Raw genomic sequence first — 57,622 nt, 5'->3', positions numbered from 1 at the left:
TTATACTGCCTGATGTGAGTCCTGAGTGAAAGGTTCAGGCATTATGCTGGCCTGCCCCTGTTACCTGGTGGAATCCACTCAGGCAATACCCCGGTCAGCCCAAGGTTCCATGGGAAAGAAGTCTGCACGCAGGTGCAGAGGACCCCTTTAAAAGATAAGTCCCTGCACCTTTACGCTCTCTCTGTGTCTCTCTCTCCGTGTCTCTCTCTCCATCCCTCCCTCTCTCTCTCTCTCTCTCTCTCTCTCTCTCTCTCTCTCTCTCTGTCTCTCTCTCTCCCCCTGTTTCTCTGTTTCCCGCTCTCTCTCTCTATGGCGACTGGCCATGGCGGTCAGCCATTACCCTGTTCCTCTTCTTAGTCTCCCCATTCTACCGGCTCTTATAATAAACTTATAGTCAATATGTCTGTCTCAACAATTTCTCTTTTCTTCTTTTTAAACAAAACAATAACACTGAGAACCAAAATCTGGTCCTCTGGAAGAATAGGAAACACTCTACATCACCTCCCAGCCCCGTATCTCCTAGTTTAATCATAGTAAAGATTCTGTGAAGCAATCATCACTTACAATGTATGAATGAAGACTAAAGATCAAGGAAGTCATTTGCTCATAATTACATATTTGCTAACAGATCCAGAAATGAATAGCCCAGTTTTCCACTACCTCATGTTTGACAGATGATCTCCAAGGGCATTCCTGGGAGAGAGAGAAAGTTTGCTTCATGAGTGTAGCCTTACTTTTCAAAACTGTCATTTCCTAGGCACCACCTTGGGGTTAAATAGAGAAATGTTTTTCTTCTCTCTCCCAAGTTTCCCAGTCCTAAAGCACTGAAGTGTGTTTCTGGCCACCCTGCTCCCTCTTTGGCAGAATTTGGGGGACCACACTGATGCTCTCTAGATGCCGGCATTCTTCAAAGTCTCTTCCACAGAAGGACAGAGTATACCCCAGTCTAATCACCCACTTGCTTTCCATCTGCCTTCGTCTGTCACTGGAGTTCATGGGGCTGGGTCTTTGGGAAAAGTAGCCACTCCATATGAGGTGTCTGAGCATCCTCCTGGTGCCCCAAAGAAAACTCATTGGGAACTCAAGCACTTGTCTGATGCTTTCACACCAGGTCTCAGAGCTGCTTGTCCCAGAGCTCAGGGACCTCAGCAAGGTGAGCCACATAAATCTCTTGGATTTATGTCTGGTTCCCAGCAGACCTGTTATGTCTCTACTTCTAACAGGAAGATTATAAAGTGCTGGCCTTTATGGGCACAACAAAAGATGCTTCTTATTAACAGAGGGACAGATGAGAGGAGACACAGGCTCTGGAGCTGTGGTGAGTGGACAGATGAGGTGCCAAGTCTGGGCTGGGGACTGGGCACCAGAGCCTTGCACCATCTGCCTACATCATCCTCCCTGCCACTGAGCAGAACAATATCCATCTAGAGCAGCCACCTCCCCTCTGGGTCAGTCATGGCCTGAGATATGATAGTGACTGGATGAGGGCTTTTCCTGATCTTATAACATAAGGGGCTTGGGTTTGTGAGGCCCTCATTAGGTCTGAATGTTCCTAGGTGGTCTAGATCAAGGACTATCATGAGAAGATGGGCACCTATGGATGAAGGGAAATACTGTTCTTCGATTCTCAACTAACTGGTCCAATCTGGGAAAAGCTACAGGTGTTCCTTGGGATTCCTGCAGTGGCTGCTTCAGGCACAGGCAGAATCTGAGGCAAAGTTGTATGGCAAATTTACCTGCAACATGTGATTTGCCTCAGTCTGAGGTCCAGCTGCTTTGCTAAACCTCCACCCAAATGGCAATTTCTGACTAATCTGAGCAGGGCAGGTGACAGTCTCTCTTCTGCTGAAGTAACTTGGTCTGAGTCACATTAACACTTACTAGGGCCTTATGATACCTTGATGATTTTATAGACCCTCACTGCCATTCAAGAGTTCTCTTAATAAGTACTCCTATTATTTCTTGTTTACAAATCAGGAAATTTAGGACAGAGAGGTGTCAAAACATGCCCAGCACTCACAGATGGCAAGTAGCAATGCTAGGATTCAAACCAGACTCTATGGATCTAAAGTACATATTTAAAATAATTTTAGATTAATTTAATTATTTTATTTTTTATGTAGAGTGTATTGCATGCATGTATGTGTGCACACTACATGTACTCTCAAAGGGTTGTGATCTATCATGTGGGTTGGGGAAGCCAACCTGGGTCCTCTGCAAGAGCAACAAGACCTCTCAATCATCAATCCATTTCTTCAGCCCCTAGAGTGTGCACCTGGAATTCTGTGCTGCCTGCCTAGAATATAATATATACTATATGCCAACATGTTCCAACCTCTGAAATGCCAATGTGAAATGTATGCTTTTAATAGAATACCCATATTAATCATGCTACAAAAGACACCCAAGGAAGTTAAAGGGATTTAACATTTGCAGTGAGCTCAGATGTCCTTGGATTTATCTGTGTTAATCCTGGAGGGAAGAAGCCCAATGGCCTGACTATGAAATAGTCATAGATGCTTGTGATTTACATAAAAGGCTTTTGTGTCAGTCTCTCTGTCTGCTTCTCTCTCTCTCTCTCTCTCTCTCTCTCTCTCTCTCTCTCTCTCTCCCTCTCCCTATCTCTCTTTCTCCAAACCTCCCTCCCTTCCTATCATCTATATGTCTATAGCTATTACAGTTTAATACTAGATATATTCTGGACCTATTCTAGGCTTTAACCTCACAGGTTAAGTATAAGATTTTAGTTGCAATTTTTTTAGAAGCAAAGACAATACTCATCCGTTTAGATTTTGAAGATCAACTGTTTAAAATATTTAAAGAGATTTAATACAAGTCAGAATAATACAAGTCAGAATAATAAAAAGAGAAGGATGTGATTTATTTAAAGACCAAGATTTTTCCTATATAGATCATGAGTGTGCAAACAAATGAAAGTTTTACAAGATCCTCCAGTTTTCATTCTTTTCACTTGACCTCATTGCAGCTCCACCGAGAGCATCAGACCTGAGTCAGTTACTAGTTTCCAGCCACAGACTCTGAGGATCCCAGTTTGTAAGGGGTGTAGGGAAGGAGGTGTGGAGAGCAAGTCACATCTTCACCCACCCACACTCATCCTCTACCACATAATAAAAGCTTCAGCCAGGCAGGCAGCAGAGAAGGTGGAGGACTCCTGAGTTGTCTGGTGTCCATGAAGACAGTCTGTGGCTTCCTAGGCAGGCACCTGTTTCTGCCATGCCAGTCTCTGCTAAGTGTAGGATTCAGTACTATGACTTATTTTTCTGTGTCTTCCCTTTTGGCCTTAGGACCCAGCTGGCAAAGCCCGAGACTTAAATCCTCACATTCCCTTGAGTGTTGGTGACTGATGATTGGTTGCCATAGAAACTTTCTTAGGGTCTCCAACCTTCTCTAAGCTGGACCATTTCCTTTCAAGATTCATAGTTAAGCTATTGGTGATAGACTTCTTTGATTAACAACAAAATAGACTTTACTCACAATCTTCTGGAATCTGGATAAGTAAAATGATGGAAGGGCAGAGAATATAATTTAATTTTTTCATCCCCAGAATCGACTGTGTTATTGATTTTTCTATCTGTCTACCCACCCTAAGCATCATTTATTTATTTTATCTATGACCCACCCCTTTCCACCAGTACCCCTGCCCTGTCTGCATCTAGTTTGATCAAGTGTCTCAGTCCCTCTCTCAGGAGATTACAGCTTTGAAGAGAACATTCTTCTCCCTCAGCCATAATGCCATAACTAAGCTCACAGTTTCCAACACTGGATGGCCATGAAGCTCCTGAGCTCCTTTTGGTTTGGGGTAGAGAAACATGAGACTACTCAAGGACTAGTGACTGGGACATCAAAGTGTCCATGGAGGAGACAGGGATGTTAGACGAAGAGCACTCTCAAGTATGTAACTTTGTGTCACCTCTTTGGGGACAGATATTTCCAGCACTAGTCATGTTAAGAGGCACAATAGGTAACAGAAAACACATCATAACACAGTGCCTAAGCAAACCCTAGGATCTGGCTGCCTTGATGTCTATTCTGGCTATTCACTTCTTAATTTTATGATCTGAGGCAAGTCATCAAATTACTTGGTGCCTCAGTTTTCCCATGTGAAAATGGGAGTGATAGTTTTATTTTCATAATATAAAAGCCCTCAAAACTAAGTAATTTGTTATTATTATTTATTGAGACTGGAGCTTATTATGTAACCTAGAATGGCCGAAAACTCACAATCTCCCTGTCTCTACCCCTCCTGTGTACTGGGATTGCAGGTGTGCTTCACCACTGCAATATGTTTAACCTATGTGTGTGGTAGCCACTATAGTGCTCAGGCACCAAGAGCTTTTTCAAGTCACACACACGCGCACGCGCACACACACACACACACACACACAACACACATATATATATATATATATATATATATATATATATATATATATATATATGAAAGAGACAGTTATATTTAAAAAGATTTTGGGAGTGAGAATGCTGAATGACAGGCACACAAGCATTGGTATCAAATCGTTTGGTTCTTTTGATTACTTCTAATGAAGTGTGACAGGATTTCTCATCTCTTAGATTTTTTTTTTGTCTTCAGGAAGGAGACAATGCTAGTCAAAGGCTTTAGAAGTCGAGGGATTTTGTGAGATTTGGGCTATAAAATCCTAGGTTAGGGCATGGCTAACATTGCACTTTCATCAATGCCTTCAATGTATGTATCAATGCCTTCAGTGTGCAGCCTTTCCCATGTATATAACCACTATATGACATCATTATCATGGTCCTTTATTACATGAAAGGACATGATGACAGCTCAGGCTGAGAAACACAACTTCTGGAGGCTACACTCACATGGGCTGAAGTGTAGAGGGCAGCCCTTGCAGGTGTGCAATGTGGCCTTGACTGGATAGTTGCTCATATTTATGTATAAGACCAAGTATGTTGACCTGTATGACAGTGAAGCTTAGGCAGAGCATACAGGAATGCACACAATGTGGGAAGACTGTGGGGATTCAGACAGGCAAGGTGATGCCTGCTATGAACCCTTCTTCAGCAAAATTTATCCTCACAATTCTCCAAAGAGTTTGTTTAAAAGAAAGTGCAAAATAGGGAATGATGGACATTTGATATTGTTTAAGGGCTTTTATTTCTGGGTTTTTATTGCTCAAGGGCGACATTAGGCTTTCTTTCTTCTTCGGTTATTTTAGTTTTTATTTTTTGGTTTTTCGAGATAGGGTTTCTCTGTATTGCTTTGGAGGTTGTCCTGGATCTTGCTATGTAGACCAGGCTGGCCTCGAACTCACAGAGATCCACCTGCCTCTGCCTCCCAAGTGCTGGGATTAAAGGTGTGTGCCACCACCTCCCAGCTTCTTTCTTTTTTTAAAAAACACATTTCAAACTACATCTTTATTGGATTTATTATAATCTAAAATATAACGTTGATGAAAATGCAAAGCAAAAAGTTCTGATATTTAATATATATGCATATGTATGTATATATACACATATATGAGACAAGGCAAACCAACAGAAGGAAAAAGCCCCAAGAGAAGGCACAAGAATTAGAGACCTGTTTGTTCACACATTCAGGAGTCCCATAAAAGTACTAAACTGAAAGCTATGATGTATACAGAAGACCTGGCACAGACCTGTGCAGGCCCTATGCTTGCTGCTTCAATCCCTTCCAGTTCATATGAGCTTTGCTCAGTTGATTTAGAGGGACTTGTTCTCTTGGTGTCCTCTGTCCCCTCTAGTTTCCACACTCCTTCTGTATCCTCTTCTACTGGGTTTCCTGAGCTTAGAGGTTCCCAGACTTCCACTGAATGAGAGAATGAACTGACAAGGTGAAGTAAACACTGTGTGTCAGATACATGTTGTATATAGTCACAATGGAAGAATCATCCAGCAAAAAGAATGAACAAATGGCAAGTAGATGAAGCAGTATGAATGTGTCATAGACATAGAGTTGAATGAATCACACAGACAAGTTCCTACTGTATGATTATAACTATATAAAACTCCAAGATTTGTGACATTAATCTTTGGTGTCATGAATCAAGATAGTGGAAGGATGGAATCACTGGAAGGGATCATTGGATTTGGAGATTCTGAAAATACTTAGTTTCTTATTTAAAAATTTCGAGTGTGTGTGTGTGTGTGTGTGTGTGTGTGTGTGTGTGTGTGTGTGTGTGTGCTCGCGCGTGCGTGCGCGCGTGTGGAGAGGTTTGCATGCTATGGCATATGTGTGAAGATCAGAGGATAACTGTGTGGAGGTGGCTCTTTTCTTCCACCTTGACATGGGCTTTGGGGTTTGCCAGGCTGGATAGCATGCACCTTTACCCGGAGTCATCATGCTGGCCCTCAATCTATGGTTTACATGGATATACTCACTTTGTGGGGATTCTTCTAACTTTACATTTTTGATATTCAGACTTTCTTGTGTATGTGATATACCCTAATCAATATATTTAAAAATGATCAAACATTAAATTTGATGAACAGAAGGACAAAGATTTGTAATTCATGATACTTAGAGGAAAGGTGACTGAAAAGATTATAGGGATGTAAGATGGACAAAGGCTCTCCTTTTTTGGACACTACAGAGGTTTTGTTTAGATTTGATCCTTTGTACATCAGGGAACCATCAATGTTCATTAAAGCCAGAGTTGCTGAGACAAATGTAGACCCTATTTATTTATTTATTGATTCCTGGCTGTAAATGTGATAACTTAAGTATTTATACTGAGCTTTTCATAAATATTTGAACCTAATTCAAATGGAAACTTGAAAACAAACTGAAATACACAAAGAATGAAGAAAAGGGGACAACGGAACTGTTTGATTACTCAGAGAAGTGTTGTTGGTTTGGCATGATTAGTTTTGTTGGGATCTAAAGAGAAGAGACAGTTCAAAGGCTAGTTGATTAGAGAATATATTATAGAGTAAAAGGACAGGTGTTTTGAGTGTTTTATTGTAGGGGACAGTGTAAGCCACGCCTGCTAGAAGCTGGCTACAAGTGTGCCTGACCACCAACAAAGAATAAAACAAAGGAAAGGGGACGGGAATCTACAGGAAATGGAGTGTGGGTATGGGAGAAACTGGAGGAATTAGTGTTTTGTTCATTCATCATAGACTTAACGATGTAGATCAGTGTGTGATGCTAGGTGGACAAGGGAAGGTCAGTTGTGTTCTGAGGAGAGAATCTGGGAGAAAGTGATGTGTGAGTTTGTAAGAACAGGGGAGCTCACACACCTCAGTTGGGCTCTTTGACAGAGCTTTATGAATCCTGGGATTCTGGAAGCTCATGTTGCTGTGCCTGATATCATGTGATATCCTTGAACTCTGTCAGCCTCAGCCCTCTGTTCCCAGCTAAGAACTTCAAGATGGTTGACCCACATAACAGTTTTTGTAGTAAGAAGTCTGAAAAGCGGCAGTTTAAGAGAAACTGCTCTTTAGTTGAGTCTGTAACCAGAGTGCTATCTTGATGGGAGGGTGAGAACCACACATGGAAGCTGTGGGTAGAGGATGAGGTTGACACAGAACTGAGAAAAACACTAGCAAAATTGAATGCATCTGGTAAATTCCCACCTTGCTTACCAGACCTTGTGGAACCCTAGGCCACTTCTTGTAAGCCAATTAATCTTCACAGGAGAGAAATTTGTTACCACTGAGCACATTTGAAGACACCATTTTGATCAGTACACGTTGCATGTATGTATTGAAGTAGCATGTGGTTCCCTGCAAATATGTATAATTATTACACATTAACCAAATGTTTAAAAATGTTGAAGGGGTAAAATGTTAGCTGTCTGAGTTGATTATTATGTAATGTACCCATTAATTGGCACAAATTACTCCACACATTTGAACAATTAACAACAATTAAAAATGAAATATAACAGAGTAAAGAATCTATTTTCTTCTCCCGAGGCACACAGAAAATGTATTTAACAGCACCAGAAGATTGAGCAACCAGCCTCCTAAGGGTGTGCTTCTGCAAGCATGCCATTTGGTTGACTGTCCTTTCAGGCATGTTTGATAGCAGATGGAAAACTCACCTCTTAGGAACAATGCAGCCCATATGTTTTGTTTGTATTGTTATCCTAAAATTAAAAAAATTACACTTTGTGTGTGTGTGTGTGTGTGTGTGTGTGTGTGTGTGTGTGTGTGCATGTGCTCCCGTGGCAATCAGAGGACAATGGTAGAAATCAGTTTCTCTTCTTCCACTGTGTAGGTTACAGGGATTGCACTTAGGCTTCAGGCTTGGCAGAAGGCACTTTTACTAGCTGAGATGTCTTGTGAGCTCTCATTCTGTTTTTTTTTTTTTGGAGAATTATTCTTCCCTTAATATGTAGTCTGTGAAGGCTCTCTGCATGATTAGGCTTTTAGGTTTCACTCAGGTGAAAAAGGGAAGGTTGCTCAGGCCCAAGTGACAGTAGCTGCTGATGGCTAAAGAAAAGGCAGTTAGCAATAATGAGAAATTACTCAAAAAATGTATTCAACAGCACTTTATTCAGAGAAGTAAAATCAAACTAGGCAAGAGCTCCTAGGAGGAGTGCCACTCCTTTTTAATGGCCTAGCAATGGGCCATGAGTCAGCTCTTCTTTTGCAGTTCAGTGACCACATGAATGAATGTCTCCTTCTCATAGGGTGGACAATTTCCTCCTGGAGTCAGTATGTTCTGCAACACCAGCACTCCTGGTCACTCCACCTTCCTCCTCACTGGCTTTCCAGGCCTGGAAGCCTCCCACCATTGGGTATCCATTCCTATCAACCTCATCTGTGTGGTTTCCATTCTGGGCAACAGCATCATCCTGTTCCTAATCCGCACAGACCCAGCCTTACACGAACCCATGTACATCTTCTTGTCCATGCTAGCAGCCTCTGATCTGGGCCTCTGCGCCTCCACCTTCCCCACTATGGTACGGCTCTTCTGGCTCGGTATTCGGGAGCTGCCCTTCGATCTCTGTGCAGCACAGATGTTTTTCATCCATGCCTTCACCTATGTGGAATCTGGTGTGCTACTGGCCATGGCCTTTGATCGCTTCATTGCCATCAGGGATCCTCTACACTATGCCACAATCCTTCCCCACTCAGCAGTGGCCAAAGTCGGGGCTGCCGTTTTGATAAGGGCCATCTTGCTCAACCTCCCCGGACCCATCCTTCTACGACGCCTGCTCTTTCCTCAGGTCAGTGTCCTCTCCCACTGCTACTGCCTGCACTGTGACCTAGTGGGACTGGCTTGCTCAGACACGCGGATTAACAGCTTGGTTGGCTTGGTCTCCATCCTTCTCTCACTGGGCCTCGACTCCTCCCTCATCATGCTGTCCTATGTTCTGATTCTGCGGACTGTGTTGAGCATTGCATCGCCCGGGGAACGGCTCAAGGCGCTCAACACATGTGTCTCACACCTCTGCATTGTTCTCATCTTTTATTTGCCCAAGTTGGGGCTGTCTGTGCTGCATCGAGTGGAGAAACACAGCTACCCAGCTCTGGCAGTGCTCATGGCTAACCTGCACTTCCTGGTGCCGCCCTTCATGAACCCTGTGGTCTATTGCATCAAGTCGAAGCAGATCCGTCAGGGCTTCTTAAAACGCTTCCAGCAGAAGAGGGTTGATGTTTCCTAGGACAGAAGGACTCAGTGGTACATGACTTCAGTGGACCACCATGAATCTTGGGGTGGGTGAGGTGTAGTGAATGGGTCAACTCTTGAGGCCTTCGAATGCCTTAACTGTTGAACACTTTGTGGGACCTTGCTGGCTTCTATAATTATAGACTTCAGCCACTGAGCATATCGGAGTGCTATACTGATAATCCCTTCCAAGTTATATTAAATCAGAGCTGACTATCCTAGACTCATACAGGCTGCAACATCTTACCCAGCCTGTTAATCCCACTGATAGAATGCTGGTATCAATCTGTTCTAGTTTCATTTCTGTCACTGTGATAAAATACCCAGACGAAAACAACACGGGGGAGGGGGGCGGCTTTATTTCGTTTACAGACAGTCTGTTATTGAATGCAAGTCAACACAGGAACTCGAAGCCTCATATCTGCCCAGATCCCATACCAAGGGAACGGTGCCATTCAGAATGGGCTGGGCCATATTAAGTATCAAGACAACCCTCTACACACATGCCCACAGACCAGTTTGATAAGGAAATCCTTCAAGAGAGATTTCCCTCTCAGATAGTTCTAGGTTGTATCAGATTGGTAGTTAAAACTAACTGGCACACTGTCTATACAGGCACCTCTCCTTCTTAGATTTCTCTTTGCATTTTGTGCATAAACCTAAGGAAGAACTGACATAAACTGTGTTTATTTGCCTCCCCCAAATTTTATATTTACTGGGTCCTAAGTCAAGAAAAACAAAGGGAGGTGGGTGATGGAGAAACACAGATGACAACATTTCACTTACTTGCAGCTTAGGGAAATGTAATTATATCTTTAAAAAATTCTTTGAGAATTTCACACAATGTATTTTGATCATATTCATCCCTTCCCAAACTTTGCTCAGAGCCACCCCCTTCCTTATCTGCTCAACTTTGTGTCCTCATTTTTTTAAACCCATCAAGTCCAACTTGTGCTGCTTATATACTTGTGGGTATTCAGCCACTCACTAGGATGTACGTGACTTACCAGTGGCCACAGCCTTAAATAAAATGGACTCTCTTTCTACCAACAGCTTGTCAATAGCTCCTTTGTGCCCACCTCCCTTCTTCATGGTTGGATCTTTTCTGGCCGAAGCCTGCAGATGTCTTTTGCATGCTGTCTCAACTGCTGTCAGTCTATATGCAACTACCCAGATGCATCTGAAAAACATTGTCTCCTTATAGTCACCCACTGCCTCTGGCTCTTATAATCTTTCCATCGGGTCTTCTGCAGTGACCTCTGAGCCTTGGGTAGAGAGGATGCGATATAGAAATCCCCACTTAAGGCTGAGCATTCAGACTCTCTTATTCTCTGCCCCTTGACTAGTTTCGGGCATCCATACCCATCGCTACACTCTTCAGAAAGAAGCTTGGCCGATGAAGCTCAAGAGATGATGCACTATCTATGGGTGTAATGATAAGTTACTAGGAGTTGCTTTAATACTATGTCTGCTTAGCAGAATAATAGCAGTGGATTCTCCTTTAGAGAACATAACCTCTGTCTAGCCATAGGTTCTTGGCCCTGGTAACAGTGCCAGGTATGGGTTTCATCTTGAGAAGTGAAGTTTCTTTTCCTTTCTTTTTTTTCTTTTATTTCTTTTTTTGTACTGTGTACATTTTGCTTTTAGTAATGAAGTTTGGTATTGTCAGGCTGAAGGGCATTACTTCTGGGAGGCACTTGTTTCTTGGGTACAAATAGTAATGCTAGACTTTCCTTTACTTCTACAGTAGTTGGCCTGTAGTCTACAGTCTCCAAGAGGCAAAGGATTCAGGGCTGTTTGTTCATTGACGTATCTGTAGCACCAAGAATGGTGCCTTCTATAGAGGGACTCAGTGCATACAATGCACTGAGTAGAGGAGATGCTGGGTAAGAGATCAGCAGCTTGTCCTCAGGAGGGCAGAGAACTGGGAGATCTGATTGTCTAAGACATACAAGAGGAGCAGGCAGCTAATACATAAACTGGAAGACAATGAGATAAGGAAAAATGCCAGTGACTTTTGGGATACTATTTGGGATACTATACTCTTATACCACAAGAGGGTGGCTTCTTCTAAGACAGCAGCTTGGAGAGGAACAAATGACACTGTGGAATCTCTCCCAAATTTCCAGGAGACTGAAGGATTCTCATTCATTTCTGTCATTTCTCTTGATTTAAATTATTCAAGTATTTCTTGAATAAATATGGATATTCTTGGAAAAATGGCAGGCCTGTTAGGTAGAAATTTTACTTTATAGCTATCTAGACAATTGATAACCTAATGATTATAGTCATTTGCCATTTTCCTGAACCTAGAAAAGAGAGAATGAGGAACTTGGGACAGGAAGACAGCATGGGGAATTGACTCTCCAATAAAGATGTCTGATTGGAAAGCTTGGAAATCAGACACTCAGCCTAGGAATATCGGGATCCTGGACTCTGTGACATGACAGCATCAGCAGGCTTGGCAATGTCTCTCTCTTTTCTTTTTAATTTTTAAAGTCTTATTTATTTTATCTATATGGGTTCTTTTTAAAGTATGTTTTTGATTTAAATAGAACTTTACACTTTCTCCCATCCCTTTTCTCCCTCCAGCCCCTCTCAGGAATAACGCATGAGTCTTTGCCTGCATATCTATATGTGCATCATGTGTGTGCCTGGTGCCCATGGAGGTCAGAAGAGGGTACTGGAGTCCTGGAACTGGAGTTTTGGATAGTTGTCAGCCCCCATGTGGGTGCTGAGAATCAAACTCAGGTCTTCTGCAGAGCAACGCATGCTTTAAATTACTGAGTCATCTCTCAAGCCCTTTGGTGATGTCTCTCAGTATTCACTCTCTGTCAACGCAGCATGGCTGTTTTGCAGTTGTTATGATATTACAAACTGGTAGGGATCTAGGATCCCATATCGCTACAGTGATGGGGAGGTCCTTCTGTGTATATGTTTGTCTTATTGATTGATAAATAAAGCACTGTTGGCCAACAGGGAAGCAAGATAGGTGGGACTAGGAGTTGAGGAGGATTCTGGGAGATGTAGTAAAGAGATAGAGTCGTCATGTGATCCCGGGAAGAGAGGACTCATGATGCTGGCATCCTCGACAAGAGAAGTCCTTATAAAAATATATAGATTAATAGTTATGGTTGATACTTAAGACAGAGCTAGCAAATAAGAATCCTAGTCATTGGCCAGCAGTAATGTAACTAATGTACAACTCTTGTGTGTTATTTGGTGGCCCTGAAGCCTCTGGCAGTAAGCGTTATTGTTATACTATAGCTTCATTTTCATTTTCACAACGCAAACATCTCAGCATGTCCCACAATCCTTTGCTTTGCTTTACAAGCCAACTAACTACAGAGTAGCTGAACTGGGCACATTAATGAGTCCTGAGATGGTTTCTGAAATTCTTTGCTACTAGTTTATCCTAATAGAGATTGTTAGGATATAATATACAGTGGCATTTAGATTTCAGTGTCAATAAGAATGTCCATGCATATGAATGTAATGCTCCGGTCTTACTCTGTGTGCTAATCAGACTGTATGGGTATGTAGAAAACACAAGTTTAAAAGTCTTGTTCTGTCCATACTTCAGTGTGACCTTCAGTTAATTGTGTCATCTTTCTGAGGCTCCATTTTCTTAGATGGGAACAACTATCTTGCAGCAATGTGGAGATTTAACTGTAGAAAGCACAGGATTCAGCATTAGAGGACCCTTCAATGTGTGTTTGGTTATTTGATTTTTTTTCTTTTTATTCTAAACACAATGGAGACAGTTCCTTGACTTATCCAATCCCATTGCTTAACATGGTTTAGACTGTTGCAAGCCTTTTATGCATTAAATAAATAATCAAAAAACTGAATTCCTAGCAAATGCAATTTGTAGGATTATGTAACTTCTTTTGAATCGATGGAGCATTTGATATAATAATTCATATTACACAATTTAAGGTAGCATTGATTCAAGGTGTAAGTGCCTTTACACCACAAAGATGGGAAGATGAAATGTGTGGTGATATTTAGTTTATGATCTAACAGATAAAGGTTGCCTGAAAATCAGAGTAAAAAGCTAGCCACACTAGTTAGCCATTGATGCCAGGCAGCGGTGGCACCCACCTTTAATCCTAGCAGCCACTAATCCTAGTTAGCCATAGAAGCTGGGCGGTGTGTGCCCAGAGGAATATAAGGTGGGTGGATATTGGAGTGCAGGGTATTCAGTCTGCAGTCACACTGAGGACAGGATCACCCCATTTGATCTGAGTCTTTGGTAGAGTAAGAACTCTCTAGTGGTTGGCTGCTTTGCTTTTCTGATCTTCAGCTTGAATCCCAATATCTGTCTCTGGGTTTTTATTATTCGTGCTACAGAAATGGGCTCTATTTGTAGAACATTAAGAAATACAGGAAAATGTAATAATGATATAACTTAATGCCATGTATCCCCTGGGTCCCATATATCTAAGGCAGTGACCTTGCCTCACTGTTTGCATACCCAGATCATGTCTAATTTAATTATCCCATCCCAAAGCTCTAGGAACCCCAAGAGACCTCTTCTAGCTTTGAGAGCAGATTTGAGAGTCGTCTAATTCCCTATTACCTGAACCATAAACACAATTTAACAACACAGTTAAACTTAAGTAGAATGTTGGCTCATACTTTGGAGTATTTATAAAAATGGCATTTAAACCTGCTAGCATAGGAGGCTTGGGTTGATATTTCCTTTTTATGGAGGAAGAAAATTGCTATGCTTTAGAGTTGGGGGAGGAGAGACTTGCTTTCTCACTGCTGTTCATAGGCTTCCTAAAAAGCTCATGGTGTGTGTGTGTGTGTGTGTGTGTGTGTGTGTGTGTGTGTGTGTGTAGAGCAAAGGACAACATTGGCTGTCATTCCTCTAGGCACTTTATTTACTGAAGAATCTATTTGGCCCCTAGGCTCCTATTTTTAAAGGTTTATAGATGATTTTTCATGTAGTGCCCTACTTATATCACCCCATCTATATTTCTTCATGTCTTTTTTAGGTATTTATAAGACATTAGTTATAAAATAACTGTTGCCCGTCATATGTGGGAATCAAGATTTGCTAGACCCAGTACAGGTTAAAAGGTTTATTCGGAGTCAGAGAGATAATACTTACACAAGAGGCAGGGGGCTGCCACAGGTTCCAACTCCAAGGATCCTCCCAGGCTGTTTTCTGTGACCCAGCCAGCAGCCAGAGAGAGCAAGGGGCCTCTCAGAGCCAGCCTAAATCCTCCCTCCCCTCCTGTATGCACCTGTGACCATGCCCAAACCAGCCAGCACCACAGGTCCCTAGTTAGATCTCTCGCTACAGTTGCCCTTCTTCAGAGATAGAATTTTCCATTGAGCAACATCTTGTCTTTCTCAACTTATTCTACATTTGTTGGCATATAAAGACTTAGCACGGTATCGAATGGAAAAACATTTCCTCAAGACTTTAGATTTTTGTGATCACGCATTTGAAATTAACAGGCACAGAGTTAGAGCCATGCTCTAAGCCTGCATGAGGGACAAGTCCACATTTAATGGTGTATTCCAAGACTTTGCCCTTTAAGAAAGCATTGTGCATAGGCTAGACTAAATGTCTATGTCTCCAAAACTGCTGGCCCTGTCAGGTGTCACTTGTAAGATGTAAAGATTAATTTTCTTTTCCTACCCCTCTTTCTTCATTTCCTCCTCTTCCTCTTCCACCACCCTCTCTTCCCTTCCTCAGCTTCATCCTCCCTCTTTATTGCTATAGGGTCTCATTATGTAGCTCAGGCTGGCCCCAAATTAATGATCTTTCTGCCTCAATATCTTGAATGATGGAATTACATGTATATGTCATCATGCCTGGCCTTAAGGCTTAGTTTTCATTTTTGAAACTCAGTTTCTAAGCAGTCCTTATGCCTGATAGCCAGCGGGCTTCATGCATGAAACAATGAAAGATGTGTTTGTAGCTTGGCAGCTTCCATTTATCAGGTTCTTGTTTTTTCCTGTGGGGCCATACCTCTTTAGAAATCCATTTTAATCTGTGTCATCTTCTTGTCCCTTTGGAGAGGATGTGAATGTTGCCAGCCTGATCTCATCCTTTTGGAGAAGACGTGAACCTTGCCAACCTGACTGAAACATGAGGGACCTGGCTGGAAAAGAAAGCCCCAAAACAGATTTCTTACCTTACCAGTTGGATTATGCAACCACAAGAATCTGAACAGTTCTCCAAGCTAAATGTATTAGGAAATGAATAATAACCAATCACTCCCCTCTCTTCATACTGAAGCATGCTGTGTGGTTAGCATGAACACACTTCTCATCCCCAAGAAGATAGTTTGGTACACACCGAAGAGGCCTTGTTAACTTTTTGGCTTTGATTTTCCCCTTGTCAGAATGCAACTTTTCTCACAACCCACACCAGACATGGGACTTTTATTCCATAAGGATGGAGAAAATGGAAATGCTGTATACTCATCATCACAAATTCTTTCCTTGATATTGTCTCTTGTGTTTATGTCAGACTTTTGGTTCCATTAACTCCACTGAAATGTCCAAGAAAGCTAAAGTGGGACAAAGAGTCTCTCCTGGGGAGAGCTCACCAATTGGATAGCCAATACCAAGTGGTCAGCCCTAAAAACATGCTCATACAAGTATCATTATATGAACTGGGAAGTTGTAGTTACATATTTAGGAATGTATACATCAACAGTCTTTACACATTCAAATACTTTAAAATTAAGTCCTTTTAAAAATTCAAAGTTTCTCTTTTTTTGTTTGTGGAGACAAGGTTTCTCTGTGTAACTGCCTTGGCTGTTCTGGAACTTGCTTTGTAGACCAGGCTGGACTCTAACTCAGAGATCCCTTTGCCTCTATTTCCCAAGTGCTGGGATTAAAGGTGACACCACCACCACCTAAAATCTCCTTAAAATTTCAGCCTCTCAAATGTCAGATCCTGTAAAATAAAAAAGAAATGAAGTACTTTACCACTTCAAAAGGGAAGAACCAGGGCACAGCCACAATCATGTGAAAGCAAGATCAAACTTCAACAGTATAAATAACTCACTGTCCAACATCTGGGATTCACTCACCATCTTCTGGGCTCCTCTAAGGTGGGAGCTCGTCTCTGGCTGTAACTTCTGCAGCACACACAGCTTGTCTTGTAATCTCTTGCAGGCTCCATTCCACTGCTGCTGCTGCCATTTGTGAACTTGGAGTACAGGGGGATGAATTAATGATAGATGTTAACTGATAGATGATGAGGACAACTCATCTTTCATCTCTTTCCATGGAGTTTGTGTCACAAAGAAGGAGTTCCTTGGAGCCCATAGAAGAACAACTGTCAGGCTGAGTCATCAGCTGGCAATTGAGTCTTCTTTCTTCACTCCTTTTCTTCTCCACTCTGGGAAAATATCATGCTATCCAATGTAGGAAGATAAGACCTACAAGGCAGAGAGATGAGCCAATCTGGAGTCTGCCTGAGGTCCTAGCAACAGGCTCTGTCAGAGGTCCTGATCATGCCTAGGCAACGAGGGGCAACCGAGTGATGTCAACAGATTGGAACACATCCTGGGGCCGGGAGGAGGATATGTAAGACTTTCTTCCCCTTTGCTGAATAAATGAGTCTGCTGTTTGCCATTTACCTGACTCCCAGAGTCTGTGCCGTTGAAGCTGTGCCTTCTCATCCCCTCCCCCAAGGGAGCCATTAGGATCCAGCAACAATCCAATACAATGGTTGCACATATGGATTTGGCCTCAGGTTGTGTTTTCTAGAGAAACCAAGACAGTAGATATAATAAATGGCTTTTGAAAGGAAACTCTCAGGATGCAATCTAGTCATTTGATGTAATTTGAGAGTAAGAGGGACCACATTGCTGCTGGCAAGCAGAGTAGTGATCTCATCTGTCACAGTGGTGTCTTAGTACTAAAGACACTCTGTTTTTTTTGTTAGGATGAAATAAAGGTGGTGGGAAGGAATGGGGAAAGTGGTTGGATATTCTGAGGATATGGCAGTTTTAAGGATGTAGGCTGTCTGATTTTTATGGCACTTTGAAATAATGGGGTCATGATTCTCTGAAAACACAATGTAAAAGCTAGAAGTTTTCAATGGAAGCTTTGAAGTAGACCTCACTTTTCTGTAGTAAGGACAGATGGTGGAGAATGAGGTCTAGAATCTACATGTTAGGGATGCCAGAGATCTGAAGACAATGGAATGTGCTGATCCAATAGGCTGTCTGTGTCAGATGTTGATTGCGAGAGTATGATGCCTTCGAAAGTTGGAGACTTCTGACCCATTTTTATCTTAAGAAGGCAGAAGTAAAAGAGTGAGTTAAAGTGAAGAGATGAAAAGAAACAAAATAGAAGTTTTCAATAAAAGACAAAAAAGAATACAAAGGAAAATCAAGAAATCTATATCTGATTTTAAAAAATTAACAATGTGAGTATAGTCCCTCCCCTGACCAAACATGACAGAAAAGAATGAGGTACATGCACTCCATATTAGAAATAACAGATTTAACAAATCATACAAAGACATAAGGGCCAGAGGAGTCTAATAACAATTTTATAATATATTGAAATACCATATGGTAGGAAACTTGGGATTCATAGAAATATATTGAAAATAGAACATCTGAATAAAACTAGGTTTATTAAACCTAAATGGATAAAAATAGCAGAGTATCTATTAGGGAATACAAAGGAAACTAGAAGGAAAGGATAAGGGAAATGTATGGTTATTGGGGATAAATATGACCAAATCATGTTATATACATATATGAAAGTTTCACAATATAAAGACAACTGAACGTTCAGACTCAGTATGGTAATCAATAGCTTATTATTTTGCACAAATAGTATTCACCAATTAAAAATCCCAAATACTGTACAAATATAGAAACCAGATTTTGATACCACATATTTAAATAGGTTATTAAGAGAACATTTGGCTATCATTGAATATGTTATAGATAAAGAATTTAAAAAGTAGGGTAGACAAGATGGTTCAGCTGTTTACCATCAAATCTGATGACCTGAGTTTGATCCATAGAACCTACATGCAGAAGGAAAGAACTGATTCCTGCAATATATCTTCTTACCTCTATACCTATGCTATGACCAATTTGAAAAAGTTTGGTGCAACTAATTTGCCAGAGGAAGAATTTCCAGTAAAAATTGCTGGAGTAGATGGACATCCACATGTAAAAAACAAAGCTTGAGTTCTACCTTATGCTGTAATAGTTGGTATTTGTGTTGGGCCAGACACATAAAGTTAAGACGTAAGTATATGAAATGAATAATAAACAATGAATAAAATAATTTGCAATTTAATATAACTTGCATTATAAGTAAAGGATATCATTAAGAAAACAAAGCAAATCACAAAATTAGACAAATATTTTCAGTATGTATACTTGACAGATAACTTGGACTCAGAGCAAACAGATAATGCATATAATACTAAGCAAGAAACTCTAAATATCAGCAAAAGACTGAAAATTTCATAAAAGGAATATATTCATGAATTGTAAATATGAGAGAGGTTGCTTAACATAACCAGTTACAAGAAAAATGCAAAGCAACTTTGCAATGAATTTCTTCTAGCTTATACTCATGGGAGTGATTAAAATGAAACAAAAAAGAATGACACTATCAAAGATGGGCAGGAGTGGAACAACTGGGAACTGTTTGACATCATTGATGAAACTGTTACATAGTACAATGTGTTGAACAAAGCTATTCAGCAGGTTCTGTTAAACATACACCTCCCCCTTGACCCTAGCAATTGTACTTGTAGGTTAAGAAATATAATAGCAGCTTTGTTTCCTAATAGCCCAAAGTGGAAAATATCCAGGTGTCTAAGATCAGATAGTCAAACTGTGGTGTATTTGCAAAATATAATATTTGTCAGCAATATAAAGGAATTAGCTGGTGCACATAGCAACCTGTGAGTGGGAACTATTGTTTTTATCAGGTCAGTAACCACATTTATCTCATTTAATCAACATCTTTGGAAGATAGAAGAGATGTTAGTGGCATTTCCAGGGGAGCCACTATCAACTTGGAAGCTGTGTCTCTCTTTAGGTAAATGTTCCTGAGCATTGTGACCTTATCTCCATCACAAGTAGCAAGCATCAGATGGTTTCTCCAACACGTGTGATCTCCATTTTTAAAGTATGGATACCACTGAGTGTGGGTTTTGCCTTCCATCATGTTGGTAGCCATGCAAACATTTATCAAGGGCCGGAGAAAAAGAGCATATAGGGTTTGGGGATGGGGTTGAAGCATTATGATTGAGCAGTACCCCTCTTCAGTAGTCGTAATGCTCCATCTCTGATCTGCTTGGTTTTCATCCCATAGATGATGGGGTTGAGCATGGGCGGCACAACCAGGTAGAGGTCAGCCAGTAGGATGTGGACATGCCTGGGGACGTGCTGGCCAAAGCGTTGTGTATAGAACGAGAAGAGCCCTGGTGTGTAGAAGAGAAGGATGACACCCAGGTGGGAGCCACAAGTGCCAAAGGTCTTAGCCCTGGCCTCTTTGGAGGAGAGGCCCAACACAGCCCGGAGGATGAGTGCATAGGATATAGCAATACAGATGGAGTCAGTTCCTACTACTAGTGTGGCTGCTGTGATACCATATATATTGTTTGGTCGGGTGCCTCCACAAGCCAGCTTCACCACAGCCATGTGCTCACAGTAGGAGTGTGCCACCACTCTGCCACAGTAGCTCAGTCTTGCCAGTAGGCAAGTAAGTGGGGTCATGAGCCCCAAGCCACGAAGCAGAGCAGCAGCCCCTAACTTGCTCACTGACTCTAGGGACAGCAATGACCCATAACGCAGTGGCCGACAGATGGCCAAGTAGCGGTCAAAGGCCATTGATAGCAGGATACCAGATTCTACAGCTGAGAAGCCATGGATAAAGAACATTTGGGCAGCACAGGCCCCAAAGGCAATCTCAGCAGCATTTGCCCAAAAGAGTGCAAGGAGCTTGGGTACAGTGGAGGTGCAGAGCACCAGGTCAATGGTGGACAGCATGCATAAGAAGAGGTACATGGGCTGGTGTAGTGAAGGCTCTGAGTGCACCACCAGCAGAACTGCCATGTTGCCAAGCACTGCCAGAGCATACATGGAACAGAAAGGAAATGCAATCCAAAAGTGGGACGACTCCAGGCCAGGAATTCCCATAAGCAGGAAGGAGCTTGGGTTCTGATGGCTGTGGTTTGTGTATTGCATGGTCAGGCCAAAGAAGAGTATGGACAGAAGATCTCCCTGTTTGCTCTAAGCTATGAATCCTTAAACAATGGAGCAGCTGGGATCATCTTTGTGCTGTAGCTGAATAGCAGCAGGAACATTTGAGTTAGACTCCACAAGAGAGCTTCTGGGATGAGAAGATTATAGGGCCCTGGGAAATAACAAAGCAGGAGATGGGTTAGCATCAGCAAGGCTCAAAGGATCCCTTCTCACTTCTGTGAAATTTAGTAATGTCTGGTCTGTGGGACGGGGTGGGGGTCATGGCCATAGAACCATTTCCATGGTGGAAATAAGAGCTAGAGATGTTTACATAGTTATCTCTGCCCATGAGGCTTTGTAATTCTCTAGTATTATTTTCTTCAGATTCATTGGCTTTGTGACAATACACAGGTGATGTTAATAACACAGGGTCAATCAGATTGGATGGGAGCTTCAAATGTGGTTCCTTTCAAGATGTGAAGATTATTATTGAAGGGAAGTAAATAGAGGTTGAGGACAATTTGTATGGGGGTTTCAAGCCCCTGAGCCCATCACAACTCATGCATAAGGACTGAAACTTAAGTTTCAAAACATAGATGAAAGGCTAAGTCTCTTGTATCCTGTTTTGGATAGAAGATTTCCTGGCTCATGTTTAGCAAGATCTTGGAATTGCTTCAGGCGTCTTATACAGCTGTGGGTAGAATCAGGTGAGGTGATGTGGAACTGGAGGTGATAGCTGTCAAGATGATTTAGTCATAATATATGATTTGATGAGGTCTTTGGGAGATAATTGTTAGCAAATATATTCTCCAATGGAAAGTAAAGGTATGTGAAAGGGTGAGATGGAATTTTAATCACCAACAATATACAACACCCACAGGCAGGCAGAGTTCAACTTTGTCCAAAGACAAAGTTGAGCTTTGACACATTTCTACTCCATACTTTCTGCCACACATGCTTTTCTGATCTCCCTCCACCTACCTATGTCTTCTCCCTTTTCTTATATACTAACTAGCGATATTTGAGAATTTAAGGAAGTTAAAGATGGAGCGAAAAATATGGGAAGAGGACAGTAGGGCAGGGGTGCTGATGAAAAAGAAACAAAGAAGAGAATCAAAACCAGAATTCACATGGAGAGAAGAGCTCATGACATGATGGGGCACAAGTGTGTCCTGAAATAGAGAGTAGAACCACATAGATCCTCTGGAGATACCACCGTTGTGTCCCCAACCTAAAGATACAGTATCCCCATGCAATTGCTAGGATCAGCCACCTATGAAACAGCCAGGGACCTATGAAGCTGTCTTGGAGAAAGGCAGGAAGGAGAGGCTTTCTAATGTGAACTGTTACTCCACAGTGTCTCTTTTCCATCCCAGTGCCAACTACAGTTGTCACTCTGGAATAAGTCATCCTGCCCCTTTCTAGCTCATTTCCCCTATTTAATATTTCCTATGTAATCTTCTGCGATAGTTCCATCTTCCATCATGGGACCAATGATCTCCATAGGGGCTTCAGCCAATGTGGTGGTTGGAAGTGTCAGAGGCAGAGGGAAATCGGAGTCTGTGGGACCTTGTGAAATGGCATGAGCATGCTGCCTTAGCTTGTGTTGATATGAAAGCAAGGCTGCATTCAGAAGATTCAGATTCACATATCTATATGACTCTCTTTGGTTGCCCATCCCCCAGATATAATTTCTCTGACAAAGAGAGACCAGGCTAAATAACCTAGGTATGAAGTAAACAGACCCATTTCTTTTCCTTCTTTGTCCTCTTAGCCAATTAATCATTGCATCAGATTGACTCAGCTCTTCAATTTCCATTCAACTTCCTTCACCCTGTCCTTCATTCTGAATCTACATACCGCAATGTCCATACACATTCCTGCCTTGGCTGCATTTTCATAGGTGAGGAAGTAGAGTTGGAAGCACAGGCATCGATACTATGCTTAGATTCCAGGAAAGATGTCAGGGCTTAAGTATAGATCCCAGTCTTCTCATTTCCTAGCTGCTACTAATATTTGGGTTAGAATTCATTTAAACATTCAGGATAGTAAGATTGTAGGGCAGTGATGCAAGGCTGAAGTTGGGTCACCATCAACAGCATTTACAGGGACTCCTATTGTCTGATTTTATGAGCTCTAGGCTGAGGGCTGAACAGTATGTTTGCTGAGTCCATTCATAATGAAAGTGGTACCAAACACTTTTACAGTATTTTTCTATATCTGCTAGCTGTCTTTTTTACACCCTAGTGTTTTTTTCCTGGTTCATCTGCATCTTGCAGTCAATCAAACATACACCAGCCACTTCCAAATAACCTCAGAATAACAAACAGTCTCTCATCCATTTGCCTTGTTTAGATCATGTTGGCATTTGCTGTTAAGACAGGCTTTACCAAAAACATAAGAATAGGTGCTCAGGTCCCAGGAACAGTGCTGTGTTATAAGGAAAGGAGTAAATTCTTCACTCCTCTTGAGCGTATGAAAGCCACTTGACAGCAATTCATCATTCCTTGAGGGAAGACCAACATCAGTGGAATTCAAATCCAAGCTCAGAAACTTACCAGCTGAGTGGATTCAGTGATCTTACCTAAATTCTGTTCACCTGCTTCTTTGTGACCTGGAGAGGCTGATTCATACTCCATAGGAGATTGTTGATTGACAGAGGAGGTCATTATCCAAAGATCCAGGAATATCTCAACAAGAAATGATCCTAGTGGCACTTGGGTCTATGGTCGGCTTATACTATGTCTAATGCAGGGATGAGCTTACAGATAGACTTACCAGGTCTGGAAAGGGGGTGATAGTGAAGTTCCAAGTCCTGCAGGGCTTAGAGTACTGGAAACAAAATTGCTCCAGTACTTATCCTGTCATTAGGACCCAAGGTGTGAGTAGAAACTCCCTGGGGATAAGGACACTAAAGAGGCCTCTGGGATGTTGGAAAGAGGCATCAAATTGACGCTTTGAAATTTAGACCTTGTCTGAGGAGGAAAGAATGTCTTAATCAATCTTCTGCTATAACAGCATGCCACAGGGTACATTATAAATAATAAAAATTTATTTGGTTTATGGTTTTAAAGGCTGGCAAATTCAAGATCCAGGGGCTCCATCTGGCCAGGGCCTCATTACTGTGTTACTATGTGGTATTTCTTTATTTATAAGTGAAACTGTCATATGATCTATCAATTCCACTATTGGGTGCACACCCAAAGAAAATGAAATCAGTATGTTGAAGAGATATTTGAACTCCCAGTGTTTATTCACAACCAGTGGCATGGAACTCAGTGTCGATGAAGAAGATGTAATTAGCCATAACAAGAACAAAATCCTGCCATATTATGAATGAACTGCAGACTGTATTAGGTGAAGACAGACACAGAAAGACAAATTCTACTTATCCATGGAATATAAAAACATTACCAGAGACTGGCATGGTGGGAAAAGAGAAGTAGATCAAAGAACACAAAAATTGAAGTTAATTGAGGGATAGGCTTGAGAGGGCCAGGAAAATACCATGACAGGCCCCTAAAAACTCAGTTAAGAACTAGGCCTCAGTTTCTGCTTCTTGAATCTAAACAAGATAGTTTCTGAGAAAGACACAAAGGGCAACCAATTGCCAACATCCCTGACAGTCATGATGTGACGATGTGATGTGCATGGAGAACTGTATGTGCAAAGCCTGGGCCAACCCCCCATTACCTTAAGACAAAAACCAAATAAGGACAAAGCCTGAGACTTGTGCAGACTTGCTCAAGAATGTAAAAGTTATAGCCTTAACCAACCCCAGTTAGCCCTAACCAATGACAAACCAATGATTGTCACTCAGGTAGACCAATCCTAGATGGAATGATCACACTGCTTTTAGAATTCCTTTAGTTGTGTATGAAAGAGCCTGCAAGCTTTTCTTGGGGGTTGTCATTGGCCATTTTTGCCTTTGTGTTGGATGTGCAGCACCAGCAGGCTGGTACCTTCTTGAGATAATAAACGCTCTTGCTGATTGCATATGTGGACGGTGGTCTTTTGTGGGACTTTTCCAGGAGCCTAACAAGGTTCAAGAGAGGGTTACTGTATAATGCTCTGATCTTAGTTAACAACAGTTAACAAATTTTATTCCTCAGTGCTGGTGATCCAATCCAGTTCTTTCATGTTCTAGGCTAGTGATCTGCCCCTTTAATGTGGGATTAATACAGGTATTAAGCTAGCTTTATTTATCCATGTCACAAAGTACATATATTTAAGACAATATGCTATGCATGGTAAATGTGTTGTGCCCAAATTCTGAACCCCCAAATCACCAAGAGATCCTATCTGATGCAAAAGCAAAGAGTCTTTAATTAATTAATGAGTTAACTGTATTAAATCTAGTCCTCCGTCTGTCCTTCCAACACAGCAGGTAGAGAAACGTAGGGACCACCTGGCAGGGAATTTATTGGGGTGGAGCAATGGGAGTGTCTGGGGTCTGCAACAGTCTCAAGTACTTCCGGGCTTGGGCAACTTGTCCTGTGTTGATTGGTCAACTGGTTGCTATGGCCTACAGGCCCTCCCAGGGCGGTTGCTATGCCCTGTATTCCACCGTTATGATAAAGCACACCCTGAGGTTGCCAGGTAACTTCTGATTGGTTCCTTGCCACATGGAGGATATCTTGCTTCCTAGTGACAGTGTTGGGCAAGGTCAGGAGGATATCTGACTTCCTAGGGCGGGGTTGGGCAAGCTCAGGAAAGGTTGGAAGCTCAGCACATGATGCTGAGTCAGAGGCCTATATCTTGCTGTGACTTTTCTGCAGCCTGTTATGGCTGCCAAAGTAGGAGGCTAGATGAGGGTCTGGTTCCTTCAAATGTGTACAATTTTATTTAAAAATCAAAAATGAGAGGTGCTTTGGGAAATATTGGATTATAAGGTAGAAAATGTTAGGAAGTGCAAGTTGGTAACCATGACAGACCTTTCTGAGGAGTTGATTGAGTCGGGGATGTTGTTTTGCTGCAGCATGGCCTTGAAGAACGAACCACAGAACTCAACAAAACCACGTGGAGTTTATTAGGGAGGGAGGCAAGGGGGTAAGGAAGTTCGTGTCGACTGAGCAGGAGAGGAAGTGAAAAGGCAGATGGTTGAGTGGTGATTGCTTAAAAGGGAAAGGTTGCACATGCAAATGGAGTCCTTAAGGAGCCAAGCAAAACATGACATAGCCACATAACACAGCTGAGTCCTTGAGCTGGCTAAGTACCTGCCTGAATGTTGGTGTGTGTATCCTGCCGATTGACAGGGAGGCAGGGCCAGCATAATGCCAGGACATCAACAGGGGATCTTGATGAAGTGAGAAAGGCATGCAGGTCTGTGAGGTATACTGTTACAGGCAAAAGGAACGGTAGATGTGGAGGCATCTGGAATGTATTTCATGAATTTGAAAGACAGCCTCAGGCCAGTTGATAACGTGAAGTGACAGAGGAGACAGTAAAAGTTTGGAGAAGCAGCCATGGCCAATGTGATAAAGGCTATGGTGAGGATTCTATTTTGTTTGAAATGTGATGAAAGATATTGAAGAGTGTGGTGGTTTGAATGAAAATGACCCCCATAGGCTCATAAGGGAGTGGCACTATTGGGAGGTGTGGCCTTGTTGGAGGAAGTGTGTTACTGGGGGCGGGCTTTGGGTTTGGCACTCTTTCCTTCTGTTGCATGCTGAGCCGCATATATAACTCTCAGCTACCTCTTCAGCACCATGTTTGCCTGTGTGCCGCCATGCTTCCCACCATGATGATAATGGACCAAACCTTTGAAGCTGTAAGCCAGCTCCAATTAAAGTGTTTCCTTTTTAAGAGCTGCCATAGTCATGGTGTCTCTTCACAGCAATAAAACTCACTAAGACTGAAGTTGGCAAGGCGTTTAATCTCTTCATTCTTCTGATGGTTTCCTTCTTGTGACCCCAGTGCCCAGTTCTTCACACCTTACATAATCCAAAGAAAGATCCAATGAGATCATTACAAAATAACAAACTATGCTATTAATTCTCAATAATTATTAATCTCTAGTATTATCAAAGTATTGTTGTGATAGGCCTGACCATGCTTTTGCTTGGAGGAATATGGAATACTTTGGGACTAGAGTACTTCTGGACCAGAAAAGCAATTGGGCACTTTAAGTGGGGCTTAATAGGCTATAGTAGTAGGAGCATGGAAGACAGTGGTGGTGAGGGTGAACTGAACTCAGATCTCAATAATGTGATCCTTGTACAGATGTCCTGCTTCAAAGCAAGTGTGTCCCATAGACAACAGGCTCAAGAGAGGTGTATGCTTACTTCTGAGGGTGGACATTAGGACCCCCAAGCAGGAAGAGTGTGTATCATCAGCAGGACACAATTTCCACAGAAGTGGCTGAGAGGCCTCAGGAAGAATATAGATGTTTTCAGACTGAGGGGCACATGTGAACCCCAGCTTCTCTTTTTAGGATCATGGCAGAGTAGCAGACTCTAAGACCAGTTCTGGGGGTTGTTACTACTTCGATAATGTTATAATATTATAATAATGTTATTCTGTAATGTTCTTATTGGATCTTTCTTTGGATCCTGTAAGGGGTGAAAGACTGGGCACTGGGATCACAAGTAGGAAGCCATCTGAAGAATGAAGAGATTAAGCACCTTGCCAGGGTTACAAGCTAGGACTCAAATCAGGTCTCCCATCCATAACCTGAAATGACAGCTCATTGCAGAAAACAAACATGCTAAAACAAAAACACTACAAAACAGATATAAAAACCACAGCTAACCTTGTTCTTGTTATGAACCAACACCCCTCCTTTCCTCAGCCACAAAGAGCAAACACAGATGGTACCAGCCCTTTGTGTCTTCCTGAGACTGCAGTTCTCAGGAAACACCAAGGGAGGTGTAAAGAGGCACACTCATTACTGACTGCAATCAGGCCACACCCTGACTCCAGGGAAAAGCAAGACTGAGTGCAATAGCCACAAAATGGTCAGGATGTGGGGATGGTATGAAGCCAGAGGCAGACTAGAGAGCCCCAGAGTGACCTATAGTCAGAGCCTATAATGAGGACTGGTTAGGGTGTTCCTCATAGACAGGGCCTACCATTCCCCTTTTCTTTTGGGAAAATGGAAGTCTTTTTTTGTTGTTGTTCATCTCCTCTCATGGAGAGAGAAGTGTGATATTGCTTTCCCATGACCACAGGAGGTGAGTGGAGCTACACGCTGAGGGTGAGAGCATGTGGGCATGAGTCTGTTGATGCAGACTGATCAGGGAGGGGTACTTGTGTGGGGGTCAGCTAGCCTTTGGGGGTGGGGGTGGAGACAGAACAGACCAAGGAAAGTGGCCAGGGCATGTAAGCAGAGAAAATGGGATCAATCAGAATGATGGCAGAAATACCACCCAAAGGCTGAGAAAAAAGTATTGGATGTTAAGGGGAATAGGTTTGGCCAGGACAGTGCCATGGAGTGATAGATCATAGCCTTGCTTCTCAGATCCAAATAGATAACCATTGCTGCTTCAAGCATTACCTCACCTCCCGGTTGTCACTCTCATCCCAGTACCCTTCTGGCTACCAGGACATCCTTCTAACATCTTCTGATGCCTTATCTTCTATGGACTTCAGATCCTCTCATCACACCATTGTTAGAGGCAGCCCCTGGTTGCCCCCCAGGCCCATGCCTACTTTGGGGTGCTTCTTAGAATTTACCACCAGAAAACCCTGGATGACTAGCCCAGACCATGCCTATAATCTCTCTCCTCTTGTCACCCATTACTTTCCTTCTGCTCCATATTCAGGGGCTGTCTCACTCACAGCTACTGCAAAGTGACTGAGATAAGACAATGGGAAGGACAGGTGGGACATCTGTTTCACTGAGGAGTTCAGTAACAAGAAGGTGTGTCTCACAGTGCACACCCATAGACACAGTCCTGGAATACTACAGGAAGAGTCAAAAAATGTGCAAATGAGGTTTAGCTCTGAAGCCTGCATCCTCCTCAAGGACTGACAATGTTGTTCTTTGAATCTATCATTCTAAGGTTTTCTCTAGACAAAGGTGCAATGAACGAAGTGGAAAACAGTGCTACTTCAATGCTATCAGCTATGGTTTGGGGAGAGACAAAGAAAATTCCATTGGTTCCTTGCTGATATTGTAGGTGAGGAGGCAGGGAATGAACATAGCTGTCCCAGTGACATTGAAGGACTGGAAATAAGACCCAAACCAAGGTGGGATAAGTGTTTTAAACAGGAGGAGACTGTCTGACACTGTGGCTGAAACTGGAGGTATATTTTCCTCAAAGCTGGAAAGAGCAAAGGTTGGTGACTTCTGGTATTGTAGACATGATAGACAAGATTTGAGACTGAGCTGTGAGGGAAAAACTGTAGGGTCAGTGGCAGTCATCAGGAGTTTATAGGAAGTGAGGGAGACAAGGCCACTGGGGAAGACTGGAGGCTTGCTCAGAACAGAAGCAGCATATTCATTTAGGATGGGATGACAGTGTGTGTAAGAGGATGCAGCCTCATTTAGAGAATGACTACAAAACAAGTGCCTAAGTGGTATCCATAAATACAAAAGAGAATCCTACCATCACAGGGATTTCATGCTGTCTATCCCTAGTTTATGTCTTGGAGAAAATTCACAGATCTATATAGCCTTGGAGAGGGGAATTTCTTCTTTCTTAAATGGAAATAGTTTTTTTTCCAAATAATATATTTTGACTATGGTTTTCCCTCTCTCAACTCCTCAGATCCTCCCTCCTCCTCTTACACTCAAATCCACACCCTGTCTTTTTTCTCTCTCATTAAAAAATAAACAGGCATCTAAAATAATAATAAAACAAAATCAAATAAAAACAAACAAGAAAAAGACAAAACAAATAAGAAAACAGAAGAAAAAGAGTCTGAGAAAAAGCACAAGAAACAGATACAGGCTTGGATCCACAGGTTTGCACATACAGAAACGGAGTGGGCAATTTCTAATAATAAGGCTTTTATTCTGACTGCGGTGATAAACCGATGGGAGTAACCACAGAATTTCCATCTGTGGAGGTAGGTCTAGGTTTGGGTCAGATGACAGTATATTGCATAGTGGCTGGGGGAAGTCAAGTTTCTTTAGGAAAAGGAAATCATCCATGCATTCATTTAAAAATGTTCATTAAGTACCAACTATGTTCAGTAGAATCTGTGAATTTAGAAATGAATTACAGCCCTTGAGTTCAAAACCCTACCAGCCTGGTGGATCCACAGACACAAGTAAAGTTACCAACAATTGCACTGTCATGGCATTTTTTGATTCAGCACCTAACACATCTCAATCTGTGGGTTATAACCCCTTTCACAGGGGTCACAATATCAGATATACTGCATACCAGATATTTATATTATGATTCATAACATTATCAAAATCACAGTTATGAAGTATCAATGAAATAATTTTATGGTTGAGGGGATCGCCACAACATGAAGGGCTGTATTAAAGAGTTGTGACATTAGGAAGGCTGAGAAGCATTGATCTAACAAGTTGCTATTGCAATGACTGAGAAAGTCTCCCTGGAGGAGCCCAAGAGGGCTACTCTATGAAGGTGGCAGGAAAAGGGACTAAGGAAAGCATTCCAGGTAAGTCTGGTAAATCATACATGTGACTCTTTGAGGAGAAGGCAGAGAACCCAGTGTGGTTGAACCTAGGATGGATATTTAAGAGAACAGGAGTGAAGGTAGTGGGTGCAGGCAGAAGGACATTTGTAGGTGTGGCTGGTGGTTTCCATCTTTCTTGTAGCCATGGGGCCCTGTAAGCAGTCTTCAACTGGGAGATGAAATGCATAGTCATATTGAATTGATAGGATGAGTAGGGGCAGAAAACTGTGACAAGAGTGAATATTGACTTAGGCAAAAGATGGCAAGTGAAGAAGGGGAGACACAGAGGTGATGGGGAAAAGAGCAGCGGAGGGCATGGGAGGTCTTGCTTACTAGAAAGAGATTCTTAGGCTGCAGCATCTGACAGAAAGGCTACATGGCTGGAGGGTAGTGGAAGGAAGAGTGGCTGAAGTAGTGACCAGACAATGTAGTGTTTTAAAAGCCAGGTTTGGGATAGAGAGTCCATCCTAAGTCCTATGGTAGCTAATGGAGGTTCTAGCCAAAGCTAAGGGTGACATAATTTGCTCTTTAAAATGGTCTTTTTGATTAGAGTAGATTACTAGAGAAAGGATTATTATAGAGGGCCCAAGAATCATACTCCAGAGATCACTTAGGAGGCTTTTGTTGTCTAGACACAAGATGACAGTGACTTAAACCAGAGAACCTGAAGGAAGGTGGACACTGAGATGTTTGTCTGTGGCTACATGATGGATGGACGGAGAGGAAGAGGAGACAGTATTATGTGTTACCCCTGACTTTCCCTCAGCTATGGAGAGTATGTCTGCAGTGTGCATGGTTTCAGGAAGCACGTGGAGAGGAGATAGGCAGTGGGGACATGCCAAGGTTTGTTTTGGCCATATTTTGGCTGAGGCCCTTATGGGATCTCTGAGTGACTGTCTAGTGGGAGAAGGGTATACTAGTCTGGAATTCAGATTCCCTGAATATAGATGATGAAATTTCTAAGAAATGTGAGGATATGAATAAGAGGATAGAAAAGGGCATAGGTATGAGAAGATGAAACAAAGGCAAGACTGTTTACGAGGCATTGTGGAGATGGGAGATAAATTGGAAGGGACTGAAAAATAAATGAGAGAAGAGGAAGGAGAGAACAAATCTGTTTTAGCATTTATTTTTATCTCATCTCCCCAAATAAAACATGGATACTTACGGTGAACCATGTGATGTTTCAGCATGCATACACATTGACTAATGCTCAAATCACATTAAATGCACCTATTTCCACAAACACTTATCATTTCTTTATGGTGTAAACATCAAGGATTCAAAACTCTAGTTTTGTTTTGTTTTTATTTTTTTTTGAGATATACAATACACAGTCATTATCTATGCTTTCTTTCTCTGAAAATGGTATTGGAGGATTTTCTCCCTAATTATAACATAGCAGTCAGAATTTTAAACACGGTTTCAGTGAAAGGAAACAGAGTCGAGGGGAACTAGACTGACAAAGACAAAAGGCAGTGGAACATGGTGACTTGCTGATACTAATTAAGAGGAACATTTTAGAGAAGAAACCAGTAGTTTTATTTTCCATTTTTTATTTATAAGACACAGACTTTATTTGAAATTTGATTACTACTTTTTTAACCTAAGACTTTTTTACTAGCTTAAAAAGTACTAGGTTTTATCACCTTTTTGTCAGACAAAGTGTATTTTTGTTGTTTCTCCCCCTCCCCCCACTCCTTTCCAGGTGTCCTCTCTCCCAGTGACCTTCTTTCTACTTCCATGTAACTTGTGAGCTTTGCTTTCTCCCCTTCTCAAAACTTCTGGATCCTACTCTGGGTCTCCTTCTATACCCCTCACAGGATTCCTTATTTACATTCATACAGACCTTAAAAGCCAGGATCTCCATAAGAGAGAGAAGGGAGACTTTTGTCTTTCTGAGACTGGGTTGCCTCACTTACAAGAACACTTTAGAGAGCCACCCGTTTCCCTGCAAACCTCATTTAAATTCCTCACAACAAAGATCTCAGAGTTGAATTTTAACACTGACCATTCCAGCTGTGTAAGAACCATTAGTTTTCTTAACTCAAAAAATGGTCCCACATTAACTGAGTACTGTCAATGCCTTAGAGTTATACTGTGTTTTAACACATAATCTCAAAATGCTCAAAAGAAACATTTTAGACTGTCCCCGGAAAAGGTAAGAAGGGGTATGTATCAACATTTTTTGATACAATGTTTAAGCATATTTATATTATTGAAACTAGCACCTTCTATATGCTAGGCAAGAGCTCTAACATTGTGCTATATTCTCAGCTATGTTCCAGCATTGTTTTTCTTTTTTTTTCCTCTGGGTCCCTGTTTCCCCCCTGTTTCCCTCCCTGCCTCCCTCCCCCTCCTCCTTCCTTCCTTCCTTCCTTCCTTCCTTCCTTCCTTCCTTCCTTCCTTTCTTTCTTTCTTTCTTTCTTTCTTTCTTTCTTTCTTTCTTTCTTTCTTCAAGACGGGGTTTCTTTGTGTAGGCCTGGCTGTCCTGGAACTCACTCTGTAGGCCAGGTTGGCCTTGAACTCAAAGATCTTCCTGCCTCTGATTACCTAAGGCTGGGATTAAAGATGTGTGTCACCACACCTGGCTCTGGTTAAGAATTTTCAAAGGAGAGAATAAACAAGGAGAAAAAAAGAAAGATAAGGGTTCCAGTTAAAAGAATCAGTATGCCAAGGTTAAAGGTCTGTCTGTAAAATGGTAGGGTAGACTATGCCTTCTGAATGCCATGAAATCTAGCTAGGAAATGGGTGAAAGGGAGAACTAGAGATGGAAATCAAGTTACATGAAGGAGCACAAAAAGACTCCTCCTTTTCTTCTTAGCTGTAGGAAAGATGTTGGTTACAGAGATTTCTGCATGTTTGATAGAATCTACAGAATTTATATAAAAGTAGCTGGGTCTTGTGGATCAGATCTAAAGGCCAAGTGCTAGAAAAGCTGAGACTGGAGCATCTCAGGTTCAAGGCCAGCCTGGGCAATTTAGTGAAATGTTATTTTAAGTAAAATGTAAAAAGAGCATTTGGGATGTACCTCAATGGTAGCATGTGACTAGTCTTTGCAAGGCCCCAGGTTTAGTTCTCAGCACAGCAAATATAACCAACCAACCCACCCCAAATTTACAGATAAGTAAATTAAGAGGTTATAAGCTTGTTACTTCAGAAAGAAACTCTTTTCTTCCTTTTTTTTTTTTTTGTATTTAGGAGTGTAGTTGGAGTTGGGAGGCAGGAAGAAGTCAGTGTTACAAGATGAAAGCAGAAATACGTATCTTTAGTAGAGATACTTCTAAATTCCCTCTGTACTTCAGAATGGCCTTGAACTAACTGATCACAAGAAGGTTGCTTCTTGGTACTACCTGCAGCAGTATTAGTTATTCTGATGGCAGGTGATTTTATTAGCACCTTGAGGGTATGGGCCACTCATGTAATTTTTTATGTGTATTATTATTATTTATTTAGAGGCTCACAAACGTGAAGAAGGGCTAGTACTCCTCCATAACTGATTGGGATTTGAATTTGAACACTGATTCTGCTGATGGTAGCTCCTCCTGAGAAAGGCTCTGTGGAAGCAGATAGGAGGAAGAAAATTCCCAGAAGCCATGTTGGCCAACAATATCACCTCAACTCATCCAGTGACCTTCTTGTTGATGGGGATCCCAGGCCTAGAGCACTTACACATTTGGATCTCCATCCCCTTCTGCTCAGCCTATACTTTGGCTGTGCTTGGTAATTGCACCCTCCTTTTCATCATTCAGGTCGATTCAGCTCTCCATGAGCCCATGTACCTCTTTCTGGCCATGTTGGCAGCAATAGATCTGGTCCTTTCCTCTTCAACACTGCCCAAAATGCTTGCCCTGTTCTGGTTCAGGGATCGAGAGATCAATTTCCATGCCTGCCTGGTCCAAATGTTCTTTCTCCATTCCTTCGCTATCATGGAGTCAGCAATGTTGCTGGCCATGGCCTTTGACCGTTATGTCGCCATCTGCAAACCCCTACACTACACGACGATTCTGACCAAGTCTCTCATCATCAAGATTGGCCTGGCTGCTGTGACTAGGGCTGTGACATTGATGACACCACTCCCCTTTCTGCTCAGACGTTTCCACTACTGTCGAGGGACAGTGATTGCCCACTGCTACTGTGAACACATGGCTGTGGTAAGGCTGGCATGTGGAGACACACGATTCAACAACATCTATGGCATTGCTGTGGCCATGTTTATTGTGGTGCTGGACCTGCTCTTTGTTATCTTGTCTTATATCTTCATCCTTCGTGCTGTTCTCCAGCTTGCCTCTCAGGAGGCCCGCTATAAGGCCTTTGGAACATGTGTGTCTCATATTGGTGCCATCTTAGCTTTCTACACACCTGTGGTCATCTCTTCAGTCATGCATCGTGTAGCTCGCCAGGCTGCTCCACATGTCCACATACTTCTTGCTAATTTCTATCTGCTTTTCCCACCCATGGTTAATCCCATCATCTATGGTGTCAAGACCAAGCAGATTCGAGAGAGAGTCTTAGGACTCTTCCTCAGAAAGGATGTAAAAGGAGTGTGAGAGGCAGTTGAAGAAGGAGATGGGTATAGGATGATAGGAAGTAGAGGGATACCAGGATTTTCATGTTTACTTTATCTTGATGTGACTTTAAAAAATATCTAGCCATTGACAAGACCATCTGTCTCAATCCAAACTTGTTGGGTCCTCAGAATCCTCACTCCTGCCCTTCAGTAACTTGACAGAGTCATGAACTAGTGGCCTCCTTCAGACTTCAAATAAAGACAATGATGTTCTTAAGCTCACTTGCTCATGAGAAGCCTGAGGGTCTGATTTCTAGACTGTGTCCCTGGAATGTGAAGCTTGCTTTATCTATCTAATCAGGACCTGGATAAGCATCAACAGTACATCAGTGAAGAAATCCTCATCCCTCAAAGACAGCTGGGGTCCAGGTTCAGACAGAACTCTTCCTCTGTTGGGGTTTGTAACATTCTGAACCTACAGGTTCCAAGTGAGACAGCCTTGCTGACTACATTACTGTTTCTTTCCCTAGGCAGCCTGTGTATTCTTTGATTTCTGTTTGCCTCTTCATCCTTACGGTCAGCTGCTCTCATTGAACACTTTGAATATCACACAGCCTATCTTCTGATTTTGCTTTATGTCATATGGATCTTTCTTATGTTTTCAATAAAAATGTAAATTGCTCATGTAGTAATCCAGATAAGTGTCTAAGGCAGCGGTTCTCAACCTGTGGGTTGCAACCCCTTAGGGGGTTGAATATCAGATAGTTTGCTTATCAGATATTTACATTATGATTCATGACAGTAGCAAAATTACAGTTATGAAGTAGCAATGAATTAATTTTATGGGTGGGGGTCACCACAACATAAGGAACTATATTAAAGGGTCACTCTACTTAAAGTAGGGATGTTGGATTATGATAATTGCAATAGATTTTGTTCTTTGTACTCCTCACTTCAGCCCCAGAATTTAGTACATGGGTGAAAAATGAGAAAGACAAAGTAGAGAAGAAAAAGGAATATAAAGCTATCTTTCCATTTGTCTCATGCAAACTTGCATGCTGGACAATTTTCTTATTATTAATCCTGACAGCTCATGTGGCTCAGACAAGCCCTAATACACGTCTTCACAAATGCATCATTTCTGTTTTATCTTGCAACTCTTTGTTTCCTCAGACTGTTATGTAGGAATTATATATCATCTTCTCTGTAGGATGTTATATACTACATCTATTGCTAATGTAATGAAAACTTTTGAATTGCTTCTTCCGAGTATGGTGGGGTGTATGGGATGTTTCAAAAAAGCATTAAATACTAACATATAAACAGAAGAGTAGCATGAAGTAAAATAAGTTACTTGTAAAAATTATTTTTTTATGTATGTGTGCACATGTCTGTGTGTGGGTGTTTTCATGTGTGAGTGCAAGTGTCCTCTGAGGCCAGAAGTGGGCATTGGATTCAGGGAACTGGGATCATGGCAGGTTGTGAACTGCCTGACATGGGTGCCTGGAACTGGACTTGGGTACTCTGCAAGAGCAGAATGTGCTTTTAACCACTGAGTTACCTTTCCATCCCCAAGAAATTACTTCTAACAAGAGTTGTGATTATTCTTCTGTTGGTTTATACAAGGAATACCATCATCCTGTAAGCCAGATCCATCCTCAACAAAAGGGGAATAATTTTATTTATAGTGTAAGTCCAGTAATATAAGGATTCCCAGTCAGGAATAGTAATAGTAATGGTAATAGTAAATAGTAAAAAGCAATAGTAATAATAAAAAAGAGAATGGTGCACGTTTGGCTTGGTTACATATTTCCAATCACTGGATAACTGGGACATCCCAACAATGTGTCCTCAACTAGGACACATAGACACGTGCAACTCAACGAGGTCATAGTGGCTGTGCTTGACTGAAGGGTGTTGTTCTACTTAGTGACTCCCATGGAACCTTGCTCTCTTCCTGTTTCTCAAGATAGAAGTCTTGATGTTAGCTTGGAACCCCCTTTTCTCTCACACCTGTATCATTTCCTTCTTCATCCATTGGTACATTTGTCAGATATGGAGAACCTAGTGATTTCTCATTATATTTCCTGCTACCACCTTGCTTCAGAGACATCATACTCTCTTGAATTTAATTCAACAGACTTTCTTCATGGTGATGAGTGTAAGCCCAAGGTTTTTCATGTTATACAATGCTCAACCACTGTATCGGTGGCCCTGAAACAGACTCTTAAATTATCTGCCTTCATTTACCTTCCCTTCTTTGTGCTGCTCTGTTATAGATTATATATCTGAAAAATGGACTTTAAACCAAAACTAGTCAGAGGATCTATGGAATGTTACTTCATAATCATTAACCAAACAACCCACCAAGAAGGTATTATAGTCCTAAACATACACATACCAAACACAGGCGCAACTAATTTTTTTTTTTTTGCAGATTTTTTATTTGAATTAGAAACAAGATTGTTTTACATGACAATCCCAGTTCCCTTCTCCCTCCCGTCCTCCCCACCACCACCCCCCAACTCAAACACTGCCTACCACATATCCTTTCTGCTCCCCCTGGATGATGAGGCCTTCCATAGGGTGTCATCAGAGTCTATTGTATCCTTTGGAATAGGACCTAGGCCCACCCCCATGTGTCTTTGCTCAGGGAGTATTCCTCTATGTGGAATGGGCTAAGTCCACACCTATGCTAAGGATAAGTACTGAACTACTATAGGAGGTCCTGTAGATTTCTGAGGTTTCCTCACTGAAACCCATGTTCCTGGGGTCTGGATCAGTCCCATGCTGGTATCCCAGCTATCAGTCTGGGGAGCAAGAGTTCCCCAAAGTCAAGATTTCTGCATAAACATTTCCTGGAAGGAAAAATGAGACATGTAAATTAGTATTTAAGGTTTTAGGATATGATGCTGAGAACCCTGGTAAAGAAGTAGAATACCCTAAAAGAAGGCAAGGCTCCAGGGTGCTTTTGAAGCAACATTCCCTTTATTTTCTGAATTCCTCCTGTATTTAAAATGTACTGTAAAATCCCCACCACTCTTTTCCAGACAGTCTCACTGCCATCACCCAGGCTGGCCTCAGACTCATATTTCTACAGCCTCTGGAGTATTTGTATTACAAATGTGTGCAACAATCATGTCCAATTTGTACATTTTTTACATCTATATTCCTTCCTTCTCTCCTTCCTTTCTTCCTTCTGTCCCCATTCTTCCTTTCCTTCCTTGTCTTTTAGTTCCTTCCTTCTATCTTCCTTTCTTCCTTCTGTCCCCTTCTTCTCTTTGACTTCCTTCTTTCCATTCTTAATTCCTTCTCTCTTCATTCCTTCCATCCATCATGTGTGTTCCAAGGATTGAGCTCAGGCTTGCTGGCAAGTACATTCATCTGTCAACCTGTCTCACCAGCCCCCTCATTTCTTTTTCATTTTTTATTGTTTTTTTTTAAAGATTTTATTTCTTTATTATGTATACAACATTCTGCTTCCATGTATATCTGCACACCAGAAGAGGGCACCAGATCTCATTACGGATGGTTGTGAGCCACCATGTGGTTGCTGGGAATTGAACTCAGGACCTCAGGAAGAATAGTCAGTGCTCTTAACCTCCGAGCTATCTCTCCAGCCCCCCATTTTTTATTGTTTTTGTTTTTTGACTGTACTAATAAGCCAAGAGCTTTATTGATGCACTTTACAGTGAACCCAAGACTGCTCACCTTCTTTGGGAAGAAGGGATGTCTGTAGACACTATCAGGTGTTTTTGTTTGTTTGTTTTGTTTTCATTTTAAAACCCAAGCTCTCCTTTTCACCCTGGCCTTGGACCTGCACCCATCCAAAGAGTCCCTCCCGATTTTAGACAGGCAGTGCACACAGGTACACCTGACAAAATCTGACCAGTCATTGTGATAGTCAAGTATCAGTTCTGTGTTACTTTGTAGACAACGGCAGGGAATTCTAAAACCCTGAAGTTAATTTATGAAACAATAAGACAATTTCTCCTTCCACCTTGGAATTTCTCTTTAGAATCAAGTGAACATAAACATTCTTGACCTTACCCCTCACTGAATCTGGTGCTCCATTCACTGTTGGCTTCTACAGCAAAGTTATTTAATATGAGGAGGCCTTCATTAGACTTCAAATACTCCTTTCCTCAGACTCATTTAAACCAGACTCTGCATGGTACTATTTATCAACATTGCTTTGTTCAGTTGTCAAGTGCCCTGAATCTGTAAGTACAAGGCAGTGTGGTTTTCAGATGATTTGCTTTGTTAATAATGTTAACACATATTGATAATTACTCTTCCTTAATGTGTGATGTTGAAGAGGCTGTCAGGCAGCACAGATTCCAGGCACTTTCTGTCTTAATAGTTAGCCTCCAGTTTTCTTCGTTGATCTACATCTCAGTTCTAAAGGTTAAAATTCAAACCTGAGTTTTTCTTCTTCCTATAAATACATGGTACATCTTTGAGATGAACTGCTTCCATGCCTTCAGGCACTCTCTGTTTCCTAATGAGCCTAAGTTTCTATCAACAACCAAAAATTCCCCTTCAAATTCAAGACACATACCCAAACAGGTCATTGTTCACTTAGACTTCTGACAAGACATTTCACACCCTCCATTTTGAAAGATGAAATCTTGATCTCCTCCTACAAAACCTTCCTCATTTCAACAAAGTAATGTTTTCCTTTTGGTTGCTTATGCCAAAAGTCTTGCCATCAGACTTAAGTTTCTGACAAAGCCTATATTTAATCTACTAAAAACACCTCCTTAGCACTTAAAAAATAAGCCCCAAATCCAATTACTTCTCACTGTACTCACTACCATCTTGATTCTGAGCCAAATTCTTCCCTTCTTCAGACTGCTGAAGCAGTCTTAGGGAGTGTCCCCATGTTGTTGCCTCTGGAAGTTTCTGCTAGTTAAAATTTTTTTTTAAATAATATAGATACTAAAGCAAACTTTCAACAATTCAAATATATTGGGGCTGGAGAGATTGCTCAGTGCTAAAGAGCACTGGCTGCTCTTCCAAAGGACCTGGTTCTAGGTTCAATTCCCAGAACCCACACAGTAACTCACAATTGTCTGTAACTCCAGTTCCAGAAGATTTGACACCCTCACACAGACATACATGCAGACAAAAAGGTATAAAGAATTCAAATATGTCTTATATCCGTTTAAACCAAAGTCTGAGAGAATGAGTTTTTCCCAAAGTTCTATAACGTTTTATAAGACTCCTGTATGATTTGCAACCCTCTTCTGCCCTCAACAGTTCTGCTCACTCACCCCTTCTGGGCTATTTAGCTGATATTTGAACACTAGTAATATATAAACATTAAGGCATTTTCTGTGGCTATCTTTTAGGATATTCTTCTATCAGGGAGAATTCTATCTGTCCTGATCACTCATGCCTGTCTCACACCTTCTCATGTCATGTTTTCTGTTTCAGCCATTGCTGTGGAAACTAACTGAAAAGGCCACAGCTTTACTCAGCTGCATCTTGCCCTGAGAGAGAATGCTCAGCTATTCTGGTGTCCTTGTGAACCTGGAAGACTGAGGAAGTCAACAGTCTTTGGACAAATTCCTGACTGAGTGTTGGGGCAGTGAATGGAAGCCAATGAATGTGGTAGGAAAATCTGAGGTAAATCAGTAGACCCAAAAGCAATGTTGCAGGATGTTTCTAAAAGCGACATTTCCTTTTTAAAGTCTACAAGGAATGATCCTGAGCTTCCTTCTACTTGGTTCTTTAGATATTATATGATACAGCTGTGACAGTATTCTCCAGTTTGGAAATGCATCTTTGCATTAATTCCCCCTATTTTACTCTTTCATTTCATGCTTGTTTAGTGGTTAATATAAGCCACCTGCATAGGTTTTGCCTTGTAAGGAAACCAAGCTACAGTATTTTCTTAGTTATGACTTTTTTCTCAAAATCTTTTTTTTTCAATGAAGCTTACTATGATTTCTTCATTTAAAATTGCTGAGTCTAATAATGGATATAGCTCAGTAGTACTTGCCTACTATGTGCAAGGCCCTGGGTTTAATCTCTAGCACTACATTTGTTTCCTTTATCTCTTTTAGGATTATCTATCTATCTTTCTCTCTCTCTCTCTCTCATCTATCTATGTTTTTTATTTAGCTTGAGATAGGATCTGACAACATATACTGGGTTGTCTTTGAACTTCTGTTCTTTCTGCTCCATCTTCCAGATTACTGAAATTATGGTTATGTGCCACCATGCCTGGCTTTAAAAAAATAAAATTATATAATATGTTTGTGTTAACAATTTTTTATTATTTTAAAACCATTTAGAATTTTCTACTAGAATGAGTTTGTTTTAGTCATAGACTATTCCTTAATCCATTAAGAAGATGCATTTCAATCAATTTATGCATATAATTACTGACTTATCTGAATGTGGAGTTGAATGGCATTGAAGCTTGAGGCATAAAAATACAATTCTTTTGAGGTAGGATAGAAATAATGTACTAAAATAAGAAGACAGAGAGGTGGGAAGCAACAAGATAGCAGGGCCCAACATAGATTTGAGTTTTCATGGTCAGCTAAGATTCTTCTATCAGGGAGAATTCTATCTGTCCTGATCACTCATGCCTGTCTCACACCTTGTTGCTGATACCTAGGAAGGAATGAAGCAGATAAGGGGCCAGTGGCATATTATGGAAGCCATGTGTCTCCTAATGAGAGAAATTTAAGGGATGTAATGAAATAGATTCCAGAATGGAATATTTCAAACTCAAAGGGTATTTGAGAGAGCTGCGACTAAGTCTAGATACTCTTAGATGATCTGTTGTCAGCCAGATGAACAGGGAGTTACCATAAGTGTTATTAGGAAACTAGAAAGTACTTTTTGAAGAAACTAGAGTTAGAGTTGAATTTACTTAGATTAAAAAAAAATATTGAAAGGACCTGAAGGGCATTCTAGAACAAATCTCTCCAACAGTATCTTCTGCAATGATGGGTGTAGTCAAATCTGAATCATCCAATATGGGAGCTTGGGAGTTTAGGTTGATAAGAATATATAACAATATGTATTACAGAAATGAACCAAGGGACTGGAGGGATAGCTAGCTAAGCAGTTAAGAGTATATACTGCTCTTGCAGCAGACTTGGCCCCAGCACCCATACCAGGAAGCCTACATCCTTCTGAAACTCCAGCTCCAGAGGGTCTGACACCCTTTTCTGGACTTTTTGGGTACTTGTACTCAAGCTCACATACTCACACACAGACATACATGCATACATGAAACTAAAAATAAAGAATAAATCTTAATAAATGAACTGATTTTACCATATTTTATTTCCCCAGACAAAGGTATTCCTGATATCAAGAACACAGCAAATACTACCATTTCTCTATCACTTTATGAACATTGTCATAGACATCAGTTCTATGGATATTTAATATTCTCTGGTTTGGAGCACCTGCACATCTGGATCTCCATTCCTTTCTTCTTTGCCTATACTTTGGCCCTACTCAGCAACTGTATCCTTCTCTTTATTATCCAGGCAGACACAGCCCTCCAGAGGTACAGAGTCTATGTACCTCTTTTTGGCTATGTTGGCAACCATAGATCTGGTCTTGTCTTCTACCACATTGCCCAAAATGCTTGCTATTTTTTTTGGCTCAGAAACCAAGAGATCAATTTCTATGCCTGTCTTATCCAGATGTTCTTTCTCCATTCTTTCTCCATCATGGAGTCAGCAGTGCTGCTGGCCATGGCCTTTGACCGTTATGTCGCCATCTGCAAACCCCTGCACTACACGATGATTCTGACCAAGTCTCTCATCATCAAGATTGGCCTGGCTGCTGTGACTAGGGCTGTGACATTGATGACTCCACTCCCCTTTCTGCTCAGACGTTTCCACTACTGTCGAGGGACAGTGATTGCCCACTGCTACTGTGAACACATGGCTGTGGTAAGGCTGGCATGTGGAGACACACGATTCAACAACATCTATGGCATTGCTGTGGCCATGTTTATTGTGGTGCTGGACCTGCTCTTTGTTATCTTGTATTATATCTTCATCCTTCATGCTGTTCTCCAGCTTGCCTCTCAGGAGGCCCGCTATAAGGCCTTTGGGACATGTGTGTCTCATATCGGTGCTATTCTGTCCACCTACACACCTTTAGTCATCTCCTCAGTCATGCATCGTGTAGCCCGTCAAGCTGCTCCACATGTCCACATACTTCTTGCGATTTTCTATCTTCTTTTCCCACCTAAGATTAATCCCATCATCTATGGTGTCAAGACTAGGCAGATTCGTGATCATGTGCTCAACCTATTCCGTAGAAAGGATGAGTAGATGGATAGTTCTTTTCTAAGTCTGGTACTAAATGAATGATGTGTTGGATAGAGAGAGAAACTCGTATGATAACTGCAGGATCCCACTTGGCAATTCACCAGTCTAAGAACTCCTTGACATCCAGTTATTCACTGATCTGTTAAGTCAGATTAGATGAGGTGTGCACCTATATCAGGAGCAGGACCAGCCCATTTTCATAGGGGCTGTACATGATTAAGGAAGACAGTGAAACTTTCAGAGTGGATATTGTTATCTACATGAAAGACAGAAGGCATACTGGCTAAGATTGGCTCATACATATGCGATTTTGTTGATTTTTTTCATCCAGAGTATTAGTGAATATAGGAACATGGTCCAAGAATGGTTATATGAGGAGAATTCTGTGTGCTTGTGAAAGAACTCTAAGAAACCAAGATCAGAGTCTTGTGACCTCAGTATGTATCTAAAAAAAATACAAAATTGTTCTTGGATTATGCTTTCATGTTCCTCCTAGGTATAGCAGATAGAAATGAATTTACTTCAGATTATTCATTATAACTGCCTATCATTATTTGTTTATGTGCCAGTATGGAAAAGCATGTTTTTGCCATGTGCTGTTTGTCTGCTACTGAGGCTTACCCGCCACATGTGGCTTGGCCTGGTGATTGGACGTCTTACTCATGTGATCCCTCTTAACTCTTAAATTGTCTGATGTTTAGAATAAAGTTCATTATTGCATGAAACTTTAGTCTGCCTCATTTATCAGCTTCACTCTCCCAGGTCCCACTGCTCAGTCTTTTTGTTACTAGGATTGCAATGCCGGTGCCATGACTAATACAACTGCTAATGGCAATGCTGTAGTATTTTACAATTGTGTTCAGTTATATGACATTTAAAGATTAAAATTCAATTCATTTCAGCAGATTATTCAGAACACATAGCCCAAATCTCCAAGTCAAGACAGAAGTAGTAAAGCCCTGGGATGTTTTGAAGATGTCCAGATGACACACATGCTAAATTCTGGGAGGAATAAAATTTAGTCACACAGACACCACCTCTGTTACACCAACCTTTTCATCTTTCTGCCCTGTTACTACAAGTTACTAACCTGACTGACCAGATTCTAGAATGGAACAGGTCATGTTCTTTTTGTTTTTAAAATACTTTTTTTTTTAGTTTTGAGACTATAATAGCATGTTCTTAAAAAATTATTTATTCTATGTGTATGTGTGTGTGCTTCAATGCATGTATGTGCACTGTATGATTGAAGGAGTTCATGAAGGTCAGAAGAGGCATCTGATACCTGGAGCTGGAATTGCAGCTGGTTGTGCACCACCATGGGTGCTAAGAACTGAACTTGAATTCTCTGCAAGAGCAGTGGAGCTCTCAACTTCTGAGCCATCCCTCTAGCCCTGACCACGTCCTTTAACACTTAGAAAGCTAAGATCAGCAACACTGGCAGCTCCTGGGAACTTACTAGCAACTACAATCTTCATGTCTTTCCCTAGGCTTAGTGATAGAACCTAGTGTTTTGTGCTTCAACAAGTCCTCTAGGTGATTCTGATACCTGCTGAAGTTGAAGGGACACTACTCTTGCTAATGCATGTATTTTGCATTAACTGAATATGGGATGGTTTCTTTGTCTGTACCAGTATTTCATTACTGCTAGGTGGCAGGCAGCACTGGCCATGTTATAAGTATCCTTGGGTTCTTTTAACTTATCTGGAAGAACCAAAGCCATCTGTAGCTTTGAGAAATCGAGATCTTTTAAAGGAATATGACCCTATCTGGGTCCAGAGGGAATTTTTTTCCTAGGCATCATAAGGAAGTCTTTTTGTCAATTTGTTTGTTGTTTGTTTGAGACAGGGTTTCTCTGTGTAACAGGCTTGGCTGTCCTGGAACTTGTTCTGTAGACAAGACTAGCATCAAACCTGGAGATGCACCTGCCTCTGCCTTCTGAGAGCTGAGATTAAAGGTGTGCACCACCACAGCTCAGTCATAAAGAAGTTAATAAACTTAATCTGCTTAGTTCCATTGTTATGGCTGTTTGAACAACAAAAATTATAGACTACTTTGTTGATTAAGATTATATCTTCCTATTGGCTTTATTTTTATATTATTTTGTGAGACAAAGCGGGCCTGGAATTCTTAGTCATGGTAATTCTCCTTTATTAGCTTCTTGACAGCTGGGATTACAAGTATGAACCAAACTTGTATGTATTTAGTGTCCTCTGGACATCTTAAAAAAATCCCAAATCCAGGCTATACTTTCACCAATTTAATCAATTTAATACAAGTGAAACATTATCAATTGTATGTTTGAAAGTTATAAAAATAGTGATGTAGCTACATCCTAAACAAACCATTATATAAAATTATATTTAAAGAATTTTGGTATTTCTAATGTTTTTGCTAAAATGTAGACTGACAATTATCTTCTTTGCTTATTAGTCTATGCTGTATCATTTGGCCATCTTTAAGCCACCAATGTACTATGGCAGTCCTAAGTAAAAGAGATGCCCGGGACTATCAAGGATTTGTGTTGAGGTATTGCTCCAGAATTTATTGACAGTTGCTCAGGCTCCAGATGACTCATAACTAGCATACATAAATTATCCAAAGTGTCATTATTATATTTGAATTAATGTGCACACATTTATATGTCATTCTCTTATATCCATGTAATGGTTACAAGTCCCTCTTGTCCCCTAGAGCTTTCCTTCTCTTTGTCCTGATGGAAAAATACAGGGAAATTCTGAACTTAAACTGGAATCTTCATTGTTGAACTATTAGGTCATTAATTAAAAAATTATTTTTTTGTGTGTGCCTGCTTGTCTGTATGTGCACTACATACATGCAGGTGCCCAAGGAGGCCAGAAGAAGGTATAGAATCTCCTGGAACTGGAGTTACAAATGGCTGTGAGTCCCTGATGTGAGTACTCGCAACCAAACCCTGGTTCTTTGCAAGAGCAACAAATGCTCTTAATTGCTAAGCTATCTTCCCAGCTCCAAGTATATAATTTTTGATATTCCTATTATAGAAAATATATTTTCATAACCTTTTTAGCATGAATGTATCTTTACTCCCAATTTGATTCATGTCCTGGTCCCCAGACATACTCAAAAATGGCAACTTCCATTCTTTCTGAAAGGTAATTGAGCTATCAGATGCTGTTGACCAAGGCTGCTGTTGCCATTATCATCTACATAAGAATTTTCTCTCTTCTAGTAAAATTATACCTGCTTAGTCACCTTCTCAACTGTTTTCCCCATGATGTCCTTTCTGGAACTAGAATGGATCTTGGAGAATGCCTGAAAGTACATGACCTGGCTATAAGAACAGATTATGAAATTGCATCCAAGGAACAGGACTTTTTCTTTGAACTTGATGCCATGGATCATCTTCAGTCATTCATTGTAGATTGTGATCGAAGAACAGAAGTGTCTAAGAAAAGATTAGCAGAGACTCAAGAAGAGATAAGTGCTGAAGTGGCAGCAAAGGCAGAGTGTGTTCATGAGTTAAATGAAGAAATAGGGAAATTGTTGGCCAAAGTGGAACAACTCGGAGCTGAAGGAAATGTGGAGGAATCTCAGAAAGTCATGGATGAAGTCGAGAAAAGAGAGGCAGAGAAGTTTATCGAAATTCTGTGCAAGCTTCCAGTTTCCAGCAGCAGAAATTTCGAGTCTGTGAAGTCTGTTCTGCATATTTAGGTCTTCATGATAACGACAGGTGACTTGCTGATAATTTTGGGGGTAAACTGCACCTGGGATTTATTGAAATAAGCGAAAAACTCGAAGAATTAAAGAGAGTTGTAGCTGAGCAGCAGGAGAAAAGAAACCAGGAACGTATAGTGGGAAATTACCAATACGGAGTCAGGTAGAAATATAAGGGTATTTAATAGGGAAAAGCCTTACTTACAGAGCAACCTAGCCAGCTGGCATGGCAGCAGTCTGTACGCAAGCCCTAAAGTGAAACTGAAAGAGAGCACGCAGTCCCATCCCAGTGTTGATCTACGTCACCCTGACCAGGTCCTCGCAAGCGTGGTCAGGCACACCTGTAGCCAGCCCCTAAGTAGGCGTGGCTACAGCTTCCCCTACAATTCCCCTTTTAGTCTAAAAGAGGATTAAAACTTAACAGTTTAAAGTATCCAAAATTAACAATCATAAAGGTAAAATATAAGAAGATACAACAATCTGCTTATGTCACATCCTATCTAATTTAACTAAAGTCTTCTGAAAGAAGTGTCCAAGCCTGAACACCTCCTTCCAATCCCAACCATAAACAATAGGAAGCTATCCCTAACTAGGTATATACACTATCCTAAGTGACAACAAAGGGGGAAGGGGGCATAGCATTCTCCAAACTACTTCCTGCTGAAATGGGACGACGATAGTCATGTGGGGTCCTGTAGGAAAAAAATATTAGTGTAGTAAAAGTCTTGAAACGATTGTATCCAGTCCATGTTAGATGGGATTCTCTTGATAGAAGATCTCGCTTGAAATCTTCAACTTGATTGAAGTCAGTATCCGAAGCTTTGGCCGGAGTGTCAGTTGAAATGGAGAAAGTTGGATCCAGTGCATTCGAGGAGGTGTGGCCCATTTTCTTTCCAGGGTGTCCAGGAATTGCTGTCAGGCAGGTCTTCATTGGCTGTGTGGGACTCACACATAAACAGTTAGCAGAGAAATGTTTGCTTGTGTATGTACACATGCTGGGGAATGCAACCATGAGAGCATAACAATTATGAAAGGGTGTACACCTTGAGAGAAAGATTCAAGAAAAGACAAAGACAGTCCCCAAATTCTTCTTTTATTCTGTATTACATCAATTGGCTTCTTGATACAATACAGAAACACTAAAGTTTAGTTAAATAACGTGCTTGGATTTTAGAGGAGGAAAGCCAAATCCACCTCTAAATCCAGCATTGGTTTAATTGAATAGGGACTACGAAATAAAGAGAAATAGAGTTTTTTGAGAGACAGCTGTAAAGTTTACCATATGGCACGTTCTTTTTGTTTGATGGTTATAGCTACTTTTTCTTCTTAAGTATCTACCCATGCAGTGTCCTTTGCCTACTGGAGATGATTTTTCCTGTGAAGATAAAAGCAAAACACTTCCCTTTCCTTTGGGAGGTTTCTATTTAGTTTATAAGATAGAACTTAGTAGAATACCTGTCATTTGTCCTCGTCAAGAGGTTTTTCCTTTTCCATTCTAATCTTGATCAACTTTGATGGTATCCAAAGTTTTTCTTCTCCTGTAGAAACCAATGCAAAACCCCTACCCCAATGTAACACATGTCCTGGTTTCCATACAGAGGTTAGTACATCTTTGAAGTATACCGGCTGATTCAGTTCAGCAGTTTTCTCCGTAGTCCAGTGTCTTTCTGCAGCTGTTTGTCCTTTTTCATTGGCATTAAGAAAGTTTAGTGTTAATAAAGCATTATGCAACCTATGTTTGGGGGGGGGTTTAGTCTTCCAAGCTTGTTTGTTGAGCATCTCCTTAAGTGTTCTATTAGATCTCTCAACCACTGCTTGTCCTGTAGGATTGTGTGGTATACCAGTAACATGCTTTATGTTATAATATTTGAAAAATTGTTCCAATTTTGTAGAGACATATGCTGGAGCATTGTCAGTTTTTATTTGTGCAGGTATACCCATAACTGCCATCACCTCTAGCAGGTGTGTAATAACAGAATCAGCTTTTTCAGAGTTAAGAGCAGTAGCCCATTGGAACCCTGAGAATGTGTCTATAGTATGATGCACATATTTCAAATTTCCAAACTCTGCAAAGTGAAAGACCTCCATCTGCCAAACCTCATTTCTCTGAATGCCCTTAGGATTACAACCTGCTGGCAATGGAGTTTGATTATAAAAGGAACAAGTAGGACACTTTTTGACTATCTCCTTGGCTTGTTGCCAAGTGATAGAGAAGTCCTTTTTCAAACCTTTGCTATTTACATGATGTTTCTTATGAAATTCTGAGGCTTCTAGCACACTTCCAATTAATAAACGATCAATCTCATCATTGCCTTGTGCTAGTGGGCCTGGCAGACCCGTATGGGATCTGATATGTGTAATGTATATAGGATTACTTCTGTTTCTGATAGTTTCCTGTAATTGTAAAAACAGAGAAGTTGATTCTGTATTAGCAGGAAAATTCTACAGTCTTAATGTGTAACACAACTCTCTCTGCATATTGGGAATCAGTAACTATATTAAGAGGTTCTGTAAAATCCTTAAGTACCATGAGAATTGCATATAATTCTGCCTTCTGTACAGATGTATATGGACTTTGAACTACTTTACTTAACTCACCTATTTTATAACCTGCCTTACCTGATTTGTTGGCATCAGTGTAGAAGGTAAGAACTCCAGAAATAGGATTTTGTCTTACAATATGTGGAAGAATCCAGACTGTCTTTTTTTTATGAATTTAATTCTGTCAGTTTTGGGATAATTGTTGCTAATTGTTCCCAAAAAGTCAGTAAGAGCTATTTGCCAATATTCATTATCCTTCCACAAGGAGGAAATTTCATTAGTTAAAGGTACTATAATTTCTGCTGGATCTTTTCCAGTCAGCTGACGAAGTCTTAATTTACCCTTTAAAATCAAATCAGAAATCTTTTCTACATATGTCTTCAACTTTTTATTCTGTTTATGTGGCAGAAATATCCATTCCAATATAGTGTCTTCCCTCTGCATCAGAATTCCAGAAGGGTATTCACTGGATGGCAAGATAACCAGAATACAGTCTAAATCAAGGTTCATCCGATCTACGTGTGCATCCAATATTCTGTTTTCTACCTATTGTAACTCTTTTTCTCCCTCAGCAAATAATATTCTCAGACTGTTTAGGTCCTTATCACCTTTAAGGGCCATTTTTAAATGCTTTAAGTCATGTCCTTCTACACCAATAATCGTCTGCAATTGAGAAATTTCCCCTAATAATTTCTGAAGAGAATTAATAGTTTGATACCGATCTCTCCTAATTTGTACCTTTTGAGGTCTGATTCTCTGTAAGTCTATCTTGTAACCTAAATAGTTAATAGAATCTCCTCTTTGTATCTTTTCTGGGGCAATCTGTAATCCTCAACAAGGCAGAACTTCCTTCACCATTTCAAACATACGTTCCAAAGTTTCCTTATTAGAATCTGATAAAAGAATATCATCCATGTAATGATAAATAAGAGATTGTGAAAATTTCTTACGAATTATTTCCAAAGGTTGCTGTACAAAGTGTTGACACAAAGTAGGACTATTTAGCATTCCTTGTGGCAAAACCCTCCACTGATATCTCCTAACTGGCTGTGAATTATTAAGAGTTGGTACAGTAAATGCAAATTTTTCTCTATAATTTTCCTGTAACGGTATTGTGAAAAAACAGTCTTTTAGATCAATGACTATAATAGGCCATCCTTTAGGTATTAAGGAAGGTAATGGCATTCCAGGTTGCAGAGAGCCCATTGGTTGAATTACCTTATTTATGGCTCTCAGGTCTGTCAGCATTCTCCACTTACCTGACTTCTTTTTGATAACAAATACAGGAGAATTCTAAGGACTGGTAGATTCCTCTATATGTCCAGTGTCTAGCTGTTCCTGTAGTAACTTTTCTAAAGCCTCTAGCTTCTCAGAGGTCATAGGCCATTGTCCTACTCAAACTGGTTCATCTGCAAACCACTTCAATGGCAGGGCCTTTGGCTCCTCTGAAGGTCCATCATTTGTACCTAGTTTCTGTACAGCATGGATGGTTGGTAAACGTTTTCCATGACATCTTACCAGATCTTTTCTACTATATAAAGATTGTACATAATTTGTATCTGACACTGGAGGAATATTAATCTGAGTTTTCCATTGCTGTAAGAGATCATGACCCCAGAGATTTATAGCTATATCTGCCACATATGGTTTCAGTATCCCTTTCTGTCATTCCGGTGCAATGCAGACCACTGAGTTAACACTCTTTGGAACTCTAGATAGAGTTCCAATTTCTAAAAATTGTACATTTGCCTCTCTAAGAGGCCATTTCTGAGGCCAAGAATTTTGAGTAATAATAGTTACATCCGCCCCAGTGTCCACTAAGCCAGAAATAACTTTATTATTAATTTTCACTTTCAACTGAGGCCTTTTATCATTAATAGAAGCTTGCCAAAATATGCGTTTCTCATTTTGTCCATTCACACTTGATTCTTCATCACTATTCAAACTACCATATAGAGCAGTATCATTTTTCACAATAGGCAAAGAACAATCTATTGGTCCTGTGAGAGATTGTCTCCTACTGCTACTGGGAATGACCCAACCTTTCTCGATGTGGGGGACTTCTTGAGGCCCCCCTCGGGGTTTCCTGACCTTAATGGGTTTCCTTGTATGTCCCTGGTTGATCTACATTCATTGGTCCAGTGTCTGCCCTTACCACATCTTCTACACAATCCAGAAGGCAGTGGCCTTCCATATGAGGCATTGTTAGAATTCATTTGTCTACAATTTCTCTTAGTATGTCCCATTTTACCACAGTTGAAACATCTAGGTTCCTGGAGCCTTCGTGGTCTCCAGGGGAAGGCTCTTCCTACCCAAGGTTCTGGTTCACAGTAGTAGTAACCTCTAGCCTCTTGGTACCTATGTTGACCTCTGTAAGGTGCTTCTCCTTGCCATATTGGGTTTGCATTCTCATAAGCTATTGTATATATAATTGATTTTCTTGTTTCTGGATCTGTTACCTGTAATTCTACTGCCCTAGTTAACCTTTGTAAGAAGTCCTGGAACTGTTCTGTAGGTCCCTGTTCTATTCTGGTATAAGCTTCTAGGCGGTCTCCTGGCTCACGAACCTTATCCCAGGCATTTAATGTTGCTTTCCTGCATAGAGACAGTATATCGTCATCATATTCAGCCTGAACCTGTGGGTCAGCATAAATACCCTGACCAAGAAGCTTATCTAGAGGGGCTTCAAAACCTTCCTTTTTTCCCTGATGCTCAAGGAGCTTTGCCTCTTCCCTTACTAATGCCTTCCACTGGATTTGGCATGAATTCTCAAGTACAGCTGCTACCAATCGTTCCCAATCTGTGGGTGTCACCCTGTTAAAGGTTGCCCATGAATGTAATAGCTGTTTTACATATGGGCTATGGAGACCATATGAGACAACTGATTCTTTAATATTCCTAAGATCCTTCAGCTGTATAGGTTGCCATTCATAAGCCATCCGTTCATGAGGGTGTTTCTTAGAAGCTGGCTTTTCTACCATGGTAGCTGGGTAGACTAATGGTGTACGAGTAACAACCTTAGAAGAATAGTCATGATACCTGGGTGGAGTAGGTACCTGGGATTGGAGTGATTCTGTTTCGGAGGCATCCCAATGATCTTTAAGCCTAGTAATGATATCCTTTTGAAAAGTTTCAATCTCCTTAATCATAAAAGATTCCAAGCATTTTAGTGAATCTGTAAATTGCTCTAACTGCTCATTTACATATTTTTCTAGGTCTTTAATACGATCATCCTTAGGCAGTATCTGGATGGCATGGAAACTGCCTTCTAGGTATTGGAGTCTAGATTCGAGGTCATGATTTGCTGATTTTGAGTCCTCAGCAATCGACCTTATGGACCTATGTAATCTGTCAGCCCTGTACTATAAATTATCTTCCAAACATTCAAATCTAGACTCAAATTTGTGACCTGCTACCTTGGATGCTTCAATAATTGATTGAATGGCATTGTCCAATTCTTCAATCCTATCCTGGGTATCTTGCACCTTTGCATCTAATTTCTGGGTAACATTGCCTATCTGAGTTTCTAGCTGGCTACAGATATTTTTTAGCTCATCATGGTCTTCTGACAGCCTAGCCTCTAAGGTCTCAGACATGGCATAAATACGCTGCATCTCATCTTGGGTAACAGACAGCTCTGTCTTTAGTGTATTGGACACAGAGCCAAGCTTATCATCCAATTTCTGTTCCACTTGCTGCACAATTGTGGTCTGACCTAATCTGTTCTCCAAAACCTCATTGCGTAAAGCTGTTATTTCCTGTAAGTAGGTGGTGAGGTTATCCTTATCCCTATTCCTGAGTCCTCTCGCTAGTAATATTATTTGTACCAGTAAGCTAAATGCCATTATGGTATGTTGGCTGGCAATTGGCAGATTAGCATCCTCCTCAAACAGTGAATTCACATAATAAGCAAAAATATTACTAATTTTAGCAAATGATAAATATTTCGCCATAATTTTACCTGATTTCTACTCCAGATGCAGTAACTATCTTTGACCAGTGGGCGGCACAGGTGTTCAGTTAGTCCGTGGCGTTTGGCAGCAGTCGGTCAGTGGTGGAGAGAGGTCACAAAAGCGGCTGCACTTATCTTAGAGAGTATACGGTCTTGTGACCGCAACCACTGAAACAGATGAGGCTTCCCGCAGCAGCAGCAGCAGCAGCAGCAGCAGCAGCAGCAGCAGCAGCAGCAGCAGCAGCAGCAGCAGCAGCAGCAGTGGCCAGTGGAAGCCTCTGCTGAAAGCTGAGGCCTACCTCCTCTCTAGGCAGCTAGAAACTGTCTCCAAGCTGGGTGGATGGTTCTGAGCAGCTCAGCTGCAGAGGGTCGGCTGCTAGCCAGGAGCACCTGTGGAGAGAGGGCGCTTTCCCAGGCTAGGCCGCAGGCCCGGTGGAACCCACAGTCTGTCCCAAATGGGGTGTAGATCTCCAATATCCCGATCCTGATACCAGATATAGTGGGAAATTACCAATACAGAGTCAGGTAGAAATACAAGGGTATTTAATAGGGAAAAGCCTTACTTACAGAGCGACCTAGCCAGCTGGCATGGCAGGGTCCGTCTGCAAGCCCCAAAGTGAAACTGAAAGAGAGCAGCAGTCCCATCCCAGTATCGCTCTACATCACCCTGACCACGCCTTCGCAAGCGTGGTCACGGCACACCTGTAGCCAGCTCCTAAGTAGGCGTGGCTACAACTTCCCCTACAGGAACATCTGAAACGAAAAGAAGGGAGGGAGAGAGAAGAATGGGAGAAACTGAGGAGGTCCCGCTCACATAGCAAGAATCCCAAAAGATCTAGATCTAGAGAGCATCGCAGACACCGATCTCGCTCCATGTCTTGAGAACGCAAGACGAGGACTCGATCCAAGTCTCGGGAAAAACGACATCGCCACAGGTACCGTTCTTGTAGCAGCAGCCGCAGTCGCAGCCACCAGAGAAATCGGCACAGTTCTAGAGATAGGAGAAGAGAGCGATCCAAGAGGAGATCCTTAAAAGAAAGATTCAGAGACCAAGACTTAGCATCACTGACAGAGACAGGCGTTCAAGAGACAGATCACCTCGTGACTGAGACCAAAAAGATAAGCGGTCCTATGAGAGTGCTAATTGCAGATCAGAAGACAGGAGGAGCTCTGAAGAGCGTGAAGCAGGGGAGATCTAACTATAGCTGTGTGGTCTTCCGTCCTTAAGCTTCCTCTGGAGTTAACATGCTATTGTTTAGTGTACAGCCATTCAGGGGGACAGGCTAGATATATAGTATCTGACGATCGGAACTGAACCAGTTTTCCTTGATAAAGCTTAAAGCCACATCCATAGTTCCTGGTGAAACTGTAATACAGTTCTGAACGTACAGTTTTATATAATAAGATGCTGACCTCTGTTCTTGCAAGTAGGAGTGATGGTGAATAAATAATGCCTTGCAATCTTTGAATATTTATAAAATACTGTCTTCCTTTCTATCCCAAACAGCAGCAGCTTTGGGGATTTTTCTTTAAAATTCTTCTTTTGTATCTCCTAATACCCATGCCTTCAACTGTCAGAGAAAAGGGGGCAGGGAAGCAATATAACTTCTGTTGTAAGCTTCTGTTCACATCAATTACCAGTTGATCACAGTTGAGCATTTCTACTGGATTGTGTGCTGGAGAAGCTTATACAGGGCCGTTTTGTTTGGGGCCTATTAGAGTTGGAAATTGAACAGCTGTTGCATTATATAGTTTTGCTTTTTTATTGAAAAAAACAAGAATTTTCTCTCAATTGCAAATTTGAATTCCTACTATAAATATCTATCCTATCAATTATATTTGTCTATTCTGGTCCTTATTTGAGTGTCTTTGGTATTCATCAACTATGAGATGTAACAAAAATTTATAACAAGCTACAATTGCCCTCAGCAAAGCAAGAAATCAGAGTGTATTCTTGGAAACAAGAGCAAAACATTACATAATTGGTATTGTTTCATGGTTATGGGAGTTGGGGAAAAATAAGACAAGAACTCTGAACAAAGATGAACTTGTTAGTTTACATAAAATACTGACTTTTATACAGGAGTCACTGGGCCATAGTGTGATGTCCAAGAATTATTTCTTATTTAGAAGTAATCTGGAAGCTATTTCTATGAGTTTTTCCTCTCTCCTCCCCTCCTTTCCCTTCTTCTCCTTTTCCTTCTCCTCCTCCTTCTCCTTTTCCTTCTCCTCCTCTTCCTCCTCCTCCTTCTCCTCCTCCTCCTTCTCCTCCTCCTCCTTCTCTTTTCTCTTTATGCTGGGGTTAAACTGAGAGCCTGGACTTAACATTAATGTTAAGGGGAAGCTATCAAATTAGACCAGAGAACAAAGACACTGAATTCTTAGCTTTTAAAATTCCAAAGTCTTGATCAGGAAACACAGAATAGAGTTGCAGAAGACTCGAGGCAGAAAGTTTTCTGCATGGTTTCATTAGGTTAAACACACAGACCTTCTGTTCCTAGTAGAAGAAGAGACATTTGTTGGAACCATGACCTCTTTCCACCAAGCTGAACTCCTTCGCATCATTAGCATTTCTTTCCAGGGACACAAGAGACAAAGTGGTTGACTAAAAGAGCAAGAACTATGGCACTGGCTGCAGTCAGGATGGAGGGGCCAATACCAGGAGGTTGTGTGGCAGACAGTCTCTGCCAAGGTCCTGTGGGAATACTATTGTCCTTTATCTCAGTGGATAAAAAAATATCAGAGAGTTTCTTAGGTCTGGTTCTGCAGGTCACAATATGAAGGAGTGCTATTGATTACAGCACAAGATAGATCAGGCTCAGAGACCAGTGAAGGAACCAGGAAGCAGCAGCAGGCATCCCTCTCTGGTGACTGCCTGATGACAATTTTCTGAAAGTCCACTCCATCCCCCAATGAAGTCTTAAACTTAACACAAGGAAGAAGCCAATTAAAAAACACCTAGGAGGAATCTTGGCATCTGTAATGGACTGGATTATAAATTAAAATTGTTTAAGAATGTAAAAGTTAATGTAAAAAAGATGGCTTAGTGGTTAAGAGCACTGGCTGCTCTTCCAGAGGACCGGGGTTCAGTTCCCAGCACCTACATGGCAGCTCATAGGTATCTGCTATTCCAGTTCTCAGGAACCCTGTTCACACAGACATACATGTAAGCAAAACATAAATGCACATAAAGGAAAACATTAAAAAAGAGCATTAAAGTTGGTTTGATTTGGTGGTAGATGGCTATTTTCTGTAGCTTGTGTTCAGTGTAGTTTTACTCTGAGCTCCAGAGAATCTGAAGTTATGTTTTTGTGCAATCAAGTCTTTGTATTTGTTACACAGGAAAATGGTGAGATATGTTTAGCCTTTGTCATCCTATGACTGGTTAGATAAGCATCATTTTAGGTGAAAAGCCTCAAATAGTTGTGAGTGTATGCTGGGCAACCAAAGGGAATAGAAAAAACAAAAACAAAAACAAAAACAAACCTAAACACAACAGAGCTGACCTTGTTCATATGACTTTCTGTAGAGGGAAAAAAAACCCAGCATTAAGAACTTTCTATTTCTATAAATGAGCCACGATAAAGACATTCTTAACCATTTTTTGATATTTTTCCCACACTGAGACACGCACAGAGACATTGAAGCACTCAGTCCTAAATGAGATGCTTTTATTAAACCCCTTACCTTAAGACTCAGGGATCTATGAGGAAGAGGAGGCAGGAAGACTGTAGGAGTCAAAGGTGACAGAAGAGAATTTATTTTTGTTTTCTGAATATGGATGTTTTGTCTTCATATTTTCCTATGCAATGGATCTCTTGGGACTGGAATTATAGCTAATTACCACATGGGTGCTGGGAATTGAATCCTGTCCCCCAGAAAGGCAGCCAGTGTTCTTGATTGCCATCACTCCAGTCCTAATTATGATAGCTTTTATGGTTTCCCAGGAACTATTCCAGTCTTTTTTAGCCTTATTGCTCATTCTTTTTCAGGAGCCTTTCAATGTACAACACAGACTATTTAAGAGACAAGTTGATTTTTGTAATCTGTGTGCCAGGCAACATGCAAGAACTCTGCACTATCTTATTGCATCCTTACAGTAAACCCATAATGATTACCACTATTTTTATTTACAAGAAAAGGAAACAGGCTTTGATCATATGTCCA

At 41.2% G+C, this 57,622-nt stretch overlaps 3 protein-coding genes and 2 pseudogenes across 3 annotated transcripts; 4 read left to right on the top strand and 1 right to left on the bottom strand.

Moving 5' to 3' along the window:
* The first annotated feature begins 8,690 nt into the window (after positions 1-8,690).
* On the top strand, positions 8,691-9,966 carry LOC100763177 (olfactory receptor 51G2). The gene has a single exon (XM_027407960.2). The coding sequence runs from the start codon at positions 8,691-8,693 to the stop codon at positions 9,639-9,641; it is 951 nt and encodes a 316-aa protein (XP_027263761.1). The 3' UTR covers positions 9,642-9,966.
* A 9,936-nt stretch (positions 9,967-19,902) lies between these two features.
* Positions 19,903-20,850, bottom strand: LOC100769360 (putative olfactory receptor 52P1). Its single transcript, XM_027407961.1, has one exon. It carries the CDS (start codon positions 20,848-20,850, stop codon positions 19,903-19,905), a length of 948 nt encoding a protein of 315 aa, XP_027263762.1.
* A 13,190-nt stretch (positions 20,851-34,040) lies between these two features.
* On the top strand, positions 34,041-34,994 carry LOC100769069 (olfactory receptor 52K1). Its single transcript, XM_027407501.1, has one exon. The coding sequence runs from the start codon at positions 34,041-34,043 to the stop codon at positions 34,992-34,994; it is 954 nt and encodes a 317-aa protein (XP_027263302.1).
* A 5,567-nt stretch (positions 34,995-40,561) lies between these two features.
* LOC100770219 lies at positions 40,562-43,269 on the top strand (annotated as a pseudogene).
* A 3,243-nt stretch (positions 43,270-46,512) lies between these two features.
* Positions 46,513-54,775, top strand: LOC100769938 (annotated as a pseudogene).
* Positions 54,776-57,622: the final 2,847 nt, after the last annotated feature.

This window comes from Cricetulus griseus, chromosome 3 (genome assembly GCF_003668045.3).
Source record: "Cricetulus griseus strain 17A/GY chromosome 3, alternate assembly CriGri-PICRH-1.0, whole genome shotgun sequence".
Lineage (NCBI taxonomy): Eukaryota > Metazoa > Chordata > Mammalia > Rodentia > Cricetidae > Cricetulus > Cricetulus griseus.
Note: the sequence above shows the minus strand (reverse complement) of the source record. Positions and strands in the feature narration are given on the sequence as shown.

What these genes read in the sequence shown, in the direction of transcription:
- LOC100769360 (XM_027407961.1), bottom strand. Translation starts at nt 20,850, where the DNA reads ATGCAATACACAAACCACAGCCATCAGAACCCAAGCTCCTTCCTGCTT.
- LOC100769069 (XM_027407501.1), top strand. Translation starts at nt 34,041, where the DNA reads ATGTTGGCCAACAATATCACCTCAACTCATCCAGTGACCTTCTTGTTG.
- LOC100763177 (XM_027407960.2), top strand. Translation starts at nt 8,691, where the DNA reads ATGTTCTGCAACACCAGCACTCCTGGTCACTCCACCTTCCTCCTCACT.